Source organism: Ruditapes philippinarum, unplaced genomic scaffold (assembly GCF_026571515.1).
Source record: "Ruditapes philippinarum isolate M1 unplaced genomic scaffold, ASM2657151v2 ctg6381_1_1_1_1, whole genome shotgun sequence".
Classification (NCBI taxonomy): domain Eukaryota; kingdom Metazoa; phylum Mollusca; class Bivalvia; order Venerida; family Veneridae; genus Ruditapes; species Ruditapes philippinarum.
Genome location: NW_026863363.1, coordinates 435 through 72,523, shown reverse-complemented (window position 1 = coordinate 72,523; position 72,089 = coordinate 435). Strand labels below are relative to the sequence as shown.

The 72,089-nt window shown below is 32.1% G+C and overlaps 3 protein-coding genes across 6 annotated transcripts in view; all 3 read right to left on the bottom strand.

Annotated features, from left to right (window-relative positions):
- The window catches only part of LOC132721920 (stimulated by retinoic acid gene 6 protein-like), a 16,110-nt gene extending 11,430 nt beyond the window's left edge, over positions 1-4,680 (bottom strand). Inside the window, exons 1-4 of one of the 2 annotated variants that reach the window (XM_060706303.1) lie at positions 4,411-4,680; positions 1,900-2,075; positions 1,568-1,653; positions 1-101 (exon numbers count right to left, since the gene is read on the bottom strand). The exon at positions 1-101 is cut by the window's left edge and continues 33 nt beyond it. In XM_060706303.1, coding sequence (XP_060562286.1) covers positions 1-101; positions 1,568-1,653; positions 1,900-2,052 — 340 coding nt within the window. In that variant the 5' untranslated portion in view covers positions 2,053-2,075; positions 4,411-4,680. The remainder of the gene's footprint in view (positions 102-1,567; positions 1,654-1,899; positions 2,076-4,410) is intronic. The other variant, XM_060706302.1, reaches the window with a different exon arrangement.
- A 10,238-nt stretch (positions 4,681-14,918) lies between these two features.
- LOC132721919 (stimulated by retinoic acid gene 6 protein-like) lies at positions 14,919-40,382 on the bottom strand. The gene is made up of 18 exons (XM_060706301.1): positions 40,226-40,382; positions 37,331-37,469; positions 35,454-35,539; positions 33,990-34,123; positions 27,293-27,413; positions 25,345-25,411; positions 24,930-25,064; positions 24,071-24,156; positions 23,360-23,471; positions 22,460-22,535; positions 21,970-22,045; positions 21,575-21,656; positions 20,994-21,042; positions 20,160-20,277; positions 18,021-18,137; positions 17,202-17,365; positions 16,415-16,600; positions 14,919-16,157 (listed from the first exon to the last, which is right to left on the bottom strand). Exons 2-18 carry the CDS (start codon positions 37,430-37,432, stop codon positions 15,808-15,810), a joined length of 2,061 nt encoding a protein of 686 aa, XP_060562284.1. The 5' UTR covers positions 37,433-37,469; positions 40,226-40,382; the 3' UTR covers positions 14,919-15,807.
- Positions 40,383-48,325: 7,943 nt separating this feature from the next.
- LOC132721918 (stimulated by retinoic acid gene 6 protein-like) lies at positions 48,326-68,344 on the bottom strand. Of its 3 annotated transcripts, none has more exons than XM_060706297.1 (18): positions 68,133-68,344; positions 65,587-65,725; positions 64,844-64,929; positions 64,220-64,353; positions 63,535-63,655; positions 60,642-60,708; positions 60,215-60,358; positions 59,705-59,790; positions 58,597-58,708; positions 56,013-56,088; positions 55,510-55,585; positions 54,903-54,984; positions 54,553-54,601; positions 53,915-54,032; positions 52,440-52,556; positions 50,131-50,294; positions 49,415-49,600; positions 48,326-49,156 (listed from the first exon to the last, which is right to left on the bottom strand). In XM_060706297.1, the coding sequence occupies exons 2-18, from the start codon at positions 65,686-65,688 to the stop codon at positions 48,798-48,800; spliced, it is 2,079 nt and encodes a 692-aa protein (XP_060562280.1). In that variant the 5' UTR covers positions 65,689-65,725; positions 68,133-68,344; the 3' UTR covers positions 48,326-48,797. The 3 variants fall into 3 exon arrangements, with proteins under 3 accessions (XP_060562280.1, XP_060562282.1, XP_060562283.1); XM_060706299.1 differs by having other exon boundaries at positions 60,224-60,358; positions 68,132-68,343; XM_060706300.1 differs by lacking the exon at positions 65,587-65,725 and having other exon boundaries at positions 68,132-68,344.
- Between the last annotated feature and the right edge of the window lie 3,745 nt (positions 68,345-72,089).

Here is a 72,089-nt window from a genome sequence, read left to right as displayed (position 1 = left end):
AGACCAATTTCAATGTAACAGCTAGTATGTTTCCGGTCACAGACCCAAATGCAAGCATAACACCCCAGCGGTTAGAAGGCTCGTCCAAAAATCCAAGCGGTCTAGAAATTAATAATATTAAGTAGGATATTGCTAAATGTGGGTGTGTATATATGCATGTGTTTATATTGTTTTCTTTGGTAACCATACCAAACTATTACATATTTTCTTTGAAATCTTTTGTCGAAAGCATAATTCAATCAAATACTGTGTGTTCATGTTCTAACAATAATGAGCTTTTTAATGTCTTATAAGGGGATCAAATCTAAAAAATTATTTAATGAAATAACCAATGATATAATGCATTACAAAATCACGAGATGAAAATAGTGCATAAAGAAACTAGAAATGTGTCCATAGGATACGGGTGCCCCCACCGCGCCACTGTTCTGTCAATCTTATGACTCTAGGTCAAATATTTTTTGAAAACTAAAAATCTTTTACTTAGTAAAGGGCAATAACTTTACAAATACTGAATAAATCCGCAAGCAAACCCCAAGGTGCATAAGTACACATGCTGACCAACATTCTTGTAAACTTTTAGGCCTACAAGTGAAATACGTTGGGCTGTGCATGAACAAGTTGAAAATTGCAAATTTATACTACTGTAAGTCAAGGGCAATAACTCTAACAAAACTGAAAACAATCCACATACAAAGTCCCAGGTGCATAGCTTCACAGTGATGTGAATCATTATTCCTATCTATAATTTAGTGATGTTGATCATTATTCATTATTCTGTAAAGTTGGTTGATTCTAACTCAAGCACTCAAGGAACAAATAATAACATAATGAAACGGTTTTTACAAAGTCAATGGAAATAACTCTACAAATACTGGATAAATCCACAAGCGAAACCCAGGTGCAAAACTAAATATACTGAGCAACCTTCCCGTAAGGTTTAATGACTCTATGTCAAATCCTTTTTGAGTTACATGCGACACAAGTTGAAAATTGCAAAACTTTTCTAAGTCAAGGGCAATAACTCTAAAAATACTAAATAAATCAAGACAAAAATACCCAGGTGCGCAACTAAGCATGCTGATCAATATTCCTGTAAAGTTTCATGACTCTAGGTCAAATACTTTTGAGTTACATGCAACACAAGTTGAAAATTGCAAAATTTTACTTAGTCAAGGGCAATAACTCTAAAAATACTAAAAATATCCAAACGAAAATACACAGGTGCACAATAACACATGCTGATCAACATTCCTGTAAAGTTTCATGACTCTAGGTCAAATACTTTTTGAGTCACGTGCGACACAAGTAGAAAATTGCAAATTTGTACTAAGTCAAGGGCAATAACTCTAAAAATACTAAAAATATCCAGACGAAAATACCCAGGTGCACAACTACACATGCTGATCAACATTCCTGTAAAGTTTCGTGATTCTAGGTCAAATACTTTTTGAGTTACGTGCGACACAAAAGAGAACGGACGGACGGAAGGACGGACGGACGGACGGACAAGGGTAAATCTAAATGCCCGACACTAAAGCGGGGGCACAAAAAGAAGACATTTTACCGTACAACAGCTGGGCGTCCTCCCAATATGTTTGGTTTTAGCGCCTTTCTCTTTTCCATAAAACACAATAACAGAATGATGGCGACCTTTACAATAACGTAAATCATGACGATAATTTTACCTCTAACATGAAATAAGTTTTTGATACAACGTAATAGCATACGTTAATCAATTCGAAGTTAAGAATGTAACTTATATGATAACAAAACAATTTTAATTGGTAAATGTTTTATAATCAAATGTAATTATTTATTTCTAAGAGACATTGATAAAATGCTCAACTTGATAAGTTTCCAATATGAAAATAATATGTATCTAGTGTAGTTACTTACAGCTGGAATCAAGAACCAGTGAATATAATCTTTAGATATATTCCATGCATCTTCGTTACAAAACTGTGGATCGACTGTTGTCAACAATGGATTGACCGTTGTTAATAATGGACTGACTGTTGTCAAGAATGGATGAACTGTTGCCGTCGTCATGTTACTTTCTTTGATGGCTGTGGCTGTGAAAATGAACGTATAGTAATGTTGATTATGTTACTACAGTGAAAGTGGTATTGTTGTTACAAGTGCTGATGATGATAATTATGCGTCCTCGAATTGTACCGCAGATGGAAATAATGATATTTTTACAATGTTACAACCGCCTCCGTGGTCGAGGGGCTAGAGTCGATGACTTCTTATCCAGTTAGTGATGTGGTTGATATTGACGGTGGTTATGGTAATTAAAGTACGGGTGGTGGTGATTTTAATCACAAAGTTTTGTCGGTAATAATGTCGTTGTTACAGGGTTGATAGTATGATAGTGGTTATCTTTATGATGATAGTAGAATGATGCTAATAATGTTTGGCCTGTTACTGTCGTGCTTGTGATAATGTTTTTAAGATGAGGTTACTTGTGTTGTTGTTGTTTATAATTATTGTTTTTGTTGGTGGTTAGTGGTGATGTTGGAAGTGATTATGAAGATGACGATGATGATGATTTTGCTTTTGCTTTTGATTGAATTATTACCATGAATTTTGATTGCATTTAAATTGGTGATGTTGATGTGGTGTGAATAAAATCTAGCCTTTGTCTCTTGTGTTTGTTTCAATGAAATTTAATATGCGTAAAGTAAAATAGAAATAATAACTGGTACGAGTCATTAAAAGACCATTGCACTGCAAGTGCAGTCCATGGAAACCTCATGCATAAAATATTACTTTAAGCAGATGTGTATTTATATGATAGTATTGATATTATTGAACGTCAAATAAAAAACGATATTGATTAAAAATAGTGTCATATTTTGAATGTCAAATATATACTTGCTCAACTTTTGCTAAACATCATATGTTTGAGTGTGAATATTTTGGTGACAACTTTATTAATGCCGTGTGGAAGGTTTTAAATGTTGATTTACTGTTTTATCAATTCTGCTGAAGGACGAATTGAACCATATTAATTAGTTTTACATTGATTTTGTGGTAGAGAAGAGGATGATACCCTCTTTGAAGATTTCAGAACATGCAGCATGTTTTCAAAATTTGTTAAATTGGATTTAAGACTTAATACCGTGTGTGTGACTCGTGACTATCAATGGAAGCTTGGCAGAAATTTTTTATACGCCCTTTTATGTTTCTGATCGTTCTAACGAGTATGGCTACACATTCTTGGACCAACATGACTCCAAGCTCCTGGATGGTTCTGGGTTGCAGCTGACGAGCTGAAATTCTAACCTACAGCTCATTCCACATGTGTTCTGTAATTTCTGTTGGATTTAAGTCAGATGAGCGACCTGGCCAGTCCATGTGTTCAATAGGCTCCATTTCTAGGTAGTCCTTAACCACCCTGGCCCTATGGGGCGAGCATTGTCGTCCATTAGAATAAACTGAGCGCCGACTGCTTCACCATACAACCTAACCTGGTTGTCTAAGATGATGTCTATGTATCGCTGACCTGTCAATGTGCCTCTTTTTAGCACAACCAGGCCAGTTGGTTCAAAGCTGATGCCTCCTCAGACCATAACTAACCCATCTCCGTGGCGGTCATGCTCAGCAATATTAGCAGCCTGAAACCTATCTGTGTAGTCTAGGCAGAACCTGGACTCATCAGTGAACAGAACGTGTCTCCAGTCAGGCATGGTTCATAGTGTATGCTCCATGGTCCATTCCAAACTGGCTTCGTGATGTCTCACGTCAAGAGGATACGTTTGCAAGGGATTTTCGTTGCAAATTACCTTCATGTAGCCTTCTACGTACCATCTGCGTGGAAACACTGACCCCCACAATTTTAGTAAGGCCATTTCGAAGAGAAGCTGCATCCAAAAACCTTGCACGGCGTGCTTGAACGACCAAAACCTGTCCTTAGCTGATGTTGTGACACTTTGCCGACCTCCAGCATGCCTATTGACGGGTGCACCATGTAGCCGGTATCTCTCCTAGGCTCTGGTGATGACGGTATGGTGTACACCAAGCGCCGCACCAAGCTGGCGGAAGGTGGGCCCTGCTGCACCATTCCTACAGCCTTCTTTAACTCTGCTCCTCTTATGCCGCCTTATGTAAGCACCCGCCATATTAAAGTTACAGATGTAAGAAATGTAAGCCACTGAATGAAAATAAGCCGGTAATGTCGCTGTAAAGAAAAGCCATGTGATTGGTCACCCCATAAAAACATGAAAATATAGGGGTGCATGCTTTTAATGGAACAGTCAACACGGATGCATGTCAAAACATTTCTGAATCAGAATATTAAAAAATTGGAAAGAAATCTGTTTTATACTTGTGATAATATAAATATCAACTAATGGAAGTTAAGTAGTATATTTTAAGCCATGGAAATAGAAACCGATAACTTACCGAAGTTCAAGTACTAATATTCCTTCAAATCTTATTTCTTTCAAAATAACAAATATACTTCAAGTTACTTTAAAAAGAAATAATATTAACAACAAGTCCTAAAACCCCATATCAAATGTTTAATAAAACTTCCTGTTAAAAACTTCCTGTTTAAAATTCCTAAAAATGTTAATATATAGCCTTCTTTTGAGATTTAAACGTTTTGATTGTGCTTGTTATAAATGAGTGACGGTCTCAACAATCGTCTGTTTGTATAAAACTGTTTTAAAAAGATTACACCGTCATTCTTGAGTTTCGTGCATATTTTTATCGCCTTAGTTGTAACCTGAGTTAGACAGCTAGTTGAGTTGAATTTCTTCCGTGAAATTCATCGTTAATAAAATCCCACCAACAAAAACCTTTAATGTATGATATAAAAAAACAATTATTTGTACCGCTTAAGGTAGTCATAATGTAATGCTGTCTCGCCAAAAAATTCTAACTTTGGCTAATATTGTAAAAGAATCGGTCATTTCTGTTCTGGAACGTAATTTTTCACAATATTCGGTATTCAATAATTTTTACCAGTTATAAACGAAAGTTAGTACAAAGCAATAAAGGATAAGCGATTGTAAATATTATAATGCCAAAGAATTTGAAAAAAAATAATGTTCCGTGAATAACCGATTTGTTACAATATTTGTCGATGTGTTAGAATTTATTTGGCAGGAAAACATTACTGTAATGTAACCTTAATGCTGCCATAAGTATTTTTCGTTTTCGTTCGTTTACATACCTTTGTAATGCCGTTTGATCAGCTGCAGAGAAACGGAACTTTCATTTCACTACGATGATGAGATCATCCATAATAAACTTGAACACATTACTGACTTTTTTATTACTGTATGATGTTCACTTGTACAGTTGGAAGTGTGGACAAAATCTAAAAGTAGTCTGCAATAGTCATTGGTAACGTTAACAGTGTCAGAATTCTAATATAAAACTTGTAAATTAAATGCTTTATCAAACCGACACGTATGCGATCTAAAATGCGGTGGTGTGACATTGACAAACGGGTGCAGGATTTCTTTTTCCTGTATGGGGTTTGGTTATTCCGAACGAGTACACCATGTTTAAGCAGATCGATAAATTATCCGCATGTTAAAATCTTTTCTCTAGTTTTTTTGCACAAAATTGTCCTATGTCGAAATTGAATCTTATGATTACTCAATTGTACGCTCACAGTTTCCAGTCTCGAGATAGACTTGGAATATTTTTCTTTATGTGTATGATTAAGATACATATTTGTTACACAGACATTATTGCATATCATCACTGTGTTGACGTTAAACTTTTAAATTTCATGTTTGATCGAGGCAAGTAAAAAGTAATTAAAAATTTCTGCTAAGAAATTATATTTTTGTACGTGAGAGAACTTTAATCATTATGTCACTGTTTTCTAAGTTTGTCTTCTGGAGTAGCAACCTCACGCTCGTTCTGCCATCTCTTATTTGCGGACACCCTTTAATCGTGTAAAGGGGCCTTTTACATAAAGATCGGCCGTAACATATGTCCTTGAATTGACTATGTCCTATCTGAACAGGGACATTTTCAGCCTAACGGCCAAACGGCTATTAATATCGAAAGCTGCACTTAAATATGCACGTGTTGGTTCGTTTATGATCAGTGTTCTAGAGCAATCAACTATCTTCTATATGTATATAAATCAAATCATATATCTCACACTTATAAACATCCTGATTGAATTAATTTTTGGTTTGTTGTCATGTATGATACAAAATACTATCAACATAATTATTAATGCTTTTAAAGACCTTCCTTTATTGACCATGCTTTTAAAGACCTTCCTTTATTGACCAATAAACATTGATTGCAAAACATATCAACAAAATAAAAGGATATTTTCCGTAATTGCCGCACCGTCGTGTACGATAAAATAGCATTCACAGTTATCATGGTAACAGTGATACTTCGTCATCGTGCACCTGCTAAATGCTCCGATTTGTATCATTTTTTGCTTAAAACACTTATCCACTAGCAGATAAAATATGTTTTATCGATAAGATCGTTTACATTTCAAAATATAATGGAGTGCAGCAAGATTAGCACCTGTTTATACGGTTTAATAGCGTGTGTATTTAAGATAGCGAACGCGCCGTCTAGTAGATATGCATTGCTCATATAGCAATGGGGAAAATGTTAGACTTGATGTTGTGCATTTTTTTCTTGTTTTAACAAAATCACATTGTTTTCAAATTTTCTAATAAAAATAACTTTTCTGATGTACAACGTTGTCACAGAGCTTTAAGGGATTAAAATAAACGTTTAAGTGAAGTGATAGTTCCATGTTTGAATATCATATTCTTTTTAAAATTATCTAATTTTATCTACCTAATAAACAAGTACAAATAATGCTGCAATGCAGCAATTGAGAAGCTCCGCGCAAAAAATGCGCGCATTACAGATACCTTACCAAATTATTCTACTATTGTAGATTTTTTCCGAATGTTTTGTAAACCATTTTTTGCATAATTATACTTATCTAATGCACTGTCCATAATTAAAAAGAGGGGAAAGATATGTAATATAAAAAAATGCTTTCACTGACTCCTACCTGGTAAAGAAAGTAATTCCATTGAATACAAACAAGACTTACAAGAGTTGTAAATGTTGTGTGACGTGACTGTACTGTGTTCTGTTTGTGTCACTACTGTAGTCAGTAACATAAGATGATAAAAATATCAAAGTCTGTTTTTTTCATTATTATAATTGTAACAAATATACAGATAGTAACAAAAGGGACTAATATAATAATATAGTAATATTACATGCATTTTTTCATGTCAAATTAAAAAAAATGGTTTCTTTCAATACTGAAAGTAGAACACACATTGGGATAAATTTCAAAAAGACCAAATTCAGGATTTTTTTGTTTGTTATACACGCGTTACATGTTATAAAAGCTATTTGACATTGGTGATATATAAAAAGAAAACTATTGTTAATTGATTTATTGGGAGATCAATATAAGTTTTTGTTGAATTGCTTTAAAACAATTCATAAAAAACATTACACTTCATGTTCAAACTGCATATCAATGTTTCTGTTGTCAATGATGCTATCTTTCTATAGCCTATGCTTAATGATGGTCCATCCGCTCGTAAGGCCTTAGCTGTCGAGTACGGACCCCCGGACATGTCACCAGTCATACCCTTAAAGAATTATTTTTGAAGAAATACCAATAACGCCAATGAAATGTAACATTATATACTAAAGTTTAATTATTTCAAAACAACCAATATATCAACATGTTCTTATCAAACATTTAATTTCATAAATATAAATTAAGAATAATTATCAAAAGCAAAATTATTAAAGTCTTTTGCCTATAATCTTCATTATATTGACAAATTCAATCACTAATAGTATACTTGATATGCTGTGTGTAAATGTAATTCAAAATGTAACAAATTATAATTTCATGTACTACTAAAAAAGGGAAATAACAAATTTATAACCTAAGTGTCAAAAATCAGAACATTTATAGCTTTCGAATTCACGTACAGCAGAACTGCTTTCCGTTTCTCATTCATTAATATGACATGCTGCGAATAACCTTTGGGGATACCAATATAGAAATCGAAAGGAGTTCTTGAATGAGGATTTATTTTTAGCTGTAAATCGAAGGGATTAATTGATCAAATCCGGGCTCATGGACAAAATAAAAAGTAAACACAAATAGCTCCGCGCCTGTGGGCGCGTAGCAATAACGTGCCAATGAGCCAGTCTATAGTCGATCGTTCTAGTCTAATGATGGGAACCAAATTCGGGCAGGGAACAAGAGGTATCATAAAATACGCAACGGAGATTCATTGGTGATACGGACACAGCGGAAATATTTTTTGCAAAACAGGCAAAACGTGTTCGACATGTAATTCATTGAAATAATTAACATTTAAGTTATAAAACAGATTAACTGATTGAAAAACGTACGTTTATTTTAAAATGCATCACAAATATTTGCAATAGGTTATTTTGAAGGATTCTGTGACTAACCATTGTTCTCTTTTACTACGTTTAGTGGTCCTATATCTAGAGTCTAGGCGAATATGCAATATTTAGTTTAATCAAGTAGTTTAATCTTTTATAAATAAGAAAACAATACGTAACTAAGAATTGATTAAATATATATCAATTTATTCATAACTATTATTATATATTACAGACATATTTTTGCTATTTGTAAAATAAAAGACAGTTCGTCCTCAAATTCATTCGAACGAACATTATGCAATTCGCACCAATATTTAAATGGACATATTTTCGGCACATGTCTTGAATTCATTTTAAGTTTACCAATCATTTCAATTTTTCTTGTTATCCAATTTATTTTGCTTCGACCAGACGTTTCAATCATTGTCGCAACAGACAAATATTTCAGGCTTTCAGACACATAACAAGAACATGTTGAAAAAAATGATTTGTGCTTCGCATATTCAACTGTAATAGAGATCGATTTTCAATTCAGATTTTGTAAATTGTCTGTGACTGTTCACATCATTTGGCGGCGTCTTTGATATGCAGCATCAACATTTAACTTGAATTTACCTTATTTTTGTAAACGGCAAATCTCTAAATACAGCTTAATTCTAAGTAAATTTTAATTTAGCTTCAATGCTTATTCTGCATCAACTTCTCGCAGAAAGAAGGCTCTTATCAACAATTTATCATACCGCTGTGATATGGTTAGAACAAAGAAATTTCTAATCAGACTTTAATGACTTTTAGGTTTGATTTATTTTTGTTTTACATTTAAAGAACAAAACGCCATTTACTTATCGTTTACAACGAACACAAATACTTCAAATATATTTTTAAATGAACTGCCATGCATGAATAGATAAATTAATTAACCATTTATATCAGCTCCCTATACATGTATATATCATAAAACATAACGAACGCCAATCTGTATGATATTTTTGAAGTTATAGAGGCTTGAAGAAATGTTTCAATGAATTAATACTCATGTAGTAATCTTAGTTGACGAAGTATAATAGACGATGCTCTTCCATGTTTGTTGTTATTTGTTTGTTTAATGTTATGTTTTGTTTTCTTCTTGTTGTTTTTATTTTGTTGTTGTTTTTTTTGTTTGCTTGTTTGTTTGTTTGTTTTATAGTTCTTTTTCAGTTTTTCTACTAATCACATGTGTAATTATTATACATAGATATTAAATAAGTTACATATGGTTTAGGATAAATCTATAAGTCATGGTTTACCTGTATGTTTATGACTAATTGTTTATATGATAGAACGTTGTGGAAAGTTTTATTACAATATGAGTAGAATCTAAATGATTGTGGTCCTTTCCGGAAAGTCCCAATTTCGTAAATGGATATTTATAGGTAACGCTTTTATATCAAAATATTTGTAAAATAATAGTATTGATTTTATACGGGGAGTTTGGAACTATATTAACGGCGGTTTTACTCACCCATCACATGTTTGCCCCTCAATGTTAGAAGTTATAATTTAATTATTCACAAGGATCAGACAGAATAATTATTAAATTATAATTAATATAAGTCGTGTATTATGAAATATGCGTTTATAAAAAAGACTGGTCATAACAATTTAATTTTCAGGTACTGTAAAATTCAGCAGTTGTATATATTCTAGTTTATTGATTTAGCGTTTACTGTTTACAGTGTAACCCTAGATGAGTAAATTGCACAAGCCCTGGTGCAGCACTGATGCATTTTGCTGTGGATTATTTGAAAAATACATTTTCAAAACAAGAAGAGGAAATTTCACATTTTTGAATACCCTCAATAATTTCTAATAATAGAATAAAAGTATTTCAAAAAGGAAACTCATCTCTGGTATAATCATACTTCGAAAGGGACTATTTGTCAAAAAAATTTATGGCAGTTACTTTAAAACACAACAAATCAATGACACGCAGAATCAATTGATTAAACTGATACGTTTTTATTTATTCTTGATAAAATGTGATAGGTGCACTGCTGAATAAACATAAATTGATTGTAGTTTTGTTATATCAGACAATAGTTCATGTTACTATATGGCTATGAATTTTCCTTTAAATATACGCTAATCACTAAGCGCTCATTCGACGGATTTATAGCCATACACATGTTATGTATGTGACAAATACAGCACTATAATTATATGGTAGTGTCGGACAAACCTTTAAAGGGTGCTCCTTAAATGCAACAAAGACCATAATTTAGTACGCACGTTTCGTTTCCCGATGAGCAAAACTTTCAGTGCTGCGGTCCGATTGTAACTGCGACCATACCGACGTCGGCTGATATTACGATTTTAGGAGAATCAGAAGCCGCCGTGAAGTCGGTGTAAGACCTAATAGTTTGGTATTGCTTGTGAGGTTGAATTACGGCGCACGATAAACGAAACAGGCAAGATGATTGTGGCTAAACTCAGGAGTTAAAAACTTCCAAACAACACCATGCATCAAAACCACTTCCCCAGCAGGGTTTTAGAGATGTATAGACTCAAGGAAATTGAAACCATTTAGTCGCCTTTTACGAGGCATTAACGGTAGCTTGAAATCTTACATCAAACATTAAAATCAAACCTTTAGCTACAAGTTCACCTGTCTTCGCAGTGAAAGTATTTTTTAAACCTTCCCTTCATTTAAAATAATTTATTTCAACGTACTTTGTTATTCTAAAAGCAATGCAACACAAACTTATAAATAATGCTAAAGTACAAGAATCGCATTGGAAGGTTAACATCGTCTTTTGTTAATATAAAATGACATGTTTAGCTAGATATGTAAAATGTCACTCTGTGTGTGACAATTCTTTCTGACATTAATTACGAATAATTTAAGTATGTCTTCATAGCCTCTGACTCTCTCAGGATCCGGAGGTTGTTTTCTGTACATTTATTCTCTTAAATGGCGACCATTCGCCGCTTTTCGTGGAATGACACAAGGTTTCGCCATTTTCATGTTTAAATGTTGAATTCCGCTTAAGCCGGCACTTGGGGGCATGAGCAGTATTTTGCAATTACTACTACTGTCACTGAACAGGCTCAACAGACAGAGCCTGTGACACTTTTTTCAATTTAGCCGTTTTGGACGTTCATTTTGTATCTATTATAATATTCGATTTAATACTCTCAATGTATATCAACACTAATGAGGTCATATTTATCTGTCTGAAAGATTTTTGAACATTTATCAGAAAATTCCTATCATCCTGTGCATTTAAAATACATAGGGTGTAAGGAATATTTTCAATAAAAAAGGTTTAACTGTATCTTTTGAGACATGATTATTTTTACCATGAATCCCCTATTGAAAATTGTTATTTTAATCATAACCAGTTGCTACGATTAACTTTTTTTATACACAGACATAATATATATAATCCATGTCCTTAGCAATATGCAAGATGTTATAGTAGTTTTGTCTCACAACGCTTTATAATAGGACGATAAATAGTGTAAGTGTGAATCTGCAATGTGCAAAAGGTACTATAAAAGATCCCAAATGAAAATATTCCCCTTGTTTTTTTATAATACAAATGTCGATACGAACATACAGATAAAAGGTCAAACAACATTGTTGTTAATTATCTTCTCAATTTGCATTGGTCTACTACAGAGTGTGTTTTATGTATATTTTGATATTTTAATTAAATGTCAATACATACACAATATAAACAATTACCGCCGTTTTCAAAATTTTATAATTTCTGGTCGGTTAATAGATACACCTTGAAATAAAGTTAGCACATCCCGGAAATTTTAAATTGGTTGTGATTAAAAACACTGCCATTAGATGACGATTTTATTAATCTAAGAAATAGTAGTTTGATAAGTAGCAATACCAATTTAGTAATCAGAAACCTGTACATGTATAAGTTTACACTGAACAAAAGTTCTAACCGATCACCCTGAGTTTTCGCTTATATATGAAAAAGAATAATACCAATAGATCCGACTTTTATTTTATTTCGAAGAGAATGAACACATTGAGAATTATAAAATCATAACATTTTCTATTTGAATAATACTTTATCGATATTTTAAAAAAAATATTTTTATGAACAGCCACTCACCTGTCTGATAGAGACTCCAGCATTCAACATTCCAACTGCTACAGCACGATCCTGCATCGACATTCGTGCCATGTTTTATGTTTTTTCAATTATAAAGTTAACAAGGATTTATGCAATGTAAAATTTAATACTCACCACGCTCTGCACGAACATTTTGTGCCAAAATGTGTAAACCGCGCCCAGTCTCTCGCGTGAGTGCATGGAACCGTATTATATTATTTTTCATTCCACAAATCGGTAGAAAATGACACAAAAATCACCTCTGCAAAATTTTATAAAGATCTATTGACCCGTTAAAAAATAATCAAAAGTGATCGGTTAGAACTTTTGTTAAGTGTAGTTTATTCCTAACCAAATTATTGAAGCATTAGCAAATGTGTTGTTTTATACCAAAAATGTTAGTGTTTATAAGTATGGTGTTGTTTACAAAACTTTTATCGATAGATATTTATGGTAAATGTTGACGATAACGTAACCTAAAATGACATTATGTAGCAAATTTTTAATACCGTGTGCAACCGCCACGTGCCCGGATGATAGCATCAACCGGAATTTTTACCTCAATTTTGAAATGACCGCAACTGAAAATTTAACTGGGTATTGGTACGAACCACCTGTAGTCAACATGCAACAACTGAAACAAGCTCTGCACAAAGAATGGCAAACTTTACCTCAAAATCGCATTAGACGCCGGGTAAGGGTTGGGGCTATCATCCGGGCTCGTGGCGGTTACACACGTGATTAAAAATTTGGCTACATAATGTCATTTATATGTCCATAATATTTGGCGTCAGACAAACCACATACCTTACCTAATTTCTTCTTAAACTTTCATGTAGTTAGTAATTTTGCAAGAAGAATATATATCACTTGTTTGAGAAACTGTAAGAGTTATGTTGCATCATGATGACAGACAAAATAGCTCATGCAACACTTTAATGCAAGAGAGTAAATATCATGTGGCCCTATTTACTGAAATCGTGAGCAAATTATGTCGACAAAATCAAAACAACATAGAAACACAAAAAACTCATTTTTACCACCAGATGTATGAAAAAGACACCTATGTAGTGGTGGTTAAGTTTTCGTCGGAAGTGTTAATTGAACTTGTTGAATTGTTCGCAATTTTAATGTAAAGAATTTATTTTACACATTGCTTTGCGAAATAAAATTGTTTATGATCATATTATATCAGTACATCATCTAACAGCTACCACAAAATAAAGGATATTTGTTTGTATTGCATGTAATTAAGATCGAGCATTATCATGGTTTTGTTGATCAACTGCATATCTGATGAAAGTCGCTTTATCTGTCATCCCAAGCTTTATCATACCTATTAGCAATGCATTTTGAAACGAAAGGAATAGAACCTTCTAATATTTTAAAGATATTTAACTGCAAAACTGTTTTAATATTAGAATTTTAATGCTCTATTACAACTGATTTTTTTAAATCATTTGGGACAATTTCCTATCAAAATGACTATGGCTGAAAACTTACAAATTATTGCGTGCAAAATAACCTTGATATGTTATTGAAAGATTTCTGTATCATTTAAAAGTATTTAAACGAGAAACGCAGATTATGATTAAAACATCATTGATATAATACCAAACAAGTGCCTTACACAATAAAATTTATCAGGCAAGGCTAAGAAAAAAATGGGGAGGCTTTGTCGATAGCAAACACGTGCATGATATTCTTTTTATATTTTCAGAGTAAACATTCCATGTAAAAAAAACCGTAGCTTGTGTTAACAAATGAAATAAGATTTGATCTTACATACAATGCAAATTTCTTTCAATTTTCTTAGTGGCTTATACTCATGTCACAGTTTTCCCGCGTTACGACATGCTCCCCAAATGTTGACATCATCTTATCATGACGTTGCATAACTTTGGTTAAAAACAAAATCTTTAAGATTTTCCGCATTTTTTACATATTAATCATGAAATGTGCGAATTTGTGTGTGCTTCTGGTAATGTAGCACGTTTTACTAACGACGTCTTATACTCGTTTATCTGAACTTTTCCAGTTTCTTATAAAACATTCTTTTCATCCGCATTTAAATATAGCCCAGCCACTGTAAAGTATATATTTTATTTTTCTACTATGAAATTATTAAAATATTATTTCAATTGCTACTGAAAATGTAATAATGTAATGTATGTAATAAAAGTAAAAGTCTTAAATATCACAACAACGTCTTCCGAGCAACTCACTTATTGTATCGCCATGTTAAATATCTTAAAAAGATGTATTGGCACATCTTGGTTAACTAAGGTAGATTCAGCTGCCACTATTAGGCTAATGGTTAAATTTACGACTACTGAAATGATATAAAAACTAGAAAAAAAAACATATTCAAAAGCAACAGAAAAGGACAACAAAAAGCCGAAATAATATATTTATTATATTTACAGATAATCATCGATGACGAAATGTTCACAGACTTTGTTCTCCATTTTGAGACATTGATAAGGATTCACCTTTAATCATTTGTCTCTCAAAGGCATTTGACCCAAACATGTGAGGAACCTTTTGCATGAGTAAGCCGAAATTAGTTTTACTACTGAAAACAATTAAAGAGTCAATCTTTAAAAGAACAAATATAGAATAGATAGAATTTTACATTTCTTTTGTCATTTTATGTTCATCTAAGGTCAATTTTGGCAGAAAGAAAAACACGGCAAATGAAAAGCAAACAATTTCAAAATTCCACTAACACAATCTTGATTTCGAAGAAGAAGCACCGATGATATGTTTAAAATAACCTTTATATAGATTTTACACTGATAGCGCACTACATGTTACATCAAACATTATCATTACTCTTTAAATTAACAGCTTATTATCTAGCTGTGAAGATATAGAAAAACTATTTTGTCGACTGTTTTCTCCTTTGGTAAAAACATCATCAGAAAAATTCCAAAACATTTATTAGAAAAAGAAATGGCAAGTTATCTAAATACATGTAATTCTATCTCTCGTTAATAGGTTTCTACCCAGTGAAAGTGTTAGTTACTAAAATATAATAGGTATATTTAATGTGTATCAATCTAATATAATCTTAAAAAGAAAATGTATATGCGCACAGTCACAATGTTACAGAAGTATAAGTATTTAAGTAAATCTGGATATCGTAGAATTACCACTGGTAATTAAAAACTTCATACAAACGTATATTTATGAAAATTATGAACCCTCATCGGTGATTTGTCTCATTGTTTAAGAAATACTATGTACGAGCATGCAATGTTGACACAGCAGTATATAAAGTTAATTACGTTGCCAAAGCAAGCGCTTCTGCCTCTTTCATCAGATCTTTTAGCAAAATTGGAAACCCAGTATAAATGACGAGCACTGATAATAATACAATCAAAGCCATCAAATTTATGAGAATGTTTGAAGGAATCTCAAATTTGTAGTTTCTGCAACATCTTATAGAAAATCCCCAAGCGTCTGCCGAATTTTCAACAATAGCTGTTTTGTCATCGCATTTAATGTCCGTCAGACTCAGCGTTGCTCTGTGCCGGGGTTCTCCTTTACTTTCCCGAACTCGCAAAGCCACGAGTGAAGGGTTCCGGATTAATGTCAATGCAAGCCACCATCTTCTCTTGGCAATGCTGTTTCCTAAAACAGATTAAACACATGCAAAATAACATGATATTGTCCATGGTTTAAAAGTGATATATTGCAATAAGAAGTAAATTTCAAGTAATGAAAGTAATGAAAATGAAAACATTATGTGATTGATATTGAGAAACATATGTCAAAATTTTACAGCAGTAGTAAGTTAAGAAGATAAGTTCAAACAAAATATGAAAATTACGATGACATGAATAAAATTGACAATCTACGCTTTTAACATTTATTTCTTTTAACCATACCTGTTTCAATTGGAATGTGATCTGAGAAGCTTATATTGCCATACACAGCGTTCTCCACAGCAGATCGCAGAGGTTTTCTATCTCTTCTATTTTCTACATCAGATTTCACAAGGAAACAAAACACGCGCATCACAGGGTGATTGTGTGCCACATCAACCATTATCATTCCTATGTAGTTTACATAACCTGAAATTAAACATTACTTCTATGATAATTTTTGTTCATGTATTGTTTGTCAATTTCCATTTCAAACAGAATGAAACTTTAAGCTATCGCTAAAGCGTACATTTTAAGAATAGAAATGCGCTGTTCAAATTATTAACTGTAATATAGAATTAACAATCTAAAATGTTTCTTCCGGGTGGCTGTTTTGATCCCGTTTTGTACAGAATCGAGTCGCTGTTAATAGAATAGAATATATGCATCCAACGGAAAAAACCCTGGGTTAAACGCTAACCGTTTATTATATATAACCAACGTTTGATAACCAATCAGTTTGGTTAGTTAGTTTGGTTTATACATAATTTATTTTAGTTCGATTGTGTAGGAAGCTATAAGCTTATAGACACACTTTCGAATCCAAAATAATAAGTTAGTTAGTTTGGTTAGTGACTTGTACAAACTGACATAACCATATATATTGGAAGATATTGGATGAGCGTTAAATTAATGCTTATGATATATTTTTTTTGGCTGCTGTTATGACATAACTAAAATGATCACTGATATTCAACATGATCGTAAGATATTACAAGGTTTTTCTAAAAACTAAAGAAAAAGTACAAACATTTATCCATGGCTTCATATCCCCGCATTAGTAGGCTCCTGTCCATCCTGGGAATCAGAAACACGCCCAAAAATGCACCAAGCAGAATACGCTTAAGGAAGGTAAAGAGTCCAATACTCGCATTAAGGAAAATAGCGAAGAAGCTTAATACGTCGTAAAAATTCCTAAAAGAAATGAAAATGATATTAACAAAAGTAAAAATAACGAGAAATAATCAAATATTAGTTAAATAATACTAAGTTGGTGTACAGTCAATTAGCAAAGTAAAAAAACAACAACAAATAGCAACAACAACAAAAACCAGGTTGAAATTCTACCAACTTTTCATTTTCATATCAAATCGAGAAGTTAGCATGGTCTCTTTTTGTATGTAACTGTATAGCTACATACAAATAAATTACTAAAAGCGAAAAGTTTTACTAAATGATTAATCTGAAGGCTTGTTGTTCAGTTGTAAGCATTACATTGATGCAAATATGGATTTTCTTTACTGTTATCTACAGCTAGAGGTCTATATTTGTCGTCAGCTTTAATAAGATATATACCTGTTATCTACAGCTACCTGTCTATATTTGTCGTCAGCGTTTATATATATATACCTGTTATCTACAGCTAGCGGTCTATATGTGTCGTCAGCGTTTAAAAGATATATACCTGTTATCTACAGCTACCTGTCTATATTTGTCGTCAGCGTTTATACGATATATACCTGTTATCTACAGCTAGCGGTCTATATTTGTCGTCAGCGTTTATAAGATATATACCTGTTATCTACAGCTACCGGTCTATATTTGTCGTCAGCGTTTATAAGATATATACCTGTTATCTACAGAAAGTGGTCTATATTTGTCCTCAGCATTTATCTTCGGCTGAATAAAGAATCGACCAATCAGGAAAGTTTGTAATTTGAATATGATAACCATACAAATCGGATATCTGTAATTACAAAATTGATACTATCTAAATGCGGCACAACGGAATCTTTACTGTAATATGTAAGAACTTATTTTTGTCAGCAGGTCTAAATTAATTCTTTATGGTGTTTTATACATCGAATCGAAACAGTGTAAAAGACTTGAAATTACGGGTTTTGATAAAACAACAAATACTCTTAATTTGTTACGATTCATCGGTTGGTTTTGATTATTCCGCCGTAGAGGATTTATCAGACAATAAGTTAATGATTGCTTGAATCAATCAACCGTTGACATAATGTGCTTGATATTATAAATATCTATATTCTATTGAATAAACAAAACATACAAGTAATCAAATAAACAAACACATTATATAGAATGTAAACACGAAAAGGAATTCACTCGTTACTCTTTGCCCAATCTCCCATATCTAAAATCTTTCAAATTAACGTGTGTCGATTGCTTGGACAAATAACATCATGCCAATCCTTTTTGGCAACACCTTGGAATTACAAAATTGTAAAATTATTTAAGCTAGATGTTCAAAAAGGTTTAAAACAAAAAACAAGATACATTGTATTGCAAGTTTTCAACAACAGCTGCTGCAAAGAGTACCACACCGTTAACTTATTTTCATTTACAAAATACTTTCACATTATTGGTTGACTGTAAATAAGTTTGATTTATAAAATATGATGAACAAGATCAACAAGGAAAGGCGGCGTTCAATGAACAATATAAGTCTCATTCCAAACTTAAAATTATTGACAGGCAACCGATTTTCTATTATCAAAATTATTAAAAACTTTGACATTGAACTTGATTTCAGGGGACCCAGAAGCAAACCAGAGTGACGCCTTTACATAACCTTGCTACACCTTAAGATTCCTTGAAATATCTTATTCCAAACTCTTGTAATTGACCTGGTAAAGATTTTCAATCTTAAAAACATTGATCTTTGATTTGACTCATCGGTTTGGACAAAAGCAATCCCAAGCGAGGTCTTTACATAGACTTGCTATACACCAATTTTTCAATGATATATGTAATTCCGAACTCTACCTTTGACCGGTAACCAATCTTTTCATGTTGGGTAACAGAAAGCTTGATCTTAACCCTAGGGAACCAAAATATTATCCCAAACGATGTCTTTTTATACGTTAGCAATACACCAAATTCATTGAAATATCTTATTTAAAACTGTCGTTAATGACAGGACACTTTTTTGTTCAACTTTTTAGGTGACCTTTACCATGAGGGACAAAGAAATCCAAAGCGTGATCTTCATATACGCGTGCTATATACCAAGTTAGGATAAGTCAATCGGAACGTTAGTTATTCACCCGAAACCATCTTATTTAACATTCTTTCGTCCGTTCGCCCGTCCGCCTGCCTTACACAAACCCAAGAACCAGAATTTCCAAAATTGAAAAAATGGTCGAGAACGACCTCAATGATAAACAATAACATGTTTGAAGCTAATAATAGAAGTTAATATTATACCTCATTTGCATATGCTCTTCTATATTTAATATGACGTCACCCGGTCCATAAACCGCATACAGACCGGGGGCGGTCCATAATTCTTATGAAGACCGTTTAAACGTAACTTTCACGACGTGCGAATTTCACGACGACACAAACAGACGATTAGCCAAAATGGCTAGGCGATTCGCCTCTTTATCAGAGACATAAATTTATTACATGTTGATCAAAAGTCATGATTTGTCTTTAATTTAATTATAAATTTTATTTATAGTTTGTGAAATTCTAAAAGTCCGGGTTTTTGCCTAGTAACATTAAATATTTAATTTGATTAACAAAAATGGAATATTAAAAGAAGAGCATGATTTTTTGCTGCATCGCTTGAGAATTATTAAACAAAATCCGACTAGGGTTTGAGATATTTCACACACTGAACAAGTAAAATTATTATTTGAAAGCAAATAATAGTAAAATGACAGCACAAAACAAATGGATGAAAGGATTTAGATTCGGTATAATATTCGGTTAAATATAATATACGATATAATATAGATACATTAGCCACTGTAACTGTCTCCACATCTTGTCAAGTTCCTCCCTCAAGTTAAGGATCTTGATTATCATAAACATCAAGGCTAATGGAACAAACACAAGCAAATAGCAAAACACAGTTCCTGAAACATACATGTATGTCATTGAATTGTGATTTATATACTGCAAGTTTGTATTTTGTCCACCAACAGACTTTCTAAAGTATAAGATATAAACGTTGTAAGTTCCTAAATAGTAATTTTAACAAATTTTCTGAAGATGTTTTGCTTCTTATAAATAATAAATATGCATTTCACAAAGTGAATTGTGACCGTTACATATTCAAGAAGTTTGACCTATTTTATTGACAATCTTTAAATACAAACAATCGCTTTTCTATGTTTCCGACATTTAGTCTTGGTCAGAATAAAATGCCGTTTTCATAAAGTAACAAATAACCTTACGTCCGTTTTTTTGTTTATTTTTAAACTCATTTTATTTTATAAGCCTGTAAAAGCGTGGAGATAATTCTAACAATAGTTTTGGGCGATTTGATTTTGAAATAGGCTAAGATAACAATTTTGAACAAAACATTTACAAAATATAAACATCTATAATAGAGAGTTTAGGTGCATCTTACATTATAATCATTTTTTATGTTTTATAGGTTGTTGGCTTTCCATTATAGAAGAAACTAAACAATGATAAAGTTAAATGACAGTTATAGTAGTTGAATGAATGAAATAAATAATTGTAAATATCACCCATTTCTGTAGTGCTTTTCAATATGCATTAACAGACTAATGTATGTAATTTTTCTGTTGGTCGGTAAATAAAAGTAACATAATACTTTACCTACCCCAAAACATTCCAGTAATTGATGTTCCAATAAACCGCATCCCTTGAGCCTGAAGTAAGAAATATCAATTTCTATTCAGTATATGGAATTTCTTAAAAATATTGAAGTAAATATAGTTAAGAAAAACCTGTAATGAATTATGTCCGTGAAATTAAATGATCAATATAAACACCATGTACAAATACAAATACGAGTTCTGCTTAAACAAATTACATACGTACATGTATTTATTTTTATAAAATGAAAATCAAATGAAAGATTACATTTAACATATTTTCTTACATATTTTATCTTAACACCTACAAAATAAGATATTTTCTCAATAAATTAAAAATCAATATCACACGAACGATAATGTTTCGCTTATTTCAAATCTTCCTCTTCAAAATTCAAACATTTTGTTAGTCATTTATAGTTAAGATCATGTATTTACATTTAAATTGTAGAATACTGTACAAGATATAAACGGTCAATACAAACAGGCAATTTGGCGCAATTTGAAAACAAAATTTAGCACTTAATTTGGTTACAAAACACACAAATAAGAAACAAATAGACATACAAAAATTCTATAACATTACCATGTAAATATTTGGTGAAGGTGTTTGTACCGTATTGGGAATGAAGCTTCTATCTCCTTTAAACAACAGGAGCATGTCTCGCCTGTATTTGATAAAAATAAACTAATATTTTTTTTCAGTTTGTCATTTTTTTTTTTGATATTAGTGTTATTATTAAATGAAACCAGGAGTTTGTACACGTTTTTAACAAGCGATAATCAAGACATTAGGAACAATCTTGACATAGTTTTATTGTCCTTTCCAGTTCGTTGTAAAAAATGCAAATAATTAGCTAAGGATCACAGACTCGGATTTATTTAACCTATCCATGAGACATGTTTATATATCAAATGTATTTAAAATTTTAGTTTTTAATCATCTTATAAAAAGATATGTTGTTTTTATAACTAACTGACCTGTAGTTCATAAGTAAAATGTAGATATTTCTTATACCACAAAGCAACGTAATCATGGTCGCAATAACATTAGCAGCTGAAATAAATGCATTTTTTTCACGAGGTAAAACAATGATGTAAATATATATACATAAAATTAAACAAATTTGTTCAATTGTCACATCAGCTGTAATTTTGAAAGAAACAGTTATAATGTTAAGATATCTTAGTGTTGAATTGATAAGATCAAGTTAGTAGCATATTGACTTATCTGATCTGACTTCAGGACTTCAGCACTTCAGAATTCCTAAGCTGACGTTTTAAAGCACGCAGAGATCAGGCAAATTTAAAGCTCAATTGTGGCTTGTATGAATCTAGTAGAGTAATTCTGATGCCAAATTAAAAAAAATAAAACTTACTATGCTTATAATTCTTGGAATTATTTACATCAGATAAAATGCATGTATCTATAAATTTTGATGCATTTCACATACTGACGTCATATTGTTACCTTTTATAAGATCTACAAAATCAAAGAAGTACATTTTCGATTGAATTTCCATAAACTCAGCACAGTATAGACCAACCTGTAATTAGAAAGTAAGTTTTGCACAGTTTAAAGGGGCAAATGTTGCTATGTGGTTAACGTCACTGTCATCACTTTATATTTAACTTCATGGGCTCAAAACAAATCTGGCCATGGGAATGTAAGAAAAATATCAATCTAGCTTATCGAAGTCTGATTTGCCTGAAATAATTAAGGTTTTCCTCCCCTAGTAAGTTTGAGAGTCCCACATAATGACCATAACAGTTACGGAGTCACATAGAACCGAACCATAAAATGATAAATAAATATTTTCATTTTAAACCAGAATCTTCTAATAAGACGAGTCCTGGGAATCGGAAAAGTCGTTCTAAATAAGATTTAAGTCGTGTAGGAAAGTTGTATTACATGGCGATTGAATAAGAGACTATAATTAGCTTAATAAAATCATTACCACCAGCAATGTCACCTACTAAAGTTTTCTTAATAGGTAAAACATTCGTTAACTATGGCAAAAACACAACTGTTAAATCCACTAGTAACAGTATCAATTAGATTTTTGAAGCATCAAATCGGGTGTACAAAGGTAAATATATACTTTATTTCTCCGATTTACTAAGACAAAAACGCGATTAAGTTACACACACAACTGCAATTAAGGGTGATAAAACTTTTCTTGTTGAGCTTGCTTATGACTCTTCATTTACATGTGCATACATTTGAAATACCTTAAACTTTAGCAATGGTTCTGATATTTTAAGATGACGTTGTTCACTTAACAGAATTTTACTTTTAAATTTTTTTTCGAAATTTTCATGAAAATTAGCTTAAATCTTGAGTAATGCTGCTTTAATAAATCTCACTTACCATGTATAGTAGTACACCAGACATAAATGATGTAATCGTGATGGAAATGGGGAATCTGAATCCTGGCACAGGTCGTATAATCTTCCGATGTATCTTTTGCTTCCATGTCAAGCTTTGAATAATTTGTTAAAGAATTATTAGAAAATGATCTTAGCATACATTAAGCAAAGTGAGCTAGAATGTTAAAAGAGTGTGTAATGACAAAATTTGAAGAAGAAAAATATTTTGGTTTTTAATGTCATATCATAATTTGTTCTGTTTATTGAGTTGCTGGAAGAACTATGTAGCGGAATGGTTTGTTAAGAGTCACTTACTCCGAAGTGCTTGCCTTGACCTCGTAGGTTCTTATCCCGACAGAGTAAATAACATCATGTGATGGCACTATTCAGATGCCAGTACTTTTGTGAGGTCACTTGTTCTATACAGGTGCCCATACTTGTCTGAAATGTTACACGGAGTGTTCAATGGGATTTAAACCAATCCATTTGTAAAAGTTAGGGAATCGCAATTGAGCCTAACAGTATCAGTGCTCATGAAAATCCGACATTTTAGACCTTAGTCTTCCGATGAAAACGTTTATATTTGATCTAAAGGAAACACAATGCAAATTAAAAATCAAACAAATTAAATTACATGTTGTTCACACTACACAAAAAACGTAATGTTTGTTTTGAGGAATTGACTATACATGTACATGAACACTCTACTTACATTTCGTTAGTATTGTCCAAGGCTCGTTTGTTCAGAAGATGTTTTACATATGTCAGGTGATATGATTTACAAAGTTTCACGTGTTCCTAAGAAATAGTAAATGTAAAGCAATCTAAAACAATAAATAGTAAAGTCTGTATACATTTTCATCCTTTGTGCGTTTTTTCTTCTTTATTTTTCTTTTTGTTGTTGTTGTTGTTTTAATTAAGGATTAAGGAGGGGCGAATTTTTTAATGTAGAAAACACTGTATAAATCTATCAAGTGATATACATGTATCTATAAATGTATTAAGAAGTATATTTTTGCGGAAATTATTAATTAAATGTCTTAATTACAGGTATTTCTTTCACTTCATTTAAAGTTATATTCTGCACAAATTGATTTTGGAAAACACTGATTATTGCTCTACAGACTCATTTTCAATGTAAAAAAAACATACAGAAAAGATAATGTCACATTTTAAATACTACATATAGGTAAATATAGTATGAATGTATAATGTCAATTATTAAAAAAAATGGCAGCGTTGCCTTTTTTAGGAAAGAAAGAAATTAAATGACGAATAATAAGAAATGAAGCTACCAAAACATAGTTTGTGCAGTCTCTCTATTATTCCAATGAGACATATTCAGTAAGGATTTCATTCTTTTCAATACACGTTTGCAATAAACGTGTTTCGGTTTTATTTGTCGAGGATAAGCATATTAAAGCTATAATGCTTATCCGTGTAATTTCTATGTCAATACTTGATAAGTGAACATGCATTAAATTGCACACATACGACTTATGAACATTAACGGGGTGAAAACATGCATTGACGGATATGATATAACAAAAGGCAACTCTAACTGTACTTACCTCATGGCTAATTTTGTAAATTCCTTTCCTTAAACATTTGTAAAGTTTCCAACAAAATTTCAACACTACTAGAAAATTACAAATTGTCACGGGCATTTCTTGTATCAGAATATGTGCCGACATCTTCACGTCTCTCTGATTAAAAAGAGAAATATCTACATTATGTCTTTTGAAATAGTGTAATAATTTTATAGTGGTGTACTTATTTTATTATAATTATTTATCTATTTTCGGGCTGCTTGGTAGATTAAAAAAGTACGCTATTCAAAATAAATCTTATGTTGCGATCACATAGTCTCGTAGTTGTCAAAAAAGAAAAATATTTATGAAAAAAACTTGCATTACACTTTGTTATATAATTGTAAATAAAAATAAAGAAAATAAATCAAATTTATAGAGAGTTTTATGTTCTTACATTCGGGTCTACATACTTCACATAACAAATTCCTATAGCGACATTTTGTACCATCTCTAATGTAAACCTATCAAAAACAACACAATGTATTAACAAATGTGTTTATTTACACAGACAAGTCCAACGAGAAGAGCCATTTAACTGTTTAATTGATATATTGTATTTCATACACGTAGATTTCGCATCAATAATCTCAATGTATATATAAATAATGATAAAGAGGTAGAACAAGCAGTTGATGGTTATTTATTTCTGTTTAAAAATAGGTTTTTGCAACAAATAAAATGTAAACAATATTTATGTTTTTCTTGTGTGAAACAATTAAAACTGTTACCCTGGGGTATCAGGGATTACATTTGGAAATGTTGCCATAGCAATTTTAATATGTTGACGGGTCGAAAGTTCATTTCATTATCGCGCATGCACAGACTTTCAGCGGTTCAGAATATGGAATTATTATTTACAAAAGCATTTGGTAATATTATAAACTGTTCTGGAATATGAGCTCCCATCAATGACGACACACATAAAAAGATTTTGTAGGATAATGCATCGACTCTGTACTGTTTATTCTAAAGTAAGTTCATTTTACTCTTGACCTTGACATGTTTAGTGATTTTTTTTATCAAACTGTGCTACCGTAAGTAAAGAATGATGGACAAATTCAGGCAAAATGAGTGTGGTTGTATCGCACCCTAAGGGATCATTTCGATTGAAGCACCAAGGATGAACCTTTCGTAGTCTTTTCCATGTAAAGCCTGTAAATCTCTATGCCATTGTTACCACTGACTAGTGCTCCAAAGTTTGATGATAATTTGAATTTGGAGTAACTGTTGTTTTTGTCGGATTTCGATCATCTAGCTATTTATCTGCTGCCATTAGTTTAAAAACATTTGCTTGAATTTCAAGCATACCATTGCTTTGGATAATTCTAAGATAATTTTGACCTTATGCTAACGTTTGTCTATATAGTTCCTATTTGTCAGTCTGACAAAGGTCAGACCTGACTTACGATTTATGTTCTCTTTAAATCATGAAAATCATGAACCTAAAAAAACAACCAGCTCCTATTGTTTTGGGATCAATTAGCAAAAAATATAAAAGTGTTTAAATAGTATCTCAAGAAATCCTATTAGGTGTCCACTATGACAAAATATGAAACCCTGTCCGAGAGTATATTGAAAACAATCTGTCCATAGGGACATTAGGAATTGCTTCTTTTTGTTTCGCTTATCTTTCTGTCGTCGATTTCTGTATCTGTTTCTCTTATCATCCTTAATATGATAATTTTACGTAAGCCCCACCCCATTCGGCATACTTATCGCCGTAAAGTGCTGTCAAATCTAAAGTGTGCACTTAAACGAACAGAGCTCAATTTAAGGTGTTCTATGTCTCCACTTCGATGCTACTTTTCTCCTCTTTGGTGCTCTAATTCTCTATTTTCGTGCTCTATTTTTCCATTTTCGTGCTTTATTTCCCTATTTACTTTAGTTCCCTATTTCCCCACTTTGGTGCTCTATTTCCCCACATTGGTGCTCTATTCCTCAACTTTGTTGCTTTCTTTCTAAAGTTTGGTGCTCTTTTTGAAAGAATCCCTTTAGGGTTTGACACGGATGAAATACTTAATGAAACAAGCAGAAGAGAGAAAAGTGATGGGATCAGATTAAATCTAGCTCATAACAGTAAACATTCGTCTATGCTTTTGTTTCTAAATAAAACACAGTCCGTTGTTTGTTTTATGACAAGTATATATCAACAAGTACCCAGAGAATAAAGGAAAATAACTTTTCAAGTTTGAGTTATGTTACATGTTTGTTCAGTTCTGTTAACGTTAGTAAAGTTTAGAATTACGGATCATGACATAATTTAAAATGTGTAATGAAACAAATAGTAAATTTGTGTTTGACATAAAGATATTACTTAGCTGTATCCGACCCGAAAAACTTACCATCCTAGAGAGTAAAGAAGACCCGCTATAGCTCCAACCAATTTATGACGAGTCGTCATGCAGGCAAATAAGGGGTAGCATACAACACTTGTCTCCAGACATAAAATGTATACCATAAAAACTGAAAAACATTTTATATACAGACTAATTTTGCTTAAAATTTCTAAATGTTACATTAATCTATTTTAGATATTCGAATGGTTCGTTACCCCTTTTTTAAAGAACAGAACTTTAGGAAAACGACAATTGTTTTACACGTTCGCACATGATTTAACTCAATAGCAAACATTTTTGCAGTTTTGCAGACATGAGGGTTTTTCCTGCAAATTTAAAAATACTTTTCATTAACACTTTTCTGTTCAGGTGTATAAAATGTATATTTAAACCAATGTAAACCCTAATAGTATGAAAAAAACCATGATGCGATATAAGTGGTGTTGACTTTACAGACAGTTTTTCGTACACACAAATAAACACAGTTATCTTTCGAAGCAACAGACAGGTTTCCAAATTTTAAATATCTTTTCTATAACAATATATTTACAAAGCCAAGTAAGCAAATGTTTATATTAAAGGAACAATATAACCCCCCTGATGAGAACGCTTCCGGTTCTGGAGTAAAATGGTCTTAGTAGTTGGATGGTCCTTATTTCGGATTGTCTCAAAAAGTTATGTTTGCACCAATTGGCATCTTTCATTTATATATCTAAGCACAAAGTGATTTGTAATGAATTCTGAATTAAGATGTTATGAGATTGGTGCATTCATTTACTATTTAACCTTTTTGAAACACACACACAAATATATGTATTGACTTTTGAACGTGGAAGAAATAACTTTGGTGTTACGATTTATTAAAATAGTTTAATGTTGGCATTATAAAGAATCATCATCAGTAAACAGTTTTAATCCTGTTACGAAGGTATTTAATTGAAAGTAAGCAGAATTTACAAACAACAAAACAATGAAAAACAAACTCGTAAACTTAAGTTGAAATTGTAAGTGTCGCTAATAATCAACAAAGGTGTTATAGCAATATTAATTTCACGCGTTTCGTAGTATAGCGTGAAATATTTGTCTTCTCGAAACGTACATAGTTTACGGTATTGGAGGTAATGGTCAGTTGTGCACGAGATTATCGTGTTTTTTTCGAGTAGGCTATCCATATCAGGGTTATAAATACGGAATGTAAAGATTTTTATTCACTTCTACCCAGACGATTTCTAACAAAGTACACTTTCATTTTTGAGCGTGTGCAGTGCAGCCATGGAAGAACAAAACGATTTATTGTCAAGTATGGAGAGACTTATTACTCAAAAGCTTGAAGATTTTGAACAGTCTCAGAGGGCTTTTACTCAAGAGCAGATAACGAGACTACAACACAGTGTACAGAGACAAGATACTTTCACGTTTCGTAAGAAAGGCAACGAGGAACAACATAAAGTAAACGCACGTGTTCTCGACAAAATGAAGGAAGTAGACTTGCATCTTCAAGAGGCCGCCAGATCTCATCAAAGTGAGGCCATGTCGTCTGCTATGGAAAAAGTCTCTCAAGGTATTGACATTTTAAATCACCGCCAGAAGTTAATACGTCTTGCTGATTCAAGTGACGCTGGTTGGCGTGTAGTAATGGAATATGAGGCCCATCCTCTGGCCGAAAACGAAGATGACGAGAAAAAGATTTACAGGTCCCAGAGAGACGCTGAGCGTAAGCTCAGACAGGAGAGGAAAGCGAGAAATACCCGTTATTCTCCGTTTTCACGTTACGGGCGTTATTTCCAAGGACAAACGTTAACACCTGAAAATAAGGATATTGCCGGCTCATCGACCACGTGGAACCAGACGAACGTATCTGCTGGCCGTAAACCTGGCACGTGCTTCCGGTGTGGACGTCCCGGTCATTGGCGGAACGACTGCAGGGCTGGTTTGCAAAACGACGGAGGGTTTATGAACAAGGATGTACAGTCAAATTCTAAGATAAGTTGCTCTTTGTTATATTTATCTACGCAAAACGCTGAATGCGAAAATAGTTCAAAAATTAGTACGCCAGTTGGCAAGTTAAAATCTTGTATAAATCACTGGAAAGATGCTGGAGCAAATGAGTACGTATTACAAATAGTAGAAAATGGGTATAAATTACCTTTCAGAAATATTCCAGATTCAGTTTTCTTGTTAAACAACAAATCAGCAAGGGATAATTCTTCATTTGTAAGTCAAGAAATTAAGTCATTACTACAAAAAGGTTGTATTTCTGAGGTGAAAGAGCAGCCTTATATTGTAAATCCCCTTACAGTAGCTTATGGAAAATCTGGTAAGGCACGTTTAGTCTTAGATTGTCGTCACATTAATTTAGAACTTTTTAAGTACAAGTGTTGCTTTGAAGACCAGTCTGTGGCAAAAAATATGTTTGAAAAGGGAGATTACATTTTTTCCTTCGATATAAGAAGTGCATATCATCATATAATGATCTCTCCTGAACACAGAACTTATTTAGGGTTTTCATGGGAAGTAAATAATGTGCTTCATTTTTACGTTTTTAACGTGCTTCCTTTCGGAATTGAGACTGCAGGTTTCATTTTCACGAAGGTATTGAGAGTTTTAGTTACTAAATGGCGTTCCCTTGGATACAGAATCATTCTTTTCTTAGACGATGGTTTTGCAGGTGATAGTAAGTATGAAAGTGCTATAAAATTTTCAGATTATGTGCACAATGATTTATTAAATTTTGGTTTCATACTCGCAGAAGATAAATGCAATTGGATTCCATGTCAAAGGTTAGTATGGTTAGGTTATGTTTGGGATACTCTTAACGGTTATTTAAAAGTAACCGACGAGCGCATATCTAGTACAGAGCTCTTGTTGCAAAAATTCATTGACGAAATTGGTCAAGGGAAGACAATATTTCCTGTACGTATGGTAGCCAGGTTAGTTGGTCAGTTGATTTCCATGATGACTGCTGTGGGTCAGAAAGTACGATTACGAACCAGGTCGTTATATGACTGTGTGGTAAGTCGGGCAAGTTGGGAGGCCCCGGTTATGATTAGTGCAAGAGCATTTGATGAAATTTTATTTTGGAAAGAAAATTTGAAAATATTAAACAAATTTGTTCTAAAAGAGGCTGGAAGTGCCAAAGTGAAAAATATTGAAAATGTCATATTTTGTGACGCCAGTGGAGCTGGCTTTGCAGGTTTTATTGCAGGCGATGAAACTAGTCATGTGATAGGTTGTTGGTCTGAATCCGAAACGGGTATGAGTTCAACATGGAGAGAGCTAGAGGCTGTACACAGAGTTATAAATACTTCATTTAAAAGCCTGGAAGGGCAAGATGTTATTGTAAATACTGACAACAAAAATGTAGTTTCAATTTTGAAATATGGTAGTAAAAAGCAGTATTTGCACGACATTGCGGTTAACGTGCACGATACATGTTCGCAACACAGTATAAATATAGTACCGAAATGGGTTCCAAGAGATGATAACAAGGAAGCAGATTTTTATAGTAGATATACTGATAGTGACGATTGGTCCGTTGAAAGTCACGTGTTTGAGACACTAGATAAAAAATGGGGTCCTCATACATTTGATTTGTTTGCATGCAATTACAACACAAGATGTAATAAGTTTTTCTCAAAGTACTGGTGCCCAGGGACTTCCGGCATTAATGCATTAGAACATAAATGGGTCAATGAAAACTTTTGGCTTGTACCGCCACCTAGATTAGTTGTCAATTGTTTAGATAAAATATTTTCAGATAAATGTACATGCACACTTGTAGTCCCAATATGGAAGTCGGCGCCATTTTGGCCTATTCTCTTCCCTGAAAGAGGAGTGACAAACGGAAGTGTTTTTGAGCATTTTATTTTTTCTCCAGGAAAGCTGACAAAGCGAGGTCGGGGGAAAAATGGCATTTTTGACGGCAGAAATTTAGGATTCGGTTTAATTGCTGTCAGATTTGTGTAGTACATTGATATTTTATATTTTTGCAGGCCTGAATTTGAGGAGGTGTATAGATGCAGAAGTAAATGAAAGTGGGTTGCGTCATGGAAGTTTCAATGAACTGTCGTCTAAGATGACTTTACTGTTGGTTAAGTCGAAGAGTGACAGCACAGTATCAAAGTATTATTCGTATTTTAAAAAGTGGGAGGATTTTATTACTTCTAAGGGCGGGGTAGCAATACCCGCTGAGCCAATTCATGTTGCCCTGTATCTTACAGAATTAATTGACAAACAATCATCCAGTTCTATTGTTTCAAATGTTGTTTATAGTTTAAAGTGGGCTCATTCTTTGAGAAATTTACACGATCCTACTGATAATTTGTTTGTGAAAAATTTGCTTGAAGCTTCAAAAAGATTGTTGACAAAACCTAAGACAAGGAAGGATATTGTGACAACAGACAATTTAATAATGTTGTGTGATAAATACATTCAAAGTGACGATATTCTTGTGTTACGTGATTTAGCTATGATTCTAATAGCGTTTGCAGGTTTTTTAAGGTTTGATGAATTAAGTAGCCTTAGGTGTAATGATGTTATTTTTCATGATTCACATATTTCTATTCGTATAAGAAAAAGTAAAACTGACCAATATCGCCATGGAGACCGTATTGTTATTTCTAAAGGCGAGTCTGTAGCTTGTCCATATACAATGTTACAACGTTATATGCGTGTTGCAGGTTTATCTGTTACAGATGATACATTTTTATTTAAGCCATGTTATCGGTCAAAAAACATTTGTAGACTTATTTTCAAAGATAAGCCACTTAGTTATACGCGAGCTAGAGAATGTCTTATTTTGCGTTTAAAAGAAGTTGTTCAAGATTTAAACATAGGTATTCATTCACTTCGAGCGGGTGGTGCTACTGCAGCCGCAAACGCTGGTATAAATGATCGTTGCTGGAAAAGGCACGGTCGATGGAAGGGTGAAAATAGTAAAGACGGATACATTGGTGATTCTTTAGAAAAAAGATTGTTAGTCACAAAATCATTGCATTTGTAAAGCACTTTCCATTTTCCAGCCCGCTCTTTTCGTATTTCTAAACTACTCGTCTGGTATTGCATTAATTAGTTTAGTTTTGTATTCGTAACGTCTTTAGTCAAGAAAAGACTATTAATTTCACGCGTTTCGTAGTATAGCGTGAAATATTTGTCTTCTCGAAACGTACATAGTTTACGGTATTGGAGGTAATGGTCAGTTGTGCACGAGATTATCGTGTTTTTTCGAGTAGGCTATCCATATCAGGGTTATAAATACGGAGTGTAAAGATTTTTATTCACTTCTACCCAGACGATTTCTAACAAAGTACACTTTCAATTTTATATTATTTTAATCGTGGTGTAATATTAAAAGTAGATTTTTCCCTGATTTTTTTTTCTCACATACTTTCAGTAAGCTTTTTCTTACAATACATACATTTTAGCAGGCTTTTAATCAGGCACTAGTTAAAAAAGAAAATGAAAAGTTGTATTTTACTTCATAAAAAACGTTTTCCTTGTTAAAAATATTAAAGCAAGAGTAACGCACAATATAATTTGTATATATATAATGCTACATTTATGATGCTTTACCATATACCTGCAAGGAATGAGGCCCGACATTCTTACGATCCGACATTGACAAATGGGCACAGGGTTTTCAGAGATATTTTCATTTAAAAAATGTTTTTACCTCTGTTTTTTACCTCGGCGAGTCGGTTCGTCATTCAATCTTTATGTTAAATTTTGGATACAAGTTTCAATAAATTGTACGGAAGTTTAGGTAAATACGTTGAAATGTTTTTCGCAGGTATATGGTATTTTCATTTGCAATATCAAAACAAGTAGATATACATGTACATGTATAAAGATGACATTTTATCAGTTATATTTGTATTGTTATTAAGAAATGTATTCATAGATCTTTTACTTTTAGATCTCGTTTCTTATTTGTTTCACTTTTACATGTATAAATGTATGATGTAACCCGGCTGCTACTTAAATAAACTACTCGTCTGGTATTGCATTAATTAGTTTAGTTTTGTATTCGTAACGTCTTTAGTCAAGAAAAGACTCAATTTTCTTGTTACCAATAGTCATTTATTGCCTTTCAATAAAGAAACACCGTTACATAGATAATCCGACAAATTGCACACCTTTCAATTAGCAACAACCATAAACCATTCGTGATGTAATAAAACCACGGGTCAATGATTAGAACAAAACTTTTTACGGCAGTCGATAGTCAATAAGTGTTGACACATGTGATTTTACATTCATCCAGGTATGATCGGAATAACAGAGTTAAAATACATGGTCGTATTACATAATAGCAGGGTGGTCGAAAGGCCATTAAAACAAGAAGAAAATAACCCGTTCTTTCACAAATTTGTTGTAACAGCGGATCGGTCGTCAAAAACGGGGCTCTACTGTATATTCGTATTTACTTTTTCAACAGCTAAAATAGTAAATTGGTAAACCAACAGATGGGTTTTTAAAAATATAAGTGATTTTTTACTATAAATAAATATTTAAAAAGACAAGTAAACCAAATTGTTTTATGTAACATGTTTATCCATATGTACTTTTTCCCACAGCTCACAAAATAAAAAAGGGTAAATGAGAACCGGTATAAATACGTCATTTTTAAATCAATCAATCAAATGTAAACATTTTAACATTTTCAATTAAATGTAAGCTAAATTTCTAGAGGTTATCAACTTACTTCTTGCCCAAATCGGCCAGTCTAGCTCATCAGAGACCGCTTTCTGTGCTATTTGTATGATATTCCCAGTCACAGAGCCAAAGACAAACATAACACCCCAGCGGTTAGCAGGTTCGTCCAGAAATCCGAGTGGCCTGTAAAAACAAGAACCAAATATTAAGCAGAATTAACAGTTATATGCTTATTGATTGTTGTTTTCTTTTATAAATTTAACTTTTGCTTTATCATTATTATGATTTATGATCATTACATATCTAGTTATTATATTATTTTAATAAAATTTCTCTAGCGAAGTGGTTTACTATACCATGCACAAAAGTGAGCAAAAAAGAGCCGGTTGATAATATGAAACAAGAACTATTTTTAAAAAGATACTTGGAGGAGGAAAAATTGTCTTTACTAGCATACTTTTAGCTTGTTATGGAGTTTGTCATAGCATTTATTGATTAGAGCTAGGAAACACTGCAAAGTTTCGGTAGATGCACTTAATACTGACGTACCCATGTACACATTTATATAGGCTTCATTAATATTGATAAAAGTATGGAAATTATGTAACTTATATGTATTTTATACAATCATGATTATATAATACCATAAACGCTAAACAGAATCTACATGGAGTACCAGGAAAGCTTGGGTTTTTATATTGCGTGTCTCTCGGTAATTTCATGCAGATGAGTTTTCAGGATTGTGGTAGTTACTGGTGAACAAAACTTATTAAATGTCATTTATAATGCATTGGGTTGAAAAGGGTATTTACAAAAGAATGAACGAAAATTTAAAAGCAGTTCCTTGTGCTGAGTTAGGTATTTACTAGATAATTTAATTTCAGAAATCTCACAAGCAACGTAAAATGTTATAAAATGGTTCACAGATTTAAAATATTCGAAAGAAAAAAGTGTGTCTCCGAAACTCCTTTAGATTAATTAGTTTAGACGTTTATACGTTTCAGAAATACCCTTAATATTTTTTAACTATTCTTATAATGGCAAATGACATGCCCTAATCTCAGATTTTTTAATTTTAAATTGACCAATAATAATCCTGTTTATATTCAGTTGTTCCCTGTAAATGTTACCGCAAGTCAAACCGCTTTCAGATGGACTTCGTCCGAGAAAAGTTTTGTACCATCTATTAAATCATTAAAACGTTCTAAAATTATCTCTCATATATATATTACCAATGAATTTTTGAAAACACATATATAAATTATGTACACATGGAAATAATGCCTGGGAGAAGATATATTTTAACTGAATATATTACTTAAAAAACACAATTAATAATCTAGTATGAATAAAGCAAAATAAAATCCATACGTTTAAATCTGAAAATAGCCTACACTACAGGCATATCCATATCACAAAATATGTTTAATAGTATAGATGACACATTTCAAGACTATTAATTATCATAAGCATAATTCAGTAAATAAATAAATGTGATTTTAAGGTTTAATACCGTACAACAGAGGGACGACCTCCCATTATAGTTGGTTTGAACGTCTTCCTCTTCTCCATAAAACACAATAGCAGCATGATGGCAACCTTACGAGTCAATAGATAGATAAAAGTTATTTCAGTATTATGGAATCACATGGTTAAACAATAAAAACAATATAACATGTGTAAAAATGAAACTACATCAAAGACATCATACTTAGGTTAACACAAGAAAGAGAATATAGTCTCTTATTTTCATTGTGGTGCTTAGATACTGATGACAAAGTATTTTCAACTTATCATTCACTGACAGAATTGAATTTATCTGTCAGTTCCTTTTCAATAAATGACCTATCTTGACCTGAAACAAAAGTAGCAGAATCATCTGCATGAAGAACTTTATTTTTAACTACAGTCTGCAAATTAAGAAAAATAATATCACCATGTGTGGAAAAATACCAGAAACTAGTACATAAATAAGTTTTTGCCTGTCGGACAAAAATGACGTAAACGGAATGCATTGTATAAATATTTCATAACCTCAATATATCAATAAGTTTATTGTAATATTTCTATAAACTGGACTCTTAACAAATGATAACATTTGTATTAAAAACAACTGAATAGCTTTTCAGTTTATTGCCATCATTGACATTCAAAAAAATGACATATAACCCTTAAGTTCATGAATATTTTTGTCAAAAGCTAGAAAACTGTGGACAAAAAATAGATAATTAAGATAATGAAGGACAACTTGGAATTAATAATTATAATATTTTCCCCACAAAACACTGGAATAAACGGATCCGGCCAATTAAAAAACCATTTAAGATTTACCCTTCAAGGATATTAAATATTTAATTTCATAAGATAAGCAAACATTTGATTAAAAAAGTTTTTTTATTTAATCCTCATCCCCCATTTGCCCCCATCCTTTCCATTGGCAAAGTATTAACTTTACCTCAATAAATCCTGATGAGCATTAGAAATTTGAATTTAACCACTATATCTCTACACTTCTCTTATCTAATGTATATATGAAGTCCTGTTTAATGAGGGTCAATCTGCCCTCAAAAACAAGGCACAAAAACCAGCTTTCGCTATCGAGTAAGGACACCAGTCAGGCACTAAAATGGTTAATTTTGAAGCACAAAGTGGCAATAATTCATCTCCATACAATTACCACGGAGAATTAGCCGAAAATATGAATTTTGAACCAACAGTAGATCAATGCAGGGCGGCCTATGAGGATTTAATTGTACAGTAACCCGTGATGATATGAAAATGGGGCTGTTATGCCAAATAAGGGTCGTGCGTTTCAAGCCGCCTACCTGTTCCAGGGGCTCAGGCATCTTAGTATACAAGTCTAGCCGACTATCTGCCTACATCGTAGGACTTCTTCCCTAGGCATTTATTTAGTCAGGACACCGGCAGCTGGTCCACAGTTCAGGTTCTGGTCTATTTTCGCTATCTCAAGTCTCAAATGTTCTCCCGATGGCCTGTGCCTTTACAATGACGAGCATGCACCGAGGGGAAGTGAGATATCTTTTATCGAAACTTAAGCAGTAAACTTAATACAAATTTAGCTTGTGTAGATTCTTCCTAATTGTCACTCTTAATAGAATGATATGGATCAACAAAACCTATGTCCCTTCTCCGCTTTTAGGATGCTCGCTACAGGTACATACACGTACGAAAAGTGAAACTCTTCACAGCAAAAAACCATCATTTGTTTGGTACAGTGAATAAACCGGAAAAAAGGAGGGATCATTGCGACCACACGCTATAGGTTCCAATAAATAAAACATTCATCATTACCACAAGTATTACAACAACCAACATATTTACATCTTGCTGAAAGAAAAAATATAACTACTCGGTACATATTTTACTTACGGCTGGAATTAAGAACCAGTGGGTGTAATCTACTGATATATTGGTTTCAAAAACATTGTCGTCACAAAATCGTGCCAACGGTTTTTCGGTTGTCGTTGCCATTTCCCCTTCTTGTTATCTTTTTGTATCGTGTATTGTCCTATGGGAACAAAATGGAAAGTAGTTGCTGCTAATTACTAAGGTACATGCTTATCAGCCAAATTGTCATTTTCATAGATGATATCTTCCTAGACGTATTTGCAATGCGGGTTTAAACATAATGTCTTGGGTGCCGTTTGTGCTTATTCATTTCTTTCCATTTTATTTACTATAAAAAAATTTCGTTCAGGCATATATTGCATATATTCGGCGTTATTTGTAGTAGTATTAATTTATTCTATCCAGATCTAAGGTTCTGATAATGTCCATTTAAATTCAGTTCGGTTACACTTCTGGATCTCGAGCAATTTTACCAACAAAACCCGCTAAATTAACAAGCCTGTTAAAGTTTATAATATCTTACTACGTCATGATATGTAATGCGAATAGATAAAGTAATATAAGGTTTTTTTAATTACAATGTTAATAGTTTTTTTGTATCACAATTATCTGACTATAAAAGATTGAAAGATAGCTATTTCGATTAACAATGATACTGGCATTTGATCAAACCGCTTATGAAATCTATCAGAACTTATTACGCTAATTCAAATAAACTTATCGGCTTGTCCTTGTCCGTTTCAGTGAATTAATCAATGTGCGTCTTTTTGTCCGTTAAAATTGCTGTTCAAGTTCGTTGATAGTTTCTTGATAGTTTCTTTCATTATCAGACACGTACATCTGATTTCAATTTGAAACGAAGTCATTTATTTGATCGTATGTGTAAAGAGGATAAACAAGGGAGGAATGAAAATAAATATTTCATGAGTGCCGTGTTCACGACTCAAACATGACAATTTTCATACCACTGGATGAAATTAAATCCTGCATTTATAGGGAAAAAACTTTTTTTGACATTACAGTTTGAAAGACTTCCCCTTAAATTTTGTGTATTCGCTGGATTTAAAAGAAAGTAGCCTGGCAAGACACAAGTGAAGATACAGAAAATATATTTTACAACATACGGCAAATGAAATTACGCATTTTATTTCCTCAATATTTTCTATATTTCATCAATAATTAAAGTGACATTATGCTTATTCAAGGGTATATAGTGAGTGAACGCAGTTTTCATTTTGCCATAATTCCTTTTGATTTAATCATTTACTTCGCATCAAATATAAATAGCACATACGTCCAAACGCAATTTCTGTTAATATCTTTTAGAATTTACCTGTAATGTTCAGTTTATAAAAAGAGTGGGGTAGTCTTTTTATATTGTCGGCAGATTTATCATTTTATCCTAAACATTTTCCGATATCAACTGTTGGTCAAACACCATTTTAACACTCACTCTTTTGAAATATGAAGTCAATTCAGCTCAACTTGACTAAGAAAATATGAGCATAATGTCACTTTAAGTATATAATGAATGTTCCTATTTTCTAGATTTGAATTTCTATAGTATTCTTTCGCAATATTGATCTGATATATTTGAATATTCAATGACCTTTTGTCGGTAATTGTCGGATTCCGAAGTATATCAAACGGATTTAAAATATGTCATAACGGTACATTTTTATGGTTTATGTATAACTTTAAGGAACCGACACAACACTTGCCTAACTAGCCTCGTTGATGAGTGACATTTTGCTTATATTTTTTTAGTCAAGTTGAGCTGAATTGACTTCATATTTCAAAAGAGTGAGTGTTAAAATAGTGTTTGACATATTTTGCGACACTTGACTTCTACTAAGTTTTTGTAAATGCCAATCAACCATTGAGCGTCTGTATAAATTGAAATTATGAACCTTGACAAATATACATCTATATATTCTATATATATATCAAAGTTATGATTTTATTTCGACATCATTACTATCATTAAAAATAAATAAGTAAATCGTAATAAATTACGGAAACTAACGAAAAAGCTTCCGAAAATTAATGACAGTATGCATAAAACAAATGATATCACCTGAATAATCAGCAAAACGTTTAAATTTCTGAACAAAGACGACCAGGGTGTGCAATTACAATTTTAACAAACTGAAAATTTGTAGAGTATGATTATCTTACTTTTATAGCTCTGTCATAATAGTCAACAAGCCATGCGATTTATGTAAAATTTAAAACATTCCTTATGTGTAATTTACAAAAAATATACAAAGGATATTAGTGTGTTTTGCATGTAAGATCGATTTCACTGAGTGAACATCAGATGTTATATTTTCTTTGCTTAACATCCTGCTGTTATATAGTTTATATCGACTGGACTCCCTATTATGGTGATATATTGCTGACAGATTTGCAAAAAAGCTGAGGTTATGGCAGCTTAGGTTATGCTTTTTTTAACATGTCAAGGTGACATTCGCAACTTAACTAAAAAATATGTCTGTATTAAACGACAGAGAGATGGTTCAGAGATATGTCTTCATCTACATTCAAATATAATCCGGCTACTGTGAAAATGACATTTTATATTCTCACTGTGAAATTATCAAACTTTAATTTCACTGACTACTAAAACATACAATTAAATGTGTCAATGTAATAGCTCATGCTTCCTAAAAATATGTGTATTTTTTCTGATTGCATTGCTTTTTAAAATATACATTTACGTAATCGCATCATCATTTTTACATGACAAAAAAGTATTTGCTACACCTTCTACAATCTTTGACCTTCAGTCCATGACACAAGACAGTTGCAGCGAGTTTGTATTTTATTAAGAAGCTAGACAAGTACATGTTTTAATTTGCAGAATAAATTTGATCATTCGTTTCGAAGCATATATACGCAAAGTAAGACACATACCGATTTATAAATCCATATTTTATTTACCCACACATCGTTTTGCTTCACTTGAAGTTGTGTTTATTGTGTTTTTCTTTTCAGAAAAGTCAATGGTAAAGCGGGTCTATACGATTTCAGAAAACGCTATCTGGGTTATTAATTGAAATGCGATACTCAATGCGGAGTATGCAGTTTAACAATCTCATAAAACCAGGTACATAAATGTTATTGTTCGCTACCTTATAAGGTAGTATATAAGATCGTCAAAATACACGATATTTATAAATTATCTCATTTCATTCATGGAATGTTATATACAAATTTATGACTGACAAACTTTGCATGAAAAATCGTTCCTACTGCGTTAGGTATTCATTCAAATTTAAAAACAAAATTTAACGAATAATGATGAAAAAGATAAGCTCAATCCTTGGCAAATACATGATACATTAATGACTGAACACTAGAATTTATTATAAGGCATGCATCCATATTGATGAATTATATTTTGTTGTTGGAATGGATATATTTGATTGATATTGAGTTTTATTATATGATCTAAATATAGCTGCAATCTCATTTGTCCAAACAGTAGTCAACAGAACTTTTTATAAAATCATATCTACTGGGTGTAGTATCTTATTCACTTTCCCAGTCTAAAACATATTCAATGATCCTACACCATAGACTGTTAATTACGCGGTTTAATTAAAACATAATTGTTGCTTTTTGTTCATTATGGCATATTTCTCGATTAAAGTATTATTACTTTACTATTTTACTTAAAGGCTACACCGCAATGATGAGTATAAACTTGAATTATTTTTGTATGCGCAGCGATCGCGTAGTCGTTACACGCCTAACACGTGCGTCTTTTTTCCGCCCTTCAACAAGGCAAAATGTGAACATGTATATAAGGTTGTACCTTTTGTGATTTTTTTGATTTTTTAGCCTATTCATATAACAAAACAATTATTGACTAGTGAGCCATTGAATATGGTGTGATATTATCACATCATATTCAATGGCTCACTAGTCAATAATTGTATAATATTGGGCGATTTATGTGTCTTTATGCTTTGTTTTTGAAGATATCTGTAAATGTTGGTTCCATGTTGTTTTGTGATGTATGTAAATACTGTGAAGTTGATAATGACGGAACAGATAACTGCGATCAACCATCCTAGGAGTGACTAATAGGTCCAGCTTTCAAACAAGGATTTATTTATTACAAACTGACAGCACACTTCCCATGGAATTTGAAGATTGTTGAGACATTTTGAAAATCAAACTGCATGCATATAAACATAAACACCCGAATACTCGGACTATGCAGCTGACGATCCTTTTCCGAAATTCAAGACGATCGCCTATCGGACAATTGCTCATCGTATTTCTTGTTTGGAGATTTCAATTCACGTACAAAATCAACTGAAGATTACAGTCGATAGACATTTTTGGAAAACCAAAACGTTCTTTGCGATGAATTTAATACTGAAATGAGTAAATTTCAAAATGCACAAAGTGTAAAGCTATTACTTTATAACACCGATAAACATAATAACAGTTATGGTAATAGATTTTCTGATTTTTAACAATTAAATAATGAGTATATATTAAATGGTCGAACTTCTGGCGATTATACCGGAATTACTACTTGTAAAGGTACCAGTACTGTCGATTATTTTATATGTAATTCAAATCTGTTTAAAAATGTACTCGATCTTACTGTTAAAGATTGTTGTCTCATTTTATAAGATGCACATAATCCTATTCTTTAAACATTGAATACTAACCAAATTGATATTGTTGAACATGTTAATAATACTGAACCATCTATTAAAATTATGAGACAATAAGAAACGTGAAAGCTTTTTACAGAAATTTGTCATAAATCTTATAGAGGAATTAAATGAAAAACTTGACATTTTGAAAAATAGCGACAATTTTAATCAGCAAAATGCAGATGATTTAGTTACAAATATCTCCTCACTATTTCTTAAACTTCTGAGGAAGCATTTGGCTATAAAGTAAAAAAAACAACAATAAAGTAGTAAATAACAATAGCTCTTGGTTTGAAAATCAGTGTAGGAAAGCAAGAAGATACTTTCATAGAGCGAAATATTTATATAAATTAAGAAAAAACTGACGACAACAAATATAATCTTAAAGAAGAAATTAAGATATTTACAAACATACTATGCGTTCGTTTAAAAAAAAACATTTGAATAGAAACATTGATTAATTCCGCAAATTAAAAATCAAAGACCCCGAGAAATATTGGAAGTTACTTCGTAATAATAACAGTCAATGCAAAACGAAAGCAAGTATCGGTGAAATGTATGAATTCTTCAAAAATGTTAATTTTTCAAATGAATTAACAATTATTGACAATAACACATTTGATCTAGAAAATAATGAGCATCTATTAATTGTCCTATAATATATGAAGAGATTGATAAGGCAGTAAAAAATGTTGAAAAATAATAAAGCATGTAGGTTAGACCAAATAGTTAACGAACAAATAAAATGCTCATATAGTTTAATGAAAGATACGTAGTTCAAACATTTCAATTTAGTCTTTGAAAAAGGTGTTATACCTGAAATGTGGACTTTTGGGATAATAAATCTAAAATATAAAAACAAAGGTGATGCTAGTAAACCTGAAAATTATAGACCTATAACACTTCTAAGCTGTTTAGGAAAACTTTTTACCAGTATAATGAATAATAGGCTTACTACTTATGCAGATGAAAATAATATAATAAATAATAGTCAAGCATTGGGTTTTTTAGGAAGGGGTTTTCAACCACAGACCAAATTTTTGTATTACATCATTTAATCAATTACGTTAATAACAGTAAAAATAAATTATTCTGTGCTTTCTTCGACTTCAAACAAGCCTTTGATACAGTCTGCAGAAATGGTCTTTGGCAAAATCTCTAACCTTAAAATAACAGGAAAATGTTTAAATCTCATTAAAAACTTGTACGATAACATTTAATTGTGTGTCAGACATGTCAGAGTTAACTTTGAAGTTTATTTTAAGCTTACGTCAAGGAGAAAACTTGTCCCCTCTACTTTTTTCAATGTTATTGAATGACCTTAGCGATTATTTTGCGAAAAGTAATCACACTATGGGAATCACGGTACAAAATGACCAAAACGCAGACGAAATTCCTGATTTTTTTAAAGATATTTATATTAATTTACGCTGACGACACTGTTATTTTATCTGAATCGGTTGAAGGTTTTCAAAAATCATTACATTTGTATGAAGATTATTGTAAAACATGGGAACTTATTGTAAAACATCTAAATCTAAAATTGTAGTGTTTTCTAAAGGACGACAACAAAACTATAATTCTATCTTGAACAACGAAAGATTAGAGGTAGTTATGGAGTACAAGTATCTAGGAGTTTTATTTTGTAAAAGTGGATCATATACTAAAACTAAAAAGCTCATAGCATTACAAGCAACTAGAGCAATGTATAGTTTGGTAAGATACTCAAATCGACTTAGTTTACCAATTGATATCCAAATATATCTTTTTAATAAAACAATTAAACCTATTCTTCTTTAATTGGTCGGAAATAATGGGATATGGTAATATAGAAGTGATTGAACGATTACAATTAAAAAAAATAAAGTATATTTTAAATATGAAACGATCCACTCCGAATTATATGGTGTACGGAGAAACAGGCTGCCGGTCTCTATCATTTGATAGAAATGAAAGAATAAAAAAGCACGATGTAAATAATCATCAAAAGAAATTGTCGTCTCTATTATACAATATAATTTATAATCTTTTAAAAAATTTAAGTGAAAATAATTTGAGAAAAAATATCCTTGAATTGCAAACTTACGACATTTTTTATAAATTGCGGTTTATGTAATATATGGGATACACAAAAGTTCGGAAACGAGAAGTGGTTGAAATAAGCAATTAGACAGAAACTAAAAGATAGTTTTCTAAATAATTGGTAATCCGTTATTGAAAACGCAAGCAAAGGTACATTCTACAGAATATTCAAAAAAGAATTTAAATTCGAAAAATACCTTTTATCAACTCCTACTTCGTTATATGATAAAATTTCGTACACGTACCATTGATTACCAATAGAAACCGGAAATTGGGCCTGAATGCCAATCAATCAAAGAACATGTACCTCTTGTAACAATAAAATGGGCGATGGATTTCATTACTTATTTGAATGTGTTTTGCTCAATGATGAAAGAATGAAATTTTTGAAAGCCTATTAATACAGACGCGCAAATACATTCAAGCTTGAACAACTAATTAACACAGAAAACAAGAGCGAATATTTGAAATTATGTAAATTTGTTAAAACAATCATTTTAAGATAATTAGATAAGTATACACCTCGTATTTGATTACTTACATTCCAAGAATTACTTACATTCCAACACTATTACACGAATATTTCATAGATTAATTTTTTATTACCCATAGTAGAGTGTTTGTTTTTTATAATCTTTGTCTAATAGTATGAAACATTTTCATTTAGCTTTTAAGTATCAGTGAGTCTAGAAATGTCATTGTAAAGGTTTAAAATATTATGTCGTACTTAATTGTACTTCACTTGTCAGTTGTTTATATTATTATTTCTTTTTTCTTTCTTTTTTGTAACCATTGTCATCGTTTGTCGATAAATAAAAAGAAAGGTAATATAAAACGAAATTATACCCTTAAAGAATGTCTAAATTATGGTAACATATTTACTAAGAAATTTAACAATTTGTGGTTTTTGATACATTGTTAATTGAACTGCTGTTAAGCAAATGATTTGAAAAAAATACTCTTTTTAAGAACTATTTTACCACTGAAAGTATATAAACATTGTACATATGTTTAAAGAGCCTCTACTAGCATTGTATTTATTACTAAACACATTTATTCATGTTAACATGAAATGTGTGTAATAAAGGAAATTTGACTTTGACTTGAACAAAATCAACACTGTTCGATTGTGAACATGTCATCACTTTGCTTGGTAAAATTGTTACCAAGTTTTAATCAGTAATTACTTTCCACTTGCAGAAGTTTTTAAATTTTGATAAATCTCAGTTGATCGAGTAATTTTGTTTTGTGTGTATAACTTTTGAAATTTTACATAGAATGCTGTCCACATTAATATACAAAAGATACATGTATTCTTAAATAAGATTCATCACGACAAGGAGTTTTTTTGGTAAATTAAAACGTTTGGAAATTTAACAAATCCTTAAATTTATTGCCTTTGTCATATTAGGTATGTAGGTTTTGGCCATTAAACTTAATAAACTTTAAAAGCACATTAAGCCTGAAGAATGAACACATTAATTGTGTCTTTCTTTAGAAAGAGATAACGTGAGTTAAATAATTTTATAATACTGGATTCAGAACACAATAGTCTTATCACATAAACATTGTGCTAAAGTAGAAATTGTCACAAAGAAGGCATCTGTGGATGTTTATAAATTTAGTATTTCGCTATTTTTTATGTTTAAATGTTATATTCTGCTTAAACCGGTTATCGGGACATGAACAGAAGCTTGTAATTACTACTCCCATCAATGAACAGACTCAACTGACCGCGCTGAATAACATTTCTTCAATCTTGTCGTTTTCGGTGATCGATAGAGATTTTTGTTGTTGTTGTTGTTGTTTTTGTTTGTTTTGTGTTTTTGTTTCTATCATGTCTTAATAATCATATCGATACACTCAATTTAGATCAACACTATAAGGTCATAGGTGTTTGAACTTTTATCAGAATATTCTTAACCCGTTTTAAATTCATGTGGTATAAGGAATGTTTTTTATTAAAAAGGTTTAACGGTATCTTTTGAAACATGATCATTTATATCATGAACCCCCAAATTATTTTCCTTTTATAAACTTATAAACTTCCTTTTTTGTATACAAGTATAATATAAAAAAAACATTCAATCCATGTCCCTAACAATATGTAAGATGTTATAGTCACCGTGGTTTTCAAACTATCCAAACGCTGTAGAATTGGGGATTAACGATAATTAGTGTAAGGGTGATCATCTTTTTAAAGCTGCCAACTGCAAAAGATACTATAAAATATCTCAAATAGAAATATACTTTCACTCACTTTGTATTTATAATGTAAAAGCCGATATAAATATACAGATTAAAGTTCTAACAACGTGATCCTTTAACATCCTCTCAACTTGTATTGATCTACTGCAGGGCATGTTTTTAGATACAATATTATGCTTTTCATTTTATATGTCAATAAATACACAATATGAACAGTTATTGCAATTTCCATAGGTCGTACTTTTTTGGTCGAATAATATATAATATTACACATACAAAGCACATTTCCTACCTCATCTGCTTATTAAATTTCAACAAGAAGCTATTATTCAACAAGTGATATATCACATGTTTTAGAGTTATATTGTACACTAATGACATACAAAATAGCGTATGAAACAATGTAATGAAAGAGAGTGCATATACATATCTAATTGTCCTATTTACTGTCAATAAAGGAAACTTTATTTTAGTTTTGATCACCGGTTGTAACATTGAAGACATGCATTAAGTGATGGTTAATTTTTTGGCGGAAGTGTTTATGGAAGTAAGTGAATTGGTCGCAATTTATTTTTCAGATTGCTTTGCAAACAAAAAGGACTACGATCATATCATATTGATTCGATACAATCAATTAACAGCTACCAAAAAAGGATATTTGTTTGCTTTGCATGTAAGACGGAAAATTAGATTTCTGCTGATAAACTGCATATCTAAAAACTTGCTTTATCAATCACCTCAAGCGTTATCAGACCCATAAATATATATATATATAGTTTGAAACGAACTGAAATGACCTACTACTATTTTGATATAGAATTTGAATCAAAAATATGATTTACTATTAAAATTCCTCTCACAACTGGCTAATCATACGAGACAATTTCTTATCAAATTGACATTGACTGTAAATTTGCATACTATTGCGCGCGATATAACCTCGAGATGTACTTGAAAGGTTTTGTTTCATTTGAATTTTTTAAAAACGAGAAACGCAAAGATTAATTAAAACATTATTGATATAATGCCAAAAATGTGCCTAATATAATTAAATTTACCAGGCAAGGCTTCAATGAGGTTTTCATCAGTAGCAAATGCAAGCATGGTATTCTATATATATTTCACAGTAATTATCAGATTTAAAAGAAAATACAATTGCTGGTGTTCAGGAGTGAACTATAATTTGATCGTACATACAATGAAAATTTATTTCAAGCTTTGAAGTGGGGTTTAATCATTTCATATTCTTTTCTAATTCATGACGTCATCATATCATGACGTCGCATTACTCTTGCTGAAAAAATAATTCTGTAAGATTTCCCGAATTTGTTACATATTTAACATGATTTAGGCGAATTTTTGTTTGGTTCTCTTAATTCAGCACATTTTACTACCGACATAATTTATATCTGACCATTTTTTCAGTTCCTTATAATACATTCTTTTCATCCACATTTAATATAGCCAGGCTACTGTAATATTGTATTTTAAAATTTTACTATGAAATAATAAAAATGTAGCTTTAATGACTTCTGAAAGTGTAATAATGTTATTTATCTAATAAAAGCAGATTCTTTGCTATCACAACGTCATTTCGTCCTTAAATTGGTGCGATTCAAATAAATTCGGAGCCAGTCACTTCATACCTTGCCATGTCAAATATCTTTAAACGATGTACTGGCACATCTTGGTTAAGGTCGTTAACCTTAACATGTTCAAATCACTCTCCCCTCACCGCTTTGGGTTCGAATCCCGACAGGGACTTTGGATTGTTTCATGTAAGGAAGCAATCCAGCTAGATTACGGAACGTCTGTGGTTCTACTCAGGTGCCCGTTCGTGCCTGAAATAATGCACGGAAGGGCACCTGAGGTCTTTCTCCACCGGTAAAGCTGGAACGTCGCCATATGACCTATACTGTGTCGGTTTGACGTAAAACCCCATCAAACAAACAAACATCTTGCTTATAGCTATCTTTGTTTCGTAGAAGTAACATTTATAAAAGGTTTAAAATAAACTTCATATAGATTTTACAATGACAACACAATACATTTTTCAACAACCTTCATCATAACTCATTAAATTAACAGCTTATTGTCTTCCCTGTGAAGATACAGAAAAAAAACTATTATATCAGCTGTTCGGTAAAACATCAAAAAAAAAGAAATTCAAAACATGTATTAGATAAAGAAATGGCAAGTCATCCGATGCATTCCTTGTAAAAAAGTTCCTACCCCATGAAAGTATTAATACTAAAATATAATAGCTATATACAATGTGTATAAATCCAATCGAATTTTTATAAAAGGAAATGTATAGGCACAGCATACAAGGTTATGAGTACATATAAGTATATAAGTTATCTTATTATATATCGTATTATAACAGGTAATTAAATACTCCAAACAAACTTATATCATGAACATTATTAATATTATAAACATCATCTATAATTCGTCTCGTAGTTTTAGTAATACAATGTACGAGCATGTCATGTTGAAACAACAATATATAAAGTACATTAAGTTGCCTGAGCAAGCGCTTCTGCCTCCTCCATCAAACTTCTTAACAAAATTGGAAACCCAGTATAAATGACGAGCACTGATAATAATACAATCAAAGCCATCAAATTGATGAGAATATTTGAAGGAATCTCAAACTTGTAATTTCTGCAACATCTTATAGAAAATCCCCAAGCGTCTGCCGAATTTTCCTGGTCAACAATAGCTGTTTTGTCATCGCATTTAATGTCCGTCAGACTCAGCGTTGTTCTGTGTCGGGATTCTTCTCTTTTACTTTCCCGAACTCGCAAAGCCACGAGTGACGGATTCCGGATTAATGTCAATGCAAGCCACCATCTTCTCTTGGCAATGCTGTTTCCTGAAACACATTATAAATATACAAACTACCATTTTATTTTCCATGATATACATCCATATGTTACAATAATGAAAATGAAACAATTTTGCGGTTGATACTGAGTAAAATGTTTGAAGGTTTTACACCAGTAGTAAGGTAAGTATTATTTAAGAAGATAAGTTCGGAAAAAAATGAAAAATAGGATTACAAGAATAAAATTGACAATCTACGCTTTTATAACATTTATTTAACATTTATTTCTAAATATCATAGTTTTACCTGTTTCAATTGGAATGTGATTTGAGAAGCTTAAATTGCCATAAACAGCGTTCTCGACTGCATATCTTAGAGGTTTTCTATCTCTTCTATTTTCCAAATTAGATTTCACGAGGAAACAAAACACGCGCATCACAGGGTGATTGTGTGCCACATCAACCATTATCATTCCGATGTAGTTTACATAACCTGAAATCATAAATTACGTCTGTTATACGTTATAATGTTTGCGTTTCGCCGGTAGTGTTAGTCATTTTCCGTTTGAAACAGAATAAAACTTAATTATCTCCAAAGCGTACATATCAAGAAGAAAAATGCGCTGCTTCAATTATTTAATGTCACATAAAATTAACATTCTAAGTATGCTTCTTCAGGATGGCTGTTTTGCTACCTCTTTGTGCAGAATGGAAATGTCTGTTAAGAAAATAGAATATTAATAGATTGATCAACGTATACACCTGCACCTAACTGAAAAACCTTTGGTTATATTAACCCTCGGTTAAACGCTAATCTTTTATTAAATTTAACCAGTTTTGGTTAACTAACCAAATTGGTAAATTACGTGTATAAACTGACATAACCATATAATTACATTTGGGGATATTGTGTTTTGATGTGTGTTATATGAAAACTTATTACATAATAATTTATAACTGATTTTCAACATGATCGTAAGACACTACAAGCCGTCACCAAATAATGAAGCAAAAAATACAAACATTTATCCATAGCTTCATATCCTCGCATTAGCAGGCTTCTGTCCATCCTAGGAATCATAAACACGCCCAAAAATGCACCAAGCAAAATACGCTTAAGGAAGGTAAAGAGTCCGATACTCGCATTAAGGAAAATAGTGAAGAAGCTAAATACATCGTAAATATTCCTAAAATGAAAAAAAAATGACATTAATATAAGTAAAACAAGCATGAAATAACATCTAAGTTAAAATATTCTAAACTGGTGTACAGTCAATTGACAAAGAAAACTGGGTTGGAATTCTACCAATTACTTCATTTTCATATCAAAGCAGGAAGTCAACAAGGAAATTGTAAAGCTACATACTAAATGATTATTCAGTAAGCTTTCTGTTTAGTTATGATTATTACATTTATACAAATATGATTTTAGTCGGTAAATGTGATGAAAAATACTAAACCAAACTGAAAACTTGACAATTCGGTATTTTCGGGACCAGATTTTCAATATTACTTTTACTGCAATGACTTAAGTTGTTTGCTATGCACAGAACACCTCGACATCAGTAGAAAACACGTTTCACCGTTTGTCTTAAATGTTGATTAACGTAAATGATGTCTGAAGAACATCATTACGAAATCATTACGAAGAATAGTATGAAACAAATATTCATGAACAATTGTGTCCACATCTAGAGTCTCGCAAAGTCACAAAACGTCTCCTCATTGACCTCAGAATTTGAGCAGCAGCATTTCACAAAAGAATCTGTGTAAGAACTGTCGTATGGGGTCTAATGTTGCCTTGCTGGATACTTGTAAATGGCCATGTCTCTGCATAAAGGGGCGCAGATCAGGTTGCAAAATCTGATCCCTGTATTGAACAGCTTTAGTTTCTTTGCACAATAGCAAGAAGAGAATTTCCGTTTGTACAAAAACAGCCCTAACTCACGACGCTGCCTATGCCGAATCGGTCAACGTCATGGGCGTAGACTGGCATGACGCTCACCTCGCCTGCGGTACACACGATTCGTCACTGAAGACAAGCGAATGTCACAGTCTTTGATTGAACCTTACGTGTACGCAGAAGTCGAGAATTGGTTAATAATGGGCCTTCGGGGCGAGTTCGAATTCGACAGCGTGTATAGCAATCCTTCGACCAAACATCCCCTTCCTGTGGAAGATGCAGTGACATTTTTTATTGTATTTTTGAGATTGTCACACGAACCCATGAACTCCATTGAGGAGACTGAGCGTAAATTTTAAAAAACAATTAATGCTATTACTTTCGTAAATACTAGTATTGTGGTGGACACAGATTGGCCAAAACATAGAGCTATAAACTGGTAAACGTGACCGTATATGCAAAATCTGAGGAATGTTTTTTTATGATTCTTTTTAATATCGGAGAAAGAGAATAGAATCCTTCACTGAACGCCCATTCTCCCTTTAAGTCACCAGTACGTGACCATCGTTGCTCTGAGATTTAGAAGCGAATGTTTCTGCACCCGATAACTCTCAAACCTCAAGCTCCGAACAGCAACTGTTGTTCACCCTTACTTACTATAGAAAAAAGAAACGAGCATAAACAATATGTCCGTCTAGTAGTGACGCCGAGAAAAAAAGTACAATTCTTTTGCTTACCACACCGGTTTTTTGTTGGGTTTTTTTCGGTTGGGCAAAATTCCGTATAGAACGTACCAAACTGAATAGAAGCACGTTACTGTACAGTTTCAAGGAATTCTCGGTGTCATACTGTTTCCAGTTGCTAAAGATACTGTTTTAAAACATTTTATTGAACCTTTAGAAGAAATACGTCAAAACTTACTTGCGCCGCCTTTTCATTTTGGCTCACTATATGTACTTGAAAATAATTAATTTTGACCGAGACGATAGCCGAGATCTATATTAATTTTTCAGTACATGTCAAATCCGATTTTCTAGCTTAAAACTCCATATCTGTTTCATACGGCTTGTCAAATTTGACTTGAAGCCAACGCAAATTGATTTTTTTCAGTTAGGTAGGGGAACGTGTATTCATTATGTTCCTAAAGAAAAACAAATACGCAAATAAAATAAACTTCTTTGACCTTTATTAACGCGTTGACAACTAACCGGACGTGACGTCAAGCCTTATCCTTGCGTTCTTTAATGGGTTTACAGAATTTTATTTTTATTATAACAGTCAATATATTCTAATATTGAAACACAAAAACAAAACCCTCAAAACCAAATAAGAGAAAAACAGTTCTTGAGCCAGCGGACTATATTTATCCTCAGCATGTTATATACAGCTAGTGGTCTATATTTGTCCTCAGCATTTATAAGTTATATACCTGTTATCTACAGCTAGCGGCCTGTATTTGTCCTCAGCATTTATTTTCGGCTGAATGAAATATCGACCAATCAAGAAAGTCTGTACTTTGAATATGATGACCATACAAATCGGATATCTAGAAGAACAAATCAAATTCTACAGCGGAATCAATACTGCAATATGTAAGCACTTATATTTTGTCAGTAGGTCTGAATTTACCATGATTAATTGTATTTCATTCATCGTATCGAAACATTGTAAAAGACTGGAAAACACATTTTGGCTACGGTTTTTTATATAAAAAAAGTATCTGAATAGATAACATTAACAGATGCTTTAGCTTATTCCACTAGAGAGAGTTTATTAAACATTAAGTTTGAGATTGCTTCAATCAACCGTTGAGATGGTCTGCTTGATATTATAAATATTCATATTCCATTGAATAAACAAAACATACAAGTAATCAATGAACAACCTTATTATACAAAGACCCTTCGCTGGACCCCCCATATCTATAAACTTTCAAATAATCAACGTGTGTCCATAGCTGGGAAAAAGGATAACATAACAACTCGTTTTGACAACACCATGAAATTACAAAATTTTAAAATCATGTAAGCTGAATATACAAATACAAATAACAATAACCATTCCAATGCAATGGAACCAGGTTTTCAATATCACCCTTTCAAGCGTCGGCCAGACTTGTAGAGTATTCCTATTAACAAAATACTTTTACATTACCAGGTAAATTCAAAACAAGTTTAATTACGATATTTCATTTCAACTCCAGTCACTGACCGGAAAACGATTTTCTATTTTGTTAGTTTTATTAGTAACAGTGATATTGACCCTAGGGAACCCAAAAGAAATCGCAGGTGAGGCATTTACGTATGCTTGCAACACCACAAGATTCTTTTAAATATCTCATTCCAAACTTATATTATTGACCTGACACTGATTTTTATATTCAGTAACAGTAGCCTTTGATTTGACTCTTTGCAAACGCAATCCCAAGTGAGGTCTTTCCATGGTCTTGCTTAACACCAATTTTTTTAAAATCTCAATCCTAACTCTAGTTCTTGTCCGGAAAACGATTGTTTATGTTTAGTCACAGTACCCTTGACCTTAACCACAGGGGACCCAATAGTAATCCCAAGCGAGGTCATAACATACTTTTGCTACACACCAAGTCTCATTCCAAATTCTAGTTATTGACAGCAAACCCTTTTTTCTATTTATAGACCTTTCCCTCAAGATCCCGAAAAAAATACAAAGCGTGATCTTTTCATATGCTTGCTATATAACAAGTTTCATTACGATAAGTCAATATAATCTTTAGTTATTGACCCGAAATCTTGTTTGATGTTCATCCGCTTGCCCACCCGCCTTTACGCAAATCTGATAACTTGGTTGTTTTTTTTTTCAAAATTGAAAAATAAATAAAATTTAAAATATAGTTGATATATCTATTATACGATATGATAAAGATACATTAGCCACTGGAACTGTTTCCACATCTCGTCAAGTTCCTTCCTCAAGTTTAGGATCTTGATAATCATAAACATCAACGCTAATGGAACAAACACAAGCAAATAGCAAAACACTGTTCCTGAAACATTCAATGTAAGCTATTGAATTGTCAGACCGGTACACAATTTTATATAACAATTTTGTATTTATAATAATGTTATGTTTTTTTTTCAAGTTCTTATATTTCATTTTGCAAAGACTTTCTAAAGTAAAATATATAAACGTAGAAAATACCAAAAAAGTAATTGTATCGAATATTCTTAAGATGTCTTGCTTTTTGTAAAGAATAAGTATACATTTCACTAAGGTTACCGTTATATATTAACAACTGAGTTGTGTCAGTTACATGTTTAGGAATTTTAAACTTATTTTGCTTACAATCAGTTAATAAAAACAAGCTTTCGACATTTAGTATTTTTCAGAATAAAATGACGTTACTATAAAGTAACAAATAATCTAGCGTCCGTTTTTTGTGTTTATTTTTAACTCATTTTATCTAACTTATAATTATCATGTGCTGTAAAGCGTTGTTATAATGCCGCCAATTGCTCTGTTGGTTGGTTGGGTGGTTAATAAAATTAACATAATACTTTACCTACCCCAAAACATTCCCGTTATTGATGTTCCAATAAAACGCATCCCTTGTGCCTGAAGAAAGAAATATCAAAAAAGAAAAAGAAGAGCTTAAAATGAATATCACACGAACGATCAGGTTACATTGATCTAAAATCTGCCTCTTTCAACTATTCAAACAGCCTATTGCCAGTCACTTATCATTTAGGTCTTATATTTGCATTTAAATTCAAAAATGAAATGCTGTATAAAATATAAACGATCAAAACAAATTGTCACATAACGCCATTTGAAAACAGAATTTAGGACTAAATTTGGTTGCAAAACACACCAACAAGAAAAGAAAAGAGCATAAGATTATTTTCTATAATCTTACCATGTAAACATTCGGTGAAGGTGTTTGTACCGTATTTGGAATGAAGCTCTTGTCACCCTTAAACAACAGGAGCATGTCTCGCCTGAATTATATACAAATTACATTGATAATATTTCATTTTTTTACAAATATTATCTTTTTTTTAAATTGGTGCTATATTTAAATTAAATCAGGAGTTTGTTCAAGTTTTAAACAAACGATAATACAATTACTCAATGAGTATGATGTCCTGCGATTCATAAAAATTGATTCATATGAATCCAATGAATTGTATAGTTCTGCTGTTCTGTTTTTACTTGCATAAGGACCTAGGAACATACATGTAGTACATATTGGTAGTAGAATGGGTCGAGATACGCCGAAAGATTACGAATAACATTGACATAGCCTTTGAGAGCAATGAACCCAGTTCTGTGTTTTAAAACATGCTGGAAACTGTGCTGTGAAAACACAAATAAATACCAAAACATCACAGACTAGGATTTATTTAACCTATACATGAGACATATGAATTAATAAATAGTATTTTAAACTGCTTTTTTTTAATCTTTAAAAACAAAATTTTATAAAAAAATAAATAATATGTATTATTTTGTTAGAAACTGACCTGTAGTTCATAAGTAAAATGTAGATATTTCTTATACCACAAAGCAACGTAATCATGGTAGCAATAACATTGGCAGCTGCAACAAATACAATTTTTCATGACGTAAAAAAGAATGTATATAATATGTATATAAATATATATTTATATACACATAAAATTGAAGAAAGTGTTCAATTTTCACATCAGCTGTTGTGATTTGTTTCCTGTTTTTTTTTCTGTTTGTAATTTTAAACTTATTTTATTATTGAATTGTTTAAGTGTGGCAATGATCAGATCAAGTAAGCTAATGGACATATCTGATCAGACACCAAGGATTCTGAAGCTGACCTCATAAAACACTGAAAGATAAGGGGAGTCTAAAGCTGAAAAGTGGCTTGTCAGTCTGGCGCAAAATCAAAGTAAATCTTCTCTTTACAAATCATTCTTTGAATTATATATAATAGATATGTACATATATCTAATATGACTTTAAAGCAATTAACATACAAACGTCATATTGTTACCTCTTATAAGATCTACAAAGTCAATGAAGTACGTTTTTGACTGGATTTCCATAAACATAGCACAGTACAAACCAACCTGTAAATAGAAAAGTACGTTTTCACTCAGTTTTTCGAGGCAATCATGGCTTTTGGTCATCGTCACTATCATATAATCACATTCCCCTAACCATTTTGTGCTCACATACTGCCATGTGAATCGGATTGTTTTTTTCATGTAAAAAAGCTTTGAATGTAGCCTACAAAAAGTGGGTGGTTCTACTCAGTTGCCAGCAATAATGCACTAATGTCATCCTGGGGTCTCCCAAAGTTAAAGCTGGAAAGACTCCATAATGACCTTTTAGACCATGTATAATCGAACCATAAATAATAAATAAATATTTTCGCCGCTTTGACCAGTCGTGAGGATCTGAAAGGTCGTATAACATCACATAAAAGTGGTCTAGGTAGTTTTTGTTACACTACGAGGGCTTTCAATATATAATGAAACTGTCCTTATATATCTTAATATCTAACATGGAAATCACAAAATGTGGTATAATTACTAAATATAACTTATTCATGATCAGATTACCGGCATAGGTAGAAAAAATATAACGCGACATAGAAATTATGATCATTAATAACGATAGTAACGCGTTATCGCCCCCATCCGTTCTGTCTTATAAAGACGTAACTTAAAAAGAAACAATTTTTGCAATAACGTTAAACCCCGCCAAACGTTTGTACATTATATCAGTGATGTCATATGAAAACATAATGTCATTTGGTGATGTAAGCAACATTTGTTGACGGTTACCCTGACACGTTGTCACGTTAAGATTATGACGCAAAGGGGACGTCAGGTGCTGGCGAACATTAAGTTTGATTGCATTTAGGTAAATTGGCGACGAACATTAACAATGTTGCCAAAGGCTAAGGAGAAAGACAGTGTTTGTCGAACATTAGTATTAAGGTGGCACAAAAAGTTTTCTGAGGGACACTCACCTCTGAATGAAGAACATAGGTCCGGCAGGAAAAAGTCCGCGAAAGCGTCAAGCGTCTCGTCAATTCAGTCAGCGCTTGATACGGACAGGCGTTTAAAGGTGCGGGAGCTTGCGTAAATTGCCAATGTAAGCATAGGAACTGTGCATTGCATACTGACGAAAGATTTAAGCACGAGAAAAGTAAATAAATATTTAAGTGTTGAATAATCCTAATAGAAGTTAAGTAATTTAAATATAACATATCAGCGTTTTGGATCAAAATAAAAAGCATAATGAAAAATAAGAATTTGAACATTTATAATTCCTGCTTCAATTTTTATGCGTAAATACCTGTCTTAATACAATATAATTATGTATTTTAACCGTTTGACTCCGCCATATTACCTAATATAAAACTTCAATTGAAAGTCCCATCGATTTGACACACTGAAAGACCTACAGACTTCCGTAAATGGTATCATAAAGTCACAACAAGTGAGAGCTTTGAAGACATTATCATCAATTAGTGGGTTGCACGCCATCAAAGATGTTTTCTGCATTCGGGAGCATATTTTGAAAAGCTCTGAATGTGATAAGACATCATATCGATGTTGACTGTGCGGACAACGTCGCTGACGACGCGACATATTGTTGTGTGGAAGTGCTAGTGCAAACATGACCTTCTTATAGATTCCGTAACTTTAAAACTGTTTTATGGATTACTTTAATATTTTCAGATTGTAGTCAAAAATGAATGGACTTTGTTATTTGTATTGTATATAGGCCTAACCTTTGAATGTATCAAATTAAAGATATGAAAACAGTCTCATTATATATTGAACAACCCTCGTATGATTGAATAAGAGACAAGAACTATAGCCTTATACTATCAATACCAGCAGCAATGTTGCATACACAAATAAATTTTCGTAAATAGGTAAAAAAAGGAGTCAATAAAATCCAAGCCATTTTAAATGTACTAGTTACAGTATTAATTAGATTTTGAAGCATCAAATCACGTGAAGACAGGTTGAAATATAATTGTACCTACATTATTTCGATTTACTATGACAAAAACACGATTAAGTAAAAAGTCACACAGGCATAAATATACAGACACACAAAAAAAATGAAATTGCAATGAATGGTGGCAAAACTTGGCCTGCTGAGCTTATCCTTAATTTAAATATGTAAAAGTTGAAATACATTAACTTCAAGCGATTCGGGTACAGCGTAAATTTCAAGGCGTTTTCTAACATGAGGGAAGCTGACATACTATAGAGTTCACATCAAACTTTATCTTAAAGTTACATGACTACAGATGAGCAAATATGTCAAGACAATCAAACTTGAGAAAATGTACTAAGATATTGTTCTAAAATTTAAAAAAGTAAAAAGATTCATGATTCTAATAATAATTTACATGTTATGTGCTATTATAACTGAGTTTTCATTATTTATCAACATATTTCTACTGCGTCACTAACACAGTAACGATCATCTTTGCAAGCGTAGATTGTATGTGTAAATTACTTTCTTTGTTCACTTCACAATATTTTACTCAAATTTCCTGAAAATAATCTTGAATGTGTGGGCATGCTGCTATAATAAATCCCACATACCATGTACAGTAGCACACCAGACATAAATGATGTTATCGTGATGGAAATGGGGAATCTGAATCCTGGCACAGGTCGTATAATCTTCCGATGTATCTTTTGCTTCCATGTCAAGCTTTGAATAATTTGTTAAAGAATAATTAGAAAATGACAATCTTAGCATACATTAGCATAGTGACCTACAATGTTAAAGAGTGTGTATTTGTTTGAAAGTGAATAATCGACAAAATTTGATGAAATTGATTTAATGTTTAGTGTCATATCATTTTTTCTGTTTACTGAGTTCCTGAAAGAACTATGAAATGGAGTGGTTAGTGAAGAGTCACTTACTCCGAAGTTCTTGCCCTTGATCTCGTAGGTTCTAATCCCGACAGAGACTAAAATAACATCATGTGATGACGCTATTAGCCTGCCAGTTCTTTTCGTGAAGTCAAGTAATAGAAAGAGTATTGAATCACGAGGTTATCTGATTTTTACGAGAGGTGGGGCATAGCCCAAGATAATAAATCAGATTGCTGAGTGTTTTGATGTTCTTTCTCTTTTGCATCATAGGAAAAAATAAAAACACGTTCCCTGTTGTCATTATATAAAACCCAAAACAAAAAGTAACCAGTGAATGAGCATCTAAATATATTTATCACTATCCTTCCCTTTCTCGGTCTTCACAATAAATAAACCTCCAAAAATGTGCCAATCAATGGGCATGCTTTAGAGTGTGGGTGACTAATACCTGCACACCAGTTAACACCCTGTGCATGTATATGTATAAAATTTAACTCTGGCACATTTTCAACAGAAAGGTCTTCAAACATTGATACAATTGTTCTATACCGGTGCCCTGTATTGTCTGAAATATTACACGGAGGGTCAAATGGGGTTTTAACTACTCCATCTGCAAAAGGAAATCACACTTAAGACCTTATTCTTATTCTTTATATGTGATTCAATGGAAATACAATGAAAGTTAAAAATTAAACAAATTAAACTACATGTTGTTCACACTACACAAAATAACGCAATGTATGTTTTGAAGAAATTGACTATATATATATATATATATATATATATATATATATGTATAAAAAACACCGTGATTCTAGTTTGTACTTACGTTTCGTTAGTATTGTCCAAGGATCGTTTGTTCAGAAGATGTTTTACGTATGTCAGGTGATATGATTTACATAGTTTCACGTGTTCCTAAGAAAACGTAAATGTAAAATAATCTAAATCGATAAATTGTAAAATCCGTATAAGTTTTTTGTTTGTTTTGTTTTGTTTGTTTTCTTTTTTTCCTTAAGTTCTTGTAAAGAAACAATGAATAAATCTTTAAACTTTAGTGGTATCTCTATAAATGTATTAATTTGACCAGCAATACGGAATGAAGCTACTAAAACATAATTTGTGCAGTCTCTCTGTCACTCCAATGAGACATGTTCAGTAGGAATTTTATAGATTTCAATACACTTTTTGTCCAAAGATAAGCCTAGTAAAGCTTTAATGCTTATCCCTGTTATTTCTCTGATGCCCATCCTTGATTAGTGGACATGCATAAAAGCTGCACACGCACGACTTATGTACATTAACGAGGTAAAAATATGATACAACAAAAAGTTACTCTTACTGTAGCTACCTCGTGGCTTATTTTGTAAATTCCTTTCCTTAAACATTTGTAAAGTTTCCAACAAAACTTCAACACTACTAGAAAATTACAAATTGTCACGGGCATTTCTTGTATCAGAATATGTGCCGACATCTTCATGTCCCTCTGGAAAAAAAAGAATTGTATCAATTATGTCATTTGAAATATTTTTATGACTTAATAGTGCTGTTTATGTTATTGATGATATATTATAATGATTTATTAATTTTGGGCCTGCTTGGAAGAATAAAACAGTACATCCATTCAAATTAATCTTATGCTGCGATCTCAGAGTCTCGAAGTTGACAAGCAGGAAAATGTAAATGAAAGAAACAAAAACTTACACGAAGTTATGTAATAGTAAGTAAAGAAACTAAAGTCTCATCTATAATAAGTTTTATGTTCTTACTTGGGGGTCTACATACTTCACAAAACAAATTCCAATAGCGACATTTCGAACCATCTCTAATGTAAACCTATCAAAAACAACACAATGCATTAATAAATGTTTTATTTACATAGATAATTTAAAATTCAAAAGAAGAACCATTTAATTGATATATTATATTTCATGCACGTAAAGTTCGCATTAATAATTTCAAGATACATATAATAATGGTTAAGATGCGAGATACCCGCATTGCAAGCAGTTGAAGATTCGTGTTTCTTATTAAAATCTTTATTATTTTTCGCAGAAAAAAAAATTACTGAAAATATTGAAAAATTAATTTGTTTCTAACTATTCGTTTTCACAAAGCTTTTCAACAATATTAATGTTGTATAATGACAGCACGTTTATTCAACCCTGTACCAACATGTCTACAATGTACGCAAATATTTGTTCAATTCTCAATATCTTTCAAACCTTTTTCTGGCGCGAAAAAGTATACAGTTATTTTATGGGTTTTCGTGGAACAGTCAAAACTGTTGCCAGATGCCTAAGACCGAAGGCAACAGTTCCAAATGTCATCCCTGATACTGAGGGACAAACACCCATGAAATAAATGTTTTATTCCCTAATGCTTTGCAATTAAACTATAGTATATAATACAACAACATACTTACAGAGATTAAACAGTTAAAAATGTTGACAGGTCAATAGTTTATTTCTTCACTGCGCATGCACAGGATTTCAATTAAACGGTCCAATTTAACAGTTGTAAATAAGGAATTTGTATATAAACTGTCCGGACAAAAGAGCTTCCATCGATCGACACAAACATAAAATGTTTTTGTAAAATAAAGTTTCAACTCTGCTCTACTTTATTTTTAAATAAGTTCGTTTTATTTTTGACCTTGACATGTTTAGTTTTTTTAATCAAACTGTGCTACCGTGACTAAGCAATAATTGTCAAATTCATGCAAACTTAGTGTGTTGGTGTCACACCCTAAAGGATCATTTCAAATGAAGCACCAAGGATGCACGTCTCGTAATCTTTGCCGTGTAGAACTATGGGGATCTCTTTTTGATGGTTTCCACCGACTAGCACTCAACAACTTTGTAATGTTGCTTTTGTCGGAAATCGACCTTCTAGCTATATAGCTGCTGCCTGTAGTTTAAAAACTTTTGAATTTTGAAAAAGTATACTTCAAAAATACCTGACTGAAAGAAATATGTGCGTTTATTTTCTTAAGAGCGGATAGTTTGTGCACAAAATTATTAATTAACAGTTAAATCGATTTCAGTTTTATTTGGAACATTATCCTATATTAACGTGTAATTTAAATGTGTGTTTAATAACAAATACATTCTACATGACAATTTATTCGACAATTAACTATAAGATAATGATATGGAAGCAACATATCTTTTGTTTTTAATAGATTTTATAAAAAAAAAATTCATTAGATATAGCATTATCCCTTTTAACATGACGACAAGATAAAATGTTTTGAAACAACAGTAATATAATTTGTTTGTGTTTGCAAAAAAATACTTTTTCTGTATCCGTCAGTATGTTTATATGTTAGTCCGTCCATTCTTTTACCGTTTGTCTCTCCATTTGTCCACCTTTATGTATATTTATCTTCATAAGGACCCGTCCGCATCTCTGTGTCAATCTGTCTTTGCCAAAATTATATGACATTGTAAGAGTGTTCATTTTATATCATTTTTAAATACTGACCTTGTGAGAACATCTTTCTATTTTGTTTCCTTTTTGTCAGTCTCACAGTGGTCCGTCCTGAGTTACGATACATGTTCTCTTTAAATTTAGAAACGCAAATAACCCCTACTGTGTGGGATCAATCAACCAAATTATTAAGAGTGTTTAATTCATTTCAATAAATATATAGGCCTCTCTATGACAAAACGTGAAACCCTGCCCGAGAGCATACCTTAAACCATCTGTTTATAAGGAAAGTACATTAGTAATTGCCTCTTTTGTTTAAAATCCCCTTATCCTTCTCTCGTCGATTGCAGTAGCTGATTTTGTTGTCATTCTTAATATTATAGTTTTTATCACGTGAACCCCCAATTCGGCATGTTTTCGCCGTAAAGAGCAACCCAATCTAAAGTGTGCACTTAACCGAATAGATCTCCACTTTGGTGCTCAATTTTCCATTTTGGTGCTCTATTTCTCCATTTTGTGCTCTGTGTTAGTATTTTGGTGTTCTGTATCTCCACTTTGTGCTCTGTTTTACTATTTTGGTGCTCTATTTCTTCACTTTGTGCTCTGTGTCACAATTTTGGTGTTCTATTTCTCCACTTTGTGCTCTGTTTCACTATTGTGGTGTTCTATTTCTCCAGGTTGCATCTCTATTTTTCCACTTTACTCCTCTATTTCTCCGCTGTAGTGCTCTATTACTTCACTTTAGCGCTTTATTTCTCCATTTTGGTGCTCTATTTCTGCACTTTGGTGCTGTTTTTTTTAATGATCCTTTTAGGGTTTGACCCGGCTGAAACACTAAATGAAACAAGCTTGAGAGAGAAATTTGATGAGATTAGCTTATTAGCTTTAATCCAGCCAATAACCGTATCAATGGGTTTGTGCTTTTGTTTCAAAACGACACACAGTCTGTTGTTTGTTTTATGACAAGTATATACCAACATGTACCCAGAGAATAAAGGCAAATAACTTTTCAAGTGTAAGGATATGAGTAATCTTAATTGTTAGTTCAGTTTTGTTACAGTTAGTCTAGTTGAACATAGCAGGCCATGACAGAATTTGATATGTGTAATGAAATAAAAAAAAACAATTTAAATATCATTCCCCATCCAGAAACTGTTATTAACTTTTCTGTAAAGTTTTGCGTTAGATATAATAATATTAACTAGCTTCATTCACTCTTGAAAAACTTACCATCCTAGAGAGTAAAGAAGTCCCGCTATAGCTCCAACCAATTTATGACGAGTCGTCATACAGGCAAATAAGGGGTAACATACAACACTAGTCTCCAGACATAAAATGTATACCATAAAAACTGAAATATATTTTATATACAGACTCATTTTGGTTAGAAATGTTACATGAATCTTTTTTAAATATTCGAACTTTTTCTTTACCTTAGTAACATTAAATTATTATAAAGCACAAAACATTTGGAAAATGATGATTTTTGCATTTAGGCAGACATGAGTCATTTATTTTATTTTTTTATTTATTTATTTATTTATTCATTCATTCTTTAATATTTTGCATGAAAACTTTTTCTGTTTATGTGTATAAAATGTCAATTTTGACCAAGACACAAAAAAGTGGTGTTGACTAAACATCGAACACACGAATAAACCCAGTTACCTTTCGAGGCAAACGACGGGTTTCTAAAATAAAAGTGAATTTCTTTATAATAAATATTAAAAAAGCAAGTGAGCCAAATTTTTATATTGTATCCATATTAATTTTTTCAATAGATCAAAGTGGAGAACAGTTAAAAGGTTATACGAGAAGCGGCTTAAAAACGTTTTCTTAATCAATCAAATGTAAACATTTAAACATTTTTCAGTTATATATATGCATGCTCAATTTCTAGAGGTTATTAACTTACTTCTTGCCCAAATCGGCCAGTTTAGCTCATCAGAGACCGCTTTCTGTGCTATTTGTATAACATTCCCAGTCACAGAGCCAAATACAAACATAACGCCCCAGCGGTTAGCAGGCTCGTCTAGAAATCCGAGTGGCCTGTAAAAACAAGAACAAAGTATTAAGCAGGGAGAATGTACCTAAAGAATAAGTTAAATGGTACAGTGGTAACATTGTTAAACTTCATAATGTTCAATTTCTCAAAACTCACAGTAAAATGCTGACGGATTATTTTATTAATATCACTATTTCTATTGCACCCTAAGGAGCAAAAACAGAAGGGGTCTATACATATGGAAATGTTTTGTTTAAAACGCACTTAAATGCGCTCTAATATATTAATGAGTATTTGAACACATATAAATTATACACATGGGAATAATGCGAAGAAGAAAATATATTTTCAACTGAAAATATTAAGTACAAATTAATATTCTTCTAGTATGAATAATGCATAATAGAACCCATATGTTTAATTCCCCAATTAGTCTGTCATACAGGTAAATCACAAAATGATTTAACTGCGTTGATGACACATTCATCGATAACAAATTCTGCAAATATATAATGTAATTTTAAGGTTTGATACCGTACAACAGCGGGACGGCCTCCCATTATGTTGGGTTTGAATGTCTTTCTCTTCTCCATAAAACACAATAGCAGCATGATGGCAACCTAATGTGTATAAACCATGTGAGTGGCAATTCAATGCATTGTATAAATACTTCGCAACCTTAACATAGCAATACTAGTAAATTGATTACATACATATTTAATTAATTGTAACATTGTAACCCTTAAGTTCACAAATGTTTCTGTCCAAGGCTAAAAAACAATAGACAAAAATAGATTCATAAAATAATAAGGAACAAAAATAAATTTTATCTCAACCCGGACCTTTGCACCACCCATCCCATTGGCAAGCTATTAACTTTATACCTCAATGCATCCTGTTGAGCATTACAAGATGAATTGAACCACTATATCACTACCCTTCTCTTATAAAAAAGTAAAGCAGTAAACTTGATATAAATTTGACTCTTGTTGATTTGACATAATTGTCACTCTTTATGTCTTAAAAGAATCGAATGTTACGAATCAACTAAACCTATGTCCCCTCGCCGCTTTTGGGATGCTCACGAAAAGTGAACTCTTCACAGCAAATTATTTCTTTTGTTCGGTACAGTGAAGAAACCGAAAAACAAGGGAGTTGGTGCATCACTGCAACCACACGTTATAGGTTCCAATATAACATGCATCAAAACTGTATATATGACATCGACCTACATTTTGCTGACAGAAAAATATAACTGCACGGTAGTTTTTACTTACGGCTGGAATTAAGAACCAGTGGATGTAATCTACTGATATATTGGTTTCAAAGACATTGTCGTAACAAAATTGTAACAACGGCTCTACTGTTGTCGTTTCCATGTTTCCTTCTGGTTATCTTTTTGTATTGTCTAATACCCTATGGGAAAAAAACGTTTGGAATAATAGTTGCTGCCAATTATTAAGACATATTGCGTTGTGTGTAATCCACGACTGTGATAGATGGTTTCGTGGTGTGACACTTGACACAAGATGACACTTGGTGTTTTGTTTGGTTTTACGTCGCACCAATTCTGCAAGGTCCTTTAAATTGGTGCAGGTGGTGATGATAATTGTGATGACAATGATGCATCGATTATGATAAAAATCATGATGTTGATGATGATGATGATGTTATATACATATTATAAAAATAATACATGTCTCTCAGGATAATAGTACATGTAAGTACAACCCGAGAACTGAAATAACACCCGAGGCGGAGACGTGTGTTATTTTATTTTATTATACCGAACCAACATTCGCTGCTGTGCAGTCATTCATCATTGATTTTATCAGGGGAGAGAACTAGAACATAGGTATTCTTAAGTCTACATAGATTACACGCCCCTGAAAAAAATATATTGACGGGGTGATTCGAAATAACACTATGTTTTGTCACATTGGGCTATATAGTAAAACGTTTACAAGAGGTGTAATATTAATGAATATTGTAATACGATAGTCGTGGTAATGCACGATGGTGCTGATGGTTATGACGATGGCGATGATGATGATGATAATGATGATGATGATGATGATGAGAATTGCATACACATACTTTGTACAATGTTAATATAAAACTTAACTAACTTGCTTGATAGACGAGGGGTATTTTGGAAGAAAGGTCAGAAAATCTGCGACATGTGTAACAATCAGATTGTCATTCCCATGAATCATATCTTTCTGTGCGTATTTGCAATGCAGATTAAAATAAACGTCTAGGCAGACGTTTGTGCTTCCTGTAAAATAACTGCGTTTAGTCATATATTGCATAGATTCAGCGTTACGCAATATTGCACAATGTCTGTGTTATTTCTCATTCTTGCGTTACGGGATATACTCGATGTTACTGCTGATGTTAAAAAATTGTCACCGTTTTTTTTTTATATGCAGGCTGCTCATTCTGACTGATTTTTATATATTTTAAAGCAGTCGGACAGGAGTATCAATGTATTCTATCTTGATCTATTGTTCTCTTCGGGTACATTTAAAATTGGTTTGGTTAAACATCCGGGTCTCCAGCAATTTTGACAAACAAAATCCGCTCAACCAACTTATTAAAGTTTATAATATTCTAACACATGATATATAACGTGAATAGATTAAGTAATGTAACATTTTCAATTACAATATTAATAGCGTTTTATATCACAATAATGCCCATTCAGACTTTTAAGATGGAAAGATATATCATTAGTTTTTTGTTGCTTTTGTGGGGTTTTTTCGATTTAACAATGACACTGGCATTTGATCAAATCGGTTGTTAAAATCTATAACAAATTATTAAGCTAACTGGCTTGAAATAATCGACTTGATTTTAATGTGCGTCCTTATGTCCGTTACATTATCAGACACGTGGATCGGATTTCAATTGGAAATGTGGTCATTTGTTTGATCGTATGCACATTTTCCTATTTTCTAGATTTGTATTTTTAAAGTGATAAGACTATTAAGTGTGTATTGTAATCTACAGAACTGGTATTGTAATCTACAGAACTGATTTAACAGTGTACATAAAAACAAATTATATCTCTTGATTTTTTGTTAATTTCTGACTTGCTTATTACTTTAATATGGTATGAAATCACAACTTTAACATTGTACAAAATTAATGTACAATTATATATTCATGTAAAAGGTTAAGCTTTCTTCATGTGAAATAAACCAAAATATATAGGGGATATTTGTTTGTTTTGCATGTGATATCGATTTCACAGACGTTTTGTTTTCTTTGCTGAACTGGCTGGTGTTACAGTTTATTTCGGTTGGACTCCTGGTCATGTTGGCATAAAAAATGATAATGCTGACAGACCTGCAATAGAAGCAACAAAACAAGCTGGGAATATGGCAGCTGAAGATTTCCTTACTATAACATGTCAAAGTGATATTTGACAGAAAACTACAGAATCTGCCTACATTAAATGGCAGAGAGATGGGATCTGGCTCTGAGATAGTCAAATATAGTCCGGCTACTGTGAAAGTGATATTTTATATTTTTAATGCGAAATTATCAAAATATGATTTAACTGTCTATTAAAAACATGCAATAAAATGTATTAATGCCATAGCTCATGCGGAATAACTACAATCAATATTGCATGAGCTCTTTCATTGCTTAAAGTATACATGTATTTGCATAATCATTTTGCATGTCAAAAGTGTTTGTTTGTATCACCAGAATATTTCACCTTCAGTGCACGGACACATAACAGCGTTTAACTTGCAGAATAATTTCATTTCGCTCATTCGTTTCGCCATAAAAATTAACAAGCATTATACATACCGATTTATAAATCCATTTTATTTACCCTCAAAATGTTTGTTGCACGTGAAGTTGTATTCCACGTTGTGTGTTTGTTTTTTTTTCTTTTCGGAAAAGAACATCATATCTAACGGGTCAATACGATTTCAGAAAACGCTACCTGGGTTTATTGAAATGCGATACTCGCATGAGACCTGAGATATTTGAACATTCAATAACCTTTTATCTGTTATGGTCGGATACCGAAGTAAATCAGACGGATTTTAAAGTATAACAACGGGATACATAGTTTATGTATAATTTAAATTTATCGACATAACACTTGCCTAACTACCCTCGGTGATAAAGAATTAAGACTTTAAGTTTCCGATTGCAGGTCTTAATGAAACAATGTTTTTATGGGTTTATTCATTATATTTTGCGAAACAACATTGACCTGGTACTTCATTAAGTTTCGTAAAGGTCCTTGTATCGAACGAATATATCGACGTGTCTTCAGTGAGATGTGGTGTATAAGTATAGATGCCGGGCTACCGATATGAAGTTCTCTGGTTCTATTCCTAACCAACAATACGTTGTAAAGATACACATTTTTATTTATTATTTCATTTATTTTTTTTTTAATTTACTTACAAGAATTAATTTGAAATCGTTTCAGTGCATCTTGTTTAGGATACCCTTTAAATAGTGTTTTATCTATTTCATAAAATAATCATAAAAAGTACTGCGTGTTTATAACAAAAATCAATGAATTCACTAGTAGATTTCAGCGGTAGTGTCGGTCATACTGGCGGTTTCCGTGTCACTGTCATCTCTTGATGTATTATAAAAGTTTATAATGAAATATTTTCCATGTCATGGTCTCTGGCGCAGGCATATGCCTTACTTTTGGGCGTACATTTCATATATTATTAGAAATACTACACAGGTAGTATACACACAAAAACGAAGGTTTTCACAAGCTTTCAGAAAATGTCAGTTTTAAAATTAAAATATATGTTATGGAATATTTCGTCGCCATCATTATAAAAATGTTTTCCTAATATTGTTTTTTCCTTTGGTTTACAATGCGATTTTTTATAAAAAAAATCTCATTCATTAACAAATACCACAGGACATATTAAAGGAAAATTAGAGACGCTGACGACGCTTTCACACCGTACAATCAAATGGGCAGACAGCAGTTCAGACGTCGTCAGCTGTACCAGTATATACATGTCGGCGCACGAACACAATTGACGGACGGTAAGTACTCATCTATTTTGAACGTATCCCAACTGTGTTCGCGTAATTCGAAGTTATGGATTCATAGTCAACATCCAAAGGAGCATACTAACAAATTTCTGGCCCTGTGCAAGCTTTACTTCACGTGAATTTTGACTGAAAATAACCACACTATCCGATGAGATTCGGCATTTTTATTTTTAAGTCACAAAATGTTATATTTGTTCATGATAATAAATAGAGGATATTGAATGAGTGTAAGTTCAATACTGAATTTATTGCACGAGTTGAATGAAATTATCTTATGCGAGCCTCTGGCGAGAATAATATTATTTTATTCAACGAGTGCAATAAATTTAGTAATGAACTTACACGAATTTAATATTCTATTTATCACATACCCAAAATAAAGACCGTTTAAAGTGAAATAAGAGTCATTTTTCATTGACGCGTCTATGGTATAACGCTAACATTTAGCACGTCTTTACACTATGTTTGTATAACGCTAACTTCACGTCAAGATATATGCTCGTTGAATAAAATAATATTATGCTCGCCAGAGGCTCGCATAATATAATTTTATTCAACTCGTGCAATAAATTCAGTATTGAACTTACACTCATTCAATATCCTCTATTTATCAAACGATTCGTAAAAACGTCAACATTTCGTCATTAAAATACCAAACCATACCTTCAAAAATGCTTTTCTGATAAAGTTATAAGGTATTTAAGTTTGAGTGTCATCAAAATTATAGTAACGTCATCAGCCGTTCCCCTCTTTTTAATGATAACATCGACAGCCATTCATCGGCAAGAATGAATAACGCTGAAAGCCGTTCAAGGAAACAATTTTCAGCGCTTTTGTGCTACAGTAACTAGGAAAGAGTTAAGCTTTTTTATTCATTTAAAATATTATTTTATTCATGATACTTTCTTATAGACGTCATGCTTACGAAATCCATCTACTCTTCAATAATTTCTAAATTTTCAACCATAATAAATGATTTATTTTACAGGATGTAAATTAATTTAAAGAATGATTATTAGTTAGTTAGTTAGTTGGTTGGTAAGTAAATAAGTTAGTTTGTTAATTAGTTAGTTAGTTGGTTAGTTAGTTAGTTTGTTTGTTAGTTAGTTTGTCAGTTAGTCAGAAGATAAAGATCCCTTAGCTAAGATAAACAAATAATAGCCCGTCAAGAGAACTCAGGAACACACTATCTAACACACTAACTAACTAACACACTCACTAACTAACACACTAACACACTAACACACTAACTAACTAACTAACTAACTAACTAACTTACTTACTTACTTACTAACTTACATACAGTCAATACCTGACAATATGTCGTGTCTGCTCTATAAATTCTATACTAATGGAAGGATTTTCTTCAAACTTGATTCAAATGTTCACCCCAACTGGGCAATGTACAGAATCCATATTACCCTTGTGCCAGGTCAAGGCCACACTTGAAGGTCAAAAATTGACTTAAAAAATGTTCTGAAATTTTAACATGTACTTGAATATTTCTAAAACTAGAACAGATAATCATTTTGAAACTTCAAATATATACGAAGTGTCGCAAGTAAGATATGCAGGTCAAGTTTCATAGATAAAAAAACTGGGATTGCATTTTGACAAAGTTAAGTCCATTTTTATGTCTTTATATCTATTTACTATAATATTTCTTAAATCAGAACAAAAATTCACTTGAAACTTTATAATGTTTGAAGGGTCACAAGTAAGCTCAGTATGCAAAGTTTTTCTACTCTTAATTACATTTTGATATAATTATGCTATTTCCTTAACTTCACTGATTTTGTTTGTTTTAGTACATTGGGAAAATTAAAGGTTATTTGTAACTGTTTCGAACATGATTTGACAATATAAATTTATACTATTACCTGTACAATTTGTCTTTTTTCACCAGAGATAATTTCTTTTTATGTATATGTATTTGTGTCACTAAAGTTATTCCCTTAACGACCTTTCCAAGTCGTCTTCTGTCAAAGATATTGGTGGGGGTATGTATAAATCGCATTCAGCGATAGTTCTAGTTCAAATTGACTTGATTAGAGTCAAAGTCATGTTATACAAAAGTTCACATGTATAGATTTTGAATATTGAACCATTATATTTATAAAGGACATGTATGAAGTTTTAAACTAATCTGCAGTAGTTCAACCAGAACAGAATTAACAGAACAAAACTGGAAACTATGATCAGAACTATACATTAATCAATATATACAGATAATTCATTTTCCTGTTTTCTGATTATAAGTTTAATGTATTTATTTCATAATGCTTGCGCTGATTCACATTTAGTTTCAAATGATTATTTCTTATCATCGACTCTGGCCACATATCCTATATTTAGCTCCATGCTCTGTCTTAATCGCCAATATTCCAAGTTCGAAGAATTGTTATTCGTCGAATGGTCGCATCGTTATTTTTTATCCGTTACTGAATCGCGCTGAATTTCGAAAAAAATTTCGTTTCAAAAATCTAAGGCATACAAAAATGAAAGGAAAATCATGTGTAAAAAGGTATTTAAAAAATAGCTTACGAATTTTCTATTTTAAGCCACGATAATGGCCAGAGTTAAAAAAATGTTTATTTGATTAAATATCTATCATAGATGTTCCGTCTCATTTATATAATTCTGACGACTTTACTATATTTACAAAGTAATGACTCATGCTCAGCTGCTTGCATGCACATGCGTGTATGCGAAGTTTAACGCGTAA

Excerpts from the sequence above, each read along its gene's own strand:
- LOC132721919 (XM_060706301.1), bottom strand. The coding sequence starts at position 37,432 with ATGGCAACGACAACCGAAAAACCGTTGGCACGATTTTGTGACGACAAT. Across the intron at positions 21,657-21,969 it reads ATTTTACTTATGAACTACAG|GCGAGACATGCTCCTGTTGT; the intron begins GTCAGTTAGTTA and ends TATCAAATACAG. Across the intron at positions 18,138-20,159 it reads AGACAGTTACAGTGGCTAAT|ATATCCGATTTGTATGGTTA; the intron begins GTATCTATATTA and ends TTGTAATTACAG.
- LOC132721918 (XM_060706297.1), bottom strand. The coding sequence starts at position 65,688 with ATGGAAACGACAACAGTAGAGCCGTTGTTACAATTTTGTTACGACAAT. Across the intron at positions 60,709-63,534 it reads CTTCTTTACTCTCTAGGATG|GTTTACATTAGAGATGGTTC; the intron begins GTAAGTTTTTCA and ends TGTTTTTGATAG. Across the intron at positions 52,557-53,914 it reads AAACAGTTCCAGTGGCTAAT|ATATCCGATTTGTATGGTCA; the intron begins GTATCTTTATCA and ends TTGTTCTTCTAG.